Source organism: Hemitrygon akajei, chromosome 1 (assembly GCF_048418815.1).
Source record: "Hemitrygon akajei chromosome 1, sHemAka1.3, whole genome shotgun sequence".
NCBI classification, from domain to species: Eukaryota; Metazoa; Chordata; class Chondrichthyes; order Myliobatiformes; family Dasyatidae; genus Hemitrygon; species Hemitrygon akajei.
The window spans coordinates 187187967-187249684 of NC_133124.1; the positions used below are offsets into that span (position 1 = coordinate 187187967).

A 61718-nucleotide genomic window follows, 5' to 3' on the forward strand; every position below is an offset into this window, starting at 1 on the left:
GGTGATGAGGGAGTTTCACGAGGGGAAGGGTGATGAGGGGAATGTGTTTGCCAAGGGGAAGGGGTGATGAGGGAGTTTGCTGAGGGGAAGAGGTGATGAGGGTGTTTGCCCTGGGGAATGTGTGTTGAGGGTGTTTGCAGAGGTGATGTGGTGATGAGGGTGTTTCACGAGGAGAAGGGTTGATGAGGGGAATGTGTTTGCCGAGGGGAAGGGGTGATGACGGGAATCTGATTGCCGAGGGGATGGGTTTGATGAGGGTTTTCGCTGAAGGGAAGGGGTGATGAGGGTTTTTACCGAGGGGAAGGGGTGATGAGAGTATTTGCTGAGGGGATGGGGTGATGAGGGTTTTTGCTGAGGGGAAGGGGTGATGAGGGTGGTTGCTGAGGTGATGTGGCGATGAGGGTGTTTGCCAAGGGGAAGGCGTGATAAGGGGAATGTGTGTGCTGCGGAGAAGGGGTGACGAGGGTGTTTCACGAGGGGAAGAGTTGATGACGGGAATGTGTTTGCCGAGGGGAAGGGGTGATGAGGGGAATCTGTTTCCCGCGGGGATGGGGTGATGAGAGGAATGTGTTTGGCGAGAGCAAGGGGTGATGAAGGGAATCTGTTTCCTGAGGGGAAGGAAGGGGTGATGAGGGTGTTTCCCCGAGGGGATGGGGTGATGAGCGGAATGTGTTTGGCGAGGGGAAGGAGTGATGAGGGGATCTGTTTCCTGAGGGTAAAGGGTGATTAGGGTGTTTCCCGAGGGGATGGGGTGATGAGGGGAATGTGTTTGACGAGGGGAAGGGGTGATGAGGGGAATGTGTTTGCCGATGGGAAGGGGTGATGAGGGGAATGTGCTTCCCGAGGGGAAGGGGTGATGAGGGGAATCTGTTTCACGAGGGGAAGGGTTGATGAGGGGAATGTGTTTGCCGAGGGGAAGGTGTGATGAGGGGAATGTGTTTGCCGATGGGAAGGGTGATGAGGGGAATGTGCTTCCCGAGGGGAAGGGGTGATGAGGGTGCTTTCCGACGGGAAGGGGTGATGAGGGGAATGTGCTTCCCGAGGGGAATGGGTGATGAGGGGAATGTGTTTGCCGAGGGGAAGGGTGATGAGTGGAATGTGTTTTCCGAGGGTAAGGGGTGATGAGGGTGCTTTCCGAGGGGATGGGGTGATGAGGGGAATGTGTTTGGCGAGGGGAAGGGGTGATGAGGGGAATGAGTTTGCCTAGGGGAAGGGGTGATGAGGGGAATGTGTTTGCCGATGGGAAGGGTGATGAGGGGAATGTGCTTCCCGAGGGGAAGGGGTGATGAGGGGAATGTGCTTCCCGAGGGGAAGCGGTGATGAGGGGAATGTCTTTGCCAATGGGAAGGTTGATGAGGGGAATGTGTTTGCCGAGGGGAAGGGGTGATGAGGGTGCTTTCCGAGGGGAAGGGGTGATGAGGGGAATGTGCTTCCCAAGGGGAATGGTTGATGAGGGGAATGTGTTTGCCGAGGGGGTGATTAGGGGAATGTGTTTGCTGAGGGGAAGGGTGATGAATGGAATGTGTTTTCCGAGGGGAAGGGGTGATGTGGGTGCTTTCCGAGGGGAAGGGGTGATGAGGGGAATGTGTTTTCCGAGGGGAAGGTGTGATGAGTGGAATGTGTTTTCCGAGGGGAAGGGGTGATGAGGGTGCTCTCCGAGGGGAAGGGGTGACGAGGGGAATGTGCTTCCCGAGGGGAAGGAGTGATGAGGGGAATGTCTTTGCCAATGGGAAGGTTGATGAGGGGAATGTGTTTGCCGAGGGGAATGGGTGATGAGGGGAATGTGTTTGCCGAGGGGGTGATTAGGGGAATGTGTTTGCTGAGGGAAAGGGTGATGAGTGGAATGTGTTTTCCGAGGGGAAGGGTGATGAGGGGAAGTGCTTCCCGATGGGAAGGGGTGATGAGGGGAATGTGTTTTCCGAGGGGAAGGGGTGATGAGGGGAATGTGTTTGCCGAGGGGAAGGTGTGATGAGGGGAATGTGCTTGCCGAGGGGAAGGGTGATGAGAGGAATGTGTTTGCTGAGGGGAAGGGGTGATGAGAGGAATGTGTTTGCCGAGTGGGTGATTAGGGGAATGTGTTTGCTGAGGGGAAGGATGATGAGTGGAATGTGTTTTCCGAGGGGAAGGGTGATGAGGGGAAGTGCTTCCCGAGGGGAAGGGGTGATGAGGGAATGTGTTTGCCGAGGGGAAGGGTAATGAGTGGAATGTGTTTGCCGAGGGGAAGGGTGATGACGGGAATCTGATTGCCGAGGGGAAGGGGTGATGACGGGAATCTGATTGCCGAGGGGATGGGTTTGATGAGGGTTTTCGCTGAAGGGAAGGGGTGATGAGGGTTTTTACCGAGGGGAAGGGGTGATGAGAGTGTTTGCTGAGGGGATGGGGTGATGAGGGTTTTTGCTGAGGGGAAGGGGTGATGAGGGTGGTTGCTGAGGTGATGTGGCGATGAGGGTGTTTGCCAAGGGGAAGGCGTGATAAGGGGAATGTGTGTGCTGCGGAGAAGGGGTGACGAGGGTGTTTCACGAGGGGAAGAGTTGATGACGGGAATGTGTTTGCCGAGGGGAAGGGGTGATGAGGGGAATCTGTTTCCCGCGGGGATGGGGTGATGAGGGGAATGTGTTTGGCGAGAGCAAGGGGTGATGAGGGGATCTGTTTCCTGAGGGTAAAGGGTGATTAGGGTGTTTCCCGAGGGGATGGGGTGATGAGGGGAATGTGTTTGACGAGGGGAAGGGGTGATGAGGGGAATGTGTTTGCCGATGGGAAGGGGTGATGTGGGGAATGTGTTTGCCAATGGAAAGGGTGATGAGGGGAATGTGCTTTCCGAGGGGAAGGGGTGATGAGGGGAATGTGCTTCCCAAGGGGAATGGTTGATGAGGGGAATGTGTTTGCCGAGGGGGTGATTAGGGGAATGTGTTTGCTGAGGGGAAGGGTGATGAATGGAATGTGTTTTCCGAGGGGAAGGGGTGATGAGGGTGCTTTCCGAGGGGAAGGGGTGATGAGGGGAATGTGTTTTCCGAGGGGAAGGGGTGATGAGGGGAATGTGTTTTCCGAGGGGAAGGGGTGACGAGGGGAATGTGCTTCCCGAGGGGAAGGAGTGATGAGGGGAATGTCTTTGCCAATGGGAAGGTTGATGAGGGGAATGTGTTTGCCGAGGGGAATGGGTGATGAGGGGAATGTGTTTGCCGAGGGGGTGATTAGGGGAATGTGTTTGCTGAGGGAAAGGGTGATGAGTGGAATGTGTTTTCCGAGGGGAAGGGTGATGAGGGGAAGTGCTTCCCGATGGGAAGGGGTGATGAGGGGAATGTGTTTTCTGAGGGGAAGGGGTGATGAGGGGAATGTGTTTGCCGAGGGGAAGGTGTGATGAGGGGAATGTGTTTGCCGAGGGGGTGATTAGGGGAATGTGTTTGCTGAGGGAATGGGTGATGAGTGGAATGTGTTTTCCGAGGGGAAGGGTGATGAGTGGAATGTGTTTTCCGAGGGGAAGGGTGAAGAGGGGAAGTGCTTCCCGATGGGAAGGGGTGATGAGGGGAATGTGTTTTCCGAGGGGAAGGGTGAAGAGGGGAAGTGCTTCCCGATGGGAAGGGGTGATGAGGGGAATGTGTTTTCCGAGGGGAAGGGTGATGAGGGGAATGTGTTTTCCGAGGGGAAGGATGATGAGTGGAATGTGTTTTCCGAGGGGAAGGGTGAAGAGGGGAAGTGCTTCCCGATGGGAAGGGGTGATGAGGGGAATGTGTTTTCCGAGGGTAGGGGTGATGAGGGGAATGTGTTTTCCGAGGGGAAGGGTGATGAGGGGAATGTGTTTTTCCGAGGGGAAGGGTGAAGAGGGGAATGTGTTTTCCGAGGGGAAAGGGTGATGAGTGGAATGTGTTTGCCGAGGGGAAGGGGTGAAGAGGGGAAGTGCTTCCCGATGGGAAGGGGTGATGAGGGGAATGTGTTTTCCGAGGGTAGGGGTGATGAGGGGAATGTGTTTGCCGAGGGGAAGGTGTGATGAGGGGAATGTGCTTGCCGAGGGGAAGGGTGATGAGGGGAATGTGTTTGCTGAGGGGAAGAGGTGATGAGGGGAATGTGTTTTCCGAGGGGAAGGGTGATGAGGGGAATGTGTTTTCCGAGGGGAACGATGATGAGTGGAATGTGTTTTCCGAGGGGAAGGGTGAAGAGGGGAAGTGCTTCCCGATGGGAAGGGGTGATGAGGGGAATGTGTTTTCCGAGGGTAGGGGTGATGAGGGGAATGTGTTTTCCGAGGGGAAGGGTGATGAGGGGAATGTGTTTTCCGAGGGGAAGGGTGAAGAGGGGAATGTGTTTTCCGAGGGGAAAGGGTGATGAGTGGAATGTGTTTGCCGAGGGGAAGGGGTGAAGAGGGGAAGTGCTTCCCGATGGGAAGGGGTGATGAGGGGAATGTGTTTTCCGAGGGTAGGGGTGATGAGGGGAATGTGTTTGCCGAGGGGAAGGTGTGATGAGGGGAATGTGCTTGCCGAGGGGAAGGGTGATGAGGGGAATGTGTTTGCTGAGGGGAAGAGGTGATGAGGGGAATGTGTTTGCTGAGGGGAAGGGGTGATGAGAGGAATGTGTTTGCTGAGGGGAAGGGGTGATGAGTGGAATGTGTTTGCCGAGTGGGTGATTAGGGGAATGTGTTTGCTGAGGGGAAGGGTGATGAGGGGAAGTGTTTGCCGAGGGGAAGGGTAATGAGTGGAATGTGTTTGCCGAGGGGAAGGGGTGATGAGGGGAATGTGTTTGCTGAGGGGAAGGGGTGATGAGAGGAATGTGTTTGCCGAGTGGGTGATTAGGGGAATGTGTTTGCTGAGGGGAAGGGTGATGAGTGGAATGTGTTTTCCGAGGGGAAGGGTGATGAGTGGAATGTGTTTTCCGAGGGGAAGGGTGATGAGGGGAAGTGTTTGCCGAGGGGAAGGTGTGATGAGGGAATGTGTTTGCCGAGGGGAAGGGGTGATGAGGGGAAGTGTTTGCCGAGGGGAAGGTGTGATGAGGGAATGTGTTTGCCGAGGGGAAGGGGTGATGAGGGAATGTGTTTGCCGAGGGGAAGGGTGATGAGTGGAATGTGTTTGCCGAGGGGAAGGGGTGATGAGGGAATGTGTTTGCCGAGGGGAAGGGGTGATGAGGGGAATGTGTTTGCCGAGGGGAAGGGGTGATGAGGGGAATGTGTTTGCCGAGGGGAAGGGGTGATGAGGGGAATGTGTTTGCCGAGGGGAAGGGGTGATGAGGGAATGTGTTTGCCGAGGGGAAGGGTGATGAGTGGAATGTGTTTGCCGAGGGGAAGGGGTGATGAGGGGAATGTGTTTGCCGAGGGGAAGGGGTGATGAGGGAATGAGTTTGCCGAGGGGAAGGGTGATGAGTGGAATGTGTTTGCCGAGGGGAAGGGTGATGAGGGAATGTGTTTGCCGAGGGGAAGGGGTGATGAGGGAATGTGTTTGCCGAGGGGAAGGGGTGATGAGGGGAATGTGTTTGCCGAGGGGAAGGGGTGATGAGGGGAATGTGTTTGCCGAGGGGAAGGGGTGATGAGGGGAATGTGTTTGCCGAGGGGAAGGGGTGATGAGGGAATGTGTTTGCCGAGGGGAAGGGTGATGAGTGGAATGTGTTTGCCGAGGGGAAGGGGTGATGAGGGGAATGTGTTTGCCGAGGGGAAGGGGTGATGAGGGAATGAGTTTGCCGAGGGGAAGGGTGATGAGTGGAATGTGTTTGCCGAGGGGAAGGGTGATGAGGGGAATGTGTTTGCTGAGGGGAAGAGGTGATGAGGGGAATGTGTTTGCTGAGGGGAAGAGGTGATGAGGGGAATGTGTTTGCTGAGGGGAAGGGGTGATGAGAGGAATGTGTTTGCCGAGGGGAGTGGGTGATGAGGGGAATGTATTTGGCGAGTGGGTGATTTGGGGAATGTGTTTGCTGAGGGGAAGGGTGATGAATGGAATGTGTTTTCCGAGGGGAAGGGGTGATGAGGGGAAGTGCTTCCCGAGGGGAAGGGGTGATGAGGGGAATGTGTTTGTCGAGGGGAAGGGGTGATGAGGGGAATGTGTTTGCCGAGGGGGTGATTAGGGGAATGTGTTTGCTGAGGGGAAGGGTGATGAGGGGAATGTGTTTTCCGAGGGGAATGGGTGATGAGGGGAATGTGTTTTCCGAGGGGAAGGGGTGATGAGGGGAATGTGTTTGCCGAGGGGAAGGTGTGATGAGGGGAATGTGCTTGCCGAGGGGAAGGGTGATGAGGGGAATGTGTTTGCTGAGGGGAAGAGGTGATGAGGGGAATGTGTTTGCTGAGGGGAAGAGGTGATGAGGGGAATGTGTTTGCTGAGGGGAAGAGGTGATGAGGGGAATGTGTTTGCCGAGGGGAAGGGTGATGAGGGGAATGTGTTTGCCGAGGGGAAGGGTGATGAGGGGAAGTGCTTCCCGAGGGGAAGGGGTGATGAGGGTATGTGTTTGCCGAGGGGAAGGGTGATGACGGGAATCTGATTGCCGAGGGGATGGGTTTGATGAGGGTTTTCGCTGAAGGGAAGGGGTGATGAGGGTTTTTACCGAGGGGAAGGGGTGATGAGAGTGTTTGCTGAGGGGATGGGGTGATGAGGGTTTTTGCTGAGGGGAAGGGGTGATGAGGGTGGTTGCTGAGGTGATGTGGCGATGAGGGTGTTTGCCAAGGGGAAGGCGTGATAAGGGGAATGTGTGTGCTGCGGAGAAGGGGTGACGAGGGTGTTTCACGAGGGGAAGAGTTGATGACGGGAATGTGTTTGCCGAGGGGAAGGGGTGATGAGGGGAATCTGTTTCCCGCGGGGATGGGGTGATGAGGGGAATGTGTTTGGCGAGAGCAAGGGGTGATGAGGGGAATCTGTTTCCTGACGGGAAGGAAGGGGTGATGAGGGTGTTTCCCCGAGGGGATGGGGTGATGAGCGGAATGTGTTTGGCGAGGGGAAGGAGTGATGAGGGGATCTGTTTCCTGAGGGTAAAGGGTGATTAGGGTGTTTCCCGAGGGGATGGGGTGATGAGGGGAATGTGTTTGACGAGGGGAAGGGGTGATGAGGGGAATGTGTTTGCCGATGGGAAGGGGTGATGTGGGGAATGTGTTTGCCAATGGAAAGGGTGATGAGGGGAATGTGCTTCCCGAGGGGAAGGGGTGATGAGGGGAATGTGTTTGCCGATGGGAAGGGTGATGAGGGGAATGTGCTTCCCGAGGGGAAGGGGTGATGAGGGTGCTTTCCGACGGGAAGGGGTGATGAGGGGAATGTGCTTCCCGAGGGGAATGGGTGATGAGGGGAATGTGTTTGCCGAGGGGAAGGGTGATGAGTGGAATGTGTTTTCCGAGGGTAAGGGGTGATGAGGGTGCTTTCCGAGGGGATGGGGTGATGAGGGGAATGTGTTTGGCGAGGGGAAGGGGTGATGAGGGGAATGAGTTTGCCTAGGGGAAGGGGTGATGAGGGGAATGTGTTTGCCGATGGGAAGGGTGATGAGGGGAATGTGCTTCCCGAGGGGAAGGGGTGATGAGGGGAATGTGCTTCCCGAGGGGAAGCGGTGATGAGGGGAATGTCTTTGCCAATGGGAAGGTTGATGAGGGGAATGTGTTTGCCGAGGGGAAGGGGTGATGAGGGTGCTTTCCGAGGGGAAGGGGTGATGAGGGGAATGTGCTTCCCAAGGGGAATGGTTGATGAGGGGAATGTGTTTGCAGAGGGGGTGATTAGGGGAATGTGCTTGCTGAGGGGAAGGGTGATGAATGGAATGTGTTTTCCGAGGGGAAGGGGTGATGAGGGTGCTTTCCGAGGGGAAGGGGTGATGAGGGGAATGTGTTTTCCGAGGGGAAGGGGTGATGAGGGGAATGTGTTTTCCGAGGGGAAGGGGTGATGAGGGTGCTCTCCGAGGGGAAGGGGTGACGAGGGGAATGTGCTTCCCGAGGGGAAGGAGTGATGAGGGGAATGTCTTTGCCAATGGGAAGGTTGATGAGGGGAATGTGTTTGCCGAGGGGAATGGGTGATGAGGGGAATGTGTTTGCCGAGGGGGTGATTAGGGGAATGTGTTTGCTGAGGGAAAGGGTGATGAGTGGAATGTGTTTTCCGAGGGGAAGGGTGATGAGGGGAAGTGCTTCCCGATGGGAAGGGGTGATGAGGGGAATGTGTTTTCTGAGGGGAAGGGGTGATGAGGGGAATGTGTTTGCCGAGGGGAAGGTGTGATGAGGGGAATGTGCTTGCCGAGGGGAAGGGTGATGAGAGGACTGTGTTTGCCGAGGGGGTGATTAGGGGAATGTGTTTGCTGAGGGAATGGGTGATGAGTGGAATGTGTTTGCCGAGGGGAAGGTGTGATGAGGGGAATGTGCTTGCCGAGGGGAAGGGTGATGAGGGGAATGTGTTTGCTGAGGGGAAGAGGTGATGAGGGGAATGTGTTTGCTGAGGGGAAGGGGTGATGAGAGGAATGTGTTTGCCGAGTGGGTGATTAGGGGAATGTGTTTGCTGAGGGGAAGGGTGATGAGTGGAATGTGTTTTCCGAGGGGAAGGGTGATGAGGGGAAGTGCTTCCCGAGGGGAAGGGGTGATGAGGGAATGTGTTTGCCGAGGGGAAGGGTAATGAGTGGAATGTGTTTGCCGAGGGGAAGGGTGATGAGTGGAATGTGTTTGCCGAGGGGAAGGGGTGATGAGGGGAATGTGTTTGCCGAGGGGAAGGGGTGATGAGGGAATGTGTTTGCCGAGGGGAAGGGGTGATGAGTGGAATGTGTTTGCCGAGGGGAAGGGTGATGAGTGGAATGTGTTTGCCGAGGGGAAGGGGTGATGAGGGGAATGTGTTTGCCGAGGGGAAGGGGTGATGAGGGAATGAGTTTGCCGAGGGGAAGGGTGATGAGTGGAATGTGTTTGCCGAGGGGAAGGGTGATGAGGGGAATGTGTTTGCTGAGGGGAAGAGGTGATGAGGGGAATGTGTTTGCTGAGGGGAAGGGTGATGAGAGGAATGTGTTTGCCGAGTGGGTGATTTGGGGAATGTGTTTGCTGAGGGGAAGGGTGATGAGGGGAATGTGTTTTCCGAGGGGAAGGGGTGATGAGGGGAATGTGTTTTCCGAGGGGAAGGGGTGATGAGGGGAATGTGTTTGCCGAGGGGAAGGTGTGATGAGGGGAATGTGCTTGCCGAGGGGAAGGGTGATGAGGGGAATGTGTTTGCTGAGGGGAAGAGGTGATGAGGGGAATGTGTTTGCTGAGGGGAAGGGGTGATGAGAGGAATGTGTTTGCCGAGTGGGTGATTAGGGGAATGTGTTTGCTGAGGGGAAGGGTGATGAGTGGAATGTGTTTTCCGAGGGGAAGGGTGATGAGGGGAAGTGCTTCCCGAGGGGAAGGGGTGATGAGGGTATGTGTTTGCCGAGGGGAAGGGTAATGAGTGGAATGTGTTTGCCGAGGGGAAGGGTGATGACGGGAATCTGATTGCCGAGGGGATGGGTTTGATGAGGGTTTTCGCTGAAGGGAAGGGGTGATGAGGGTTTTTACCGAGGGGAAGGGGTGATGAGAGTGTTTGCTGAGGGGATGGGGTGATGAGGGTTTTTGCTGAGGGGAAGGGGTGATGAGGGTGGTTGCTGAGGTGATGTGGCGATGAGGGTGTTTGCCAAGGGGAAGGCGTGATAAGGGGAATGTGTGTGCTGCGGAGAAGGGGTGACGAGGGTGTTTCACGAGGGGAAGAGTTGATGACGGGAATGTGTTTGCCGAGGGGAAGGGGTGATGAGGGGAATCTGTTTCCCGCGGGGATGGGGTGATGAGGGGAATGTGTTTGGCGAGAGCAAGGGGTGATGAGGGGAATCTGTTTCCTGACGGGAAGGAAGGGGTGATGAGGGTGTTTCCCCGAGGGGATGGGGTGATGAGCGGAATGTGTTTGGCGAGGGGAAGGAGTGATGAGGGGATCTGTTTCCTGAGGGTAAAGGGTGATTAGGGTGTTTCCCGAGGGGATGGGGTGATGAGGGGAATGTGTTTGACGAGGGGAAGGGGTGATGAGGGGAATGTGTTTGCCGATGGGAAGGGGTGATGTGGGGAATGTGTTTGCCAATGGAAAGGGTGATGAGGGGAATGTGCTTCCCGAGGGGAAGGGGTGATGAGGGGAATGTGTTTGCCGATGGGAAGGGTGATGAGGGGAATGTGCTTCCCGAGGGGAAGGGGTGATGAGGGTGCTTTCCGACGGGAAGGGGTGATGAGGGGAATGTGCTTCCCGAGGGGAATGGGTGATGAGGGGAATGTGTTTGCCGAGGGGAAGGGTGATGAGTGGAATGTGTTTTCCGAGGGTAAGGGGTGATGAGGGTGCTTTCCGAGGGGATGGGGTGATGAGGGGAATGTGTTTGGCGAGGGGAAGGGGTGATGAGGGGAATGAGTTTGCCTAGGGGAAGGGGTGATGAGGGGAATGTGTTTGCCGATGGGAAGGGTGATGAGGGGAATGTGCTTCCCGAGGGGAAGGGGTGATGAGGGGAATGTGCTTCCCGAGGGGAAGCGGTGATGAGGGGAATGTCTTTGCCAATGGGAAGGTTGATGAGGGGAATGTGTTTGCCGAGGGGAAGGGGTGATGAGGGTGCTTTCCGAGGGGAAGGGGTGATGAGGGGAATGTGCTTCCCAAGGGGAATGGTTGATGAGGGGAATGTGTTTGCCGAGGGGGTGATTAGGGGAATGTGTTTGCTGAGGGGAAGGGTGATGAATGGAATGTGTTTTCCGAGGGGAAGGGGTGATGAGGGTGCTTTCCGAGGGGAAGGGGTGATGAGGGGAATGTGTTTTCCGAGGGGAAGGGGTGATGAGGGGAATGTGTTTTCCGAGGGGAAGGGGTGATGAGGGTGCTCTCCGAGGGGAAGGGGTGACGAGGGGAATGTGCTTCCCGAGGGGAAGGAGTGATGAGGGGAATGTCTTTGCCAATGGGAAGGTTGATGAGGGGAATGTGTTTGCCGAGGGGAATGGGTGATGAGGGGAATGTGTTTGCCGAGGGGGTGATTAGGGGAATGTGTTTGCTGAGGGAAAGGGTGATGAGTGGAATGTGTTTTCCGAGGGGAAGGGTGATGAGGGGAAGTGCTTCCCGATGGGAAGGGGTGATGAGGGGAATGTGTTTTCTGAGGGGAAGGGGTGATGAGGGGAATGTGTTTGCCGAGGGGAAGGTGTGATGAGGGGAATGTGCTTGCCGAGGGGAAGGGTGATGAGAGGACTGTGTTTGCCGAGGGGGTGATTAGGGGAATGTGTTTGCTGAGGGAATGGGTGATGAGTGGAATGTGTTTTCCGAGGGGAAGGGTGATGAGGGGAAGTGCTTCCCGATGGGAAGGGGTGATGAGGGGAATGTGTTTTCCGAGGGGAAGGGGTGATGAGGGGAATGTGTTTGCCGAGGGGAAGGTGTGATGAGGGGAATGTGTTTGCTGAGGGGAAGAGGTGTTGAGGGGAATGTGTTTGCTGAGGGGAAGGGGTGATGAGAGGAATGTGTTTGCCGAGTGGGTGATTAGGGGAATGTGTTTGCTGAGGGGAAGGGTGATGAGTGGAATGTGTTTTCCGAGGGGAAGGGTGATGAGGGGAAGTGCTTCCCGAGGGGAAGGGGTGATGAGGGAATGTGTTTGCCGAGGGGAAGGGTAATGAGTGGAATGTGTTTGCCGAGGGGAAGGGGTGATGAGGGGAATGTGTTTGCCGAGGGGAAGGGGTGATGAGGGAATGTGTTTGCCGAGGGGAAGGGTGATGAGTGGAATGTGTTTGTCGAGGGGAAGGGGTGATGAGGGGAATGTGTTTGCCGAGGGGGTGATTAGGGGAATGTGTTTACTGAGGGAAAGGGTGATGAGTGGAATGTGTTTTCCGAGGGGAAGGGGTGATGAGGGGAAGTGCTTCCCGATGGGAAGGGGTGATGAGGGGAATGTGTTTTCCGAGGGGAAGGGGTGATGAGGGGAATGTGTTTTCCGAGGGGAAGGGGTGATGAGGGGAATGTGTTTGCCGAGGGGAAGGTGTGATGAGGGGAATGTGCTTGCCGAGGGGAAGGGTGATGAGGGGAATGTCTTTGCCAATGGGAAGGGTGATGAGGGGAATGTGTTTGCTGAGGGGAAGAGGTGATGAGGGGAATGTCTTTGCCAATGGGAAGGTTGATGAGGGGAATGTGTTTGCCGAGGGGAATGGGTGATGAGGGGAATGTGTTTGCCGAGGGGGTGATTAGGGGAATGTGTTTGCTGAGGGAAAGGGTGATGAGTGGAATGTGTTTTCCGAGGGGAAGGGTGATGAGGGGAATGTGTTTGCCGAGGGGAATGGGTGATGAGGGGAATGTGTTTGCCGAGTGGGTGATGAGGGGAATGTGTTTTCTGAGGGGAAGGGGTGATGAGGGGAATGTGTTTGCCGAGGGGAAGGTGTGATGAGGGGAATGTGCTTGCCGAGGGGAAGGGTGATGAGAGGACTGTGTTTGCCGAGGGGGTGATTAGGGGAATGTGTTTGCTGAGGGAATGGGTGATGAGTGGAATGTGTTTTCCGAGGGGAAGGGTGATGAGGGGAAGTGCTTCCCGATGGGAAGGGGTGATGAGGGGAATGTGTTTTCCGAGGGGAAGGGGTGATGAGGGGAATGTGTTTGCCGAGGGAAAGGTGTGATGAGGGGAATGTGCTTGCCGAGGGGAAGGGTGATGAGGGGAATGTGTTTGCTGAGGGGAAGAGGTGATGAGGGGAATGTGTTTGCTGAGGGGAAGGGGTGATGAGAGGAATGTGTTTGCCGAGTGGGTGATTAGGGGAATGTGTTTGCCGAGGGGAAGGTGTGATGAGGGGAATGTGCTTGCCGAGGGGAAGGGTGATGAGGGGAATGTGTTTGCTGAGGGGAAGGGGTGATGAGAGGAATGTGTTTGCCGAGGGGAAGGGTGATGAGTGGAATGTGTTTGCTGAGGGAAGGGGTGATGAGGGGAAGTGCTTCCCGAGGGGAAGGGGTGATGAGGGAATGTGTTTGCCGAGGGGAAGGGTAATGAGTGGAATGTGTTTGCCGAGGGGAAGGGTGATGAGTGGAATGTGTTTGCCGAGGGGAAGGGGTGATGAGGGGAATGTGTTTGCCGAGGGGAAGGGGTGATGAGGGAATGTGTTTGCCGAGGGGAAGGGTGATGAGTGGAATGTGTTTTCCGAGGGGAAGGGGTGATGAGGGGAATGTGTTTGCCGAGGGGAAGGGTGATGAGTGGAATGTGTTTTCCGAGGGGAAGGGGTGATGAGGGGAATGTGTTTGCCGAGGGGAAGGGTGATGAGTGGAATGTGTTTGCCGAGGGGAAGGGGTGATGAGGGGAATGTGTTGGCCGAGGGGAAGGGTGATGAGTGGAATGTGTTTGCCGAGGGGAAGAGGTGATGAGGGGAATGTGTTTGCTGAGGGGAAGAGGTGATGAGGGGAATGTGTTTGCTGAGGGGAAGGGGTGATGAGAGGAATGTGTTTGCCGAGTGGGTGATTTGGGGAATGTGTTTGCTGAGGGGACGGGTGATGAGTGGAATGTGTTTTCCGAGGGGAAGGGTGATGAGGGGAATGTGTTTGCCGAGGGGAAGGGGTGATGAGGGGAAGTGCTTCCCGAGGGGAAGGGGTGATGAGGGGAATGTGTTTGTCGAGGGGAAGGGGTGATGAGGGGAATGTGTTTGCCGAGGGGAAGGGTGATGAGGGGAAGTGCTTCCCGATGGGAAGGGGTGATGAGGGGAATGTGTTTGTCGAGGGGAAGGGGTGATGAGGGGAATGTGTTTGCCGAGGGGAAGGGGTGATGAGGGGAAGTGCTTCCCGAGGGGAAGAGGTGATGAGTGGAATGTGTTTGTCGAGGGGAAGGGGTGATGAGGGGAATGTGTTTGCCGAGGGGGTGATTAGGGGAATGTGTTTACTGAGGGAAAGGGTGATGAGTGGAATGTGTTTTCCGAGGGGAAGGGTGATGAGGGGAATGTGTTTGCCGAGGGAAAGGGTGATGAGTGGAATGTGTTTTCCGATGGGAAGGGGTGATGAGGGGAATGTGTTTTCCGAGGGGAAGGGGTGATGAGGGGAAGTGCTTCCCGATGGGAAGGGGTGATGAGGGGAATGTGTTTGTCGAGGGGAAGGGGTGATGAGGGGAATGTGTTTGCCGAGGGGAAGGGGTGATGAGGGGAAGTGCTTCCCGAGGGGAAGAGGTGATGAGTGGAATGTGTTTGTCGAGGGGAAGGGGTGATGAGGGGAATGTGTTTGCCGAGGGGGTGATTAGGGGAATGTGTTTACTGAGGGAAAGGGTGATGAGGGGAATGTGTTTTCCGAGGGGAAGGGTGATGAGGGGAAGTGCTTCCCGATGGGAAGGGGTGATGAGGGGAATGTGTTTTCCGAGGGGAAGGGGTGATGAGGGGAATGTGTTTGTCGAGGGGAAGGGGTGATGAGGGGAATGTGTTTGCCGAGGGGGTGATTAGGGGAATGTGTTTACTGAGGGAAAGGGTGATGAGTGGAATGTGTTTTCCGAGGGGAAGGGGTGATGAGGGGAATGTGTTTTCCGAGGGGAAGGGGTGATGAGGGGAATGTGCTTGCCGAGGGGAAGGGGTGATGAGGGGAATGTGTTTGCCGAGGGGAAGGGTGATGAGGGGAATGTCTTTGCCAATGGGAAGGGTGATGAGGGGAATGTGCTTGCCGAGGGGAAGGGTGATGAGGGGAATGTGTTTGCTGAGGGGAAGAGGTGATGAGGGGAATGTGTTTGCTGAGGGGAAGGGGTGATGAGAGGAATGTGTTTGCCGAGTGGGTGATTAGGGGAATGTGTTTGCTGAGGGGAAGGGTGATGAGTGGAATGTGTTTTCCGAGGGGAAGGGTGATGAGGGGAAGTGCTTCCCGAGGGGAAGGGGTGATGAGGGTATGTGTTTGCCGAGGGGAAGGGTAATGAGTGGAATGTGTTTGCCGAGGGGAAGGGTGATGACGGGAATCTGATTGCCGAGGGGATGGGTTTGATGAGGGTTTTCGCTGAAGGGAAGGGGTGATGAGGGTTTTTACCGAGGGGAAGGGGTGATGAGAGTGTTTGCTGAGGGGATGGGGTGATGAGGGTTTTTGCTGAGGGGAAGGGGTGATGAGGGTGGTTGCTGAGGTGATGTGGCGATGAGGGTGTTTGCCAAGGGGAAGGCGTGATAAGGGGAATGTGTGTGCTGCGGAGAAGGGGTGACGAGGGTGTTTCACGAGGGGAAGAGTTGATGACGGGAATGTGTTTGCCGAGGGGAAGGGGTGATGAGGGGAATCTGTTTCCCGCGGGGATGGGGTGATGAGGGGAATGTGTTTGGCGAGAGCAAGGGGTGATGAGGGGAATCTGTTTCCTGAGGGGAAGGAAGGGGTGATGAGGGTGTTTCCCCGAGGGGATGGGGTGATGAGCGGAATGTGTTTGGCGAGGGGAAGGAGTGATGAGGGGATCTGTTTCCTGAGGGTAAAGGGTGATTAGGGTGTTTCCCGAGGGGATGGGGTGATGAGGGGAATGTGTTTGACGAGGGGAAGGGGTGATGAGGGGAATGTGTTTGCCAATGGGAAGGGGTGATGTGGGGAATGTGTTTGCCAATGGAAAGGGTGATGAGGGGAATGTGCTTCCCGAGGGGAAGGGGTGATGAGGGGAATGTGTTTGCCGATGGGAAGGGGTGATGAGGGGAATGTGCTTCCCGAGGGGAATGGGTGATGAGGGGAATGTGTTTGCCGAGGGGGTGATTAGGGGAATGTGTTTGCTGAGGGGAAGGGTGATGAATGGAATGTGTTTTCCGAGGGGAAGGGGTGATGAGGGTGCTTTCCGAGGGGAAGGGGTGATGAGGGGAATGTGTTTTCCGAGGGGAAGGGGTGATGAGGGGAATGTGTTTTCCGAGGGGAAGGGGTGATGAGGGTGCTCTCCGAGGGGAAGGGGTGACGAGGGGAATGTGCTTCCCGAGGGGAAGGAGTGATGAGGGGAATGTCTTTGCCAATGGGAAGGTTGATGAGGGGAATGTGTTTGCCGAGGGGAATGGGTGATGAGGGGAATGTGTTTGCCGAGGGGGTGATTAGGGGAATGTGTTTGCTGAGGGAAAGGGTGATGAGTGGAATGTGTTTTCCGAGGGGAAGGGTGATGAGGGGAAGTGCTTCCCGATGGGAAGGGGTGATGAGGGGAATGTGTTTTCTGAGGGGAAGGGGTGATGAGGGGAATGTGTTTGCCGAGGGGAAGGTGTGATGAGGGGAATGTGCTTGCCGAGGGGAAGGGTGATTTGAGGACTGTGTTTGCCGAGGGGGTGATTAGGGGAATGTGTTTGCTGAGGGAATGGGTGATGAGTGGAATGTGTTTTCCGAGGGGAAGGGTGATGAGGGGAATGTGTTTTCCGAGGGGAAGGGTGATGAGGGGAATGTGTTTGCCGAGGGGAAGGTGTGATGAGGGGAATGTGCTTGCCGAGGGGAAGGGTGATGAGGGGAATGTGTTTGCTGAGGGGAAGAGGTGATGAGGGGAATGTGTTTGCTGAGGGGAAGGGGTGATGAGAGGAATGTGTTTGCCGAGTGGGTGATTAGGGGAATGTGTTTGCTGAGGGGAAGGGTGATGAGTGGAATGTGTTTTCCGAGGGGAAGGGTGATGAGGGGAAGTGCTTCCCGAGGGGAAGGGGTGATGAGGGAATGTGTTTGCCGAGGGGAAGGGTAATGAGTGGAATGTGTTTGCCGAGGGGAAGGGTGATGAGTGGAATGTGTTTGCCGAGGGGAAGGGGTGATGAGGGGAATGTGTTTGCCGAGGGGAAGGGGTGATGAGGGAATGAGTTTGCCGAGGGGAAGGGTGATGAGTGGAATGTGTTTGCCGAGGGGAAGGGTGATGAGGGGAATGTGTTTGCCGAGGGGCAGGGGTGATGAGTGGAATGTGTTTGCCGAGGGGAAGGGTGATGAGGGGAATGTGTTTGCCGAGGGGCAGGGGTGATGAGTGGAATGTGTTTGCTGAGGGGAAGAGGTGATGAGGGGAATGTGTTTGCTGAGGGAATGGGTGATGAGTGGAATGTGTTTTCCGAGGGGAAGGGTGATGAGGGGAAGTGCTTCCCGAGGGGAAGGGGTGATGAGGGAATGTGTTTGCCGAGGGGAAGGGTGATGAGTGGAATGTGTTTGCCGAGGGGAAGGGTGATGAGTGGAATGTGTTTGCCGAGGGGAAGGGGTGATGAGGGAATGTGTTTGCCGAGGGGAAGGGGTGATGAGGGAATGTGTTTGCCGAGGGGAAGGGTGATGAGTGGAATGTGTTTGCCGAGGGGAAGGGGTGATGAGTGGAATGCGTTTGCCGAGGGGAAGGGGTGATGATGGGAATGTGTTTGCCGAGGGGAAGGGGTGATGAGGGAATGTGTTTTGCCGAGGGGAAGGGTGATGAGTGGAATGTGTTTTCTGAGGGGAAGGGGTGATGAGGGTGCTTTCCGAGGGGAAGGGGTGATGAGGGGAATGTGCTTGCCGAGGGGAAGGGGTGATGAGTGGAATGCGTTTGCCGAGGGGAAGGGGTGATGAGGGGAATGTGTTTGCCGAGGGGAAGGGGTGATGAGGGAATGTGTTTTGCCGAGGGGAAGGGTGATGAGTGGAATGTGTTTTCTGAGGGGAATGGGTGATGAGGGTGCTTTCCGAGGGGAAGGGGTGATGAGGGGAATGTGCTTGCCGAGGGGAAGGGTGATGAGGGGAATGTGTTTGCCGAGGGGAAGAGGTGATGAGGGGAATGTGTTTGCCGAGGGGAAGGGTGATGAGGGGAATGTGTTTGCTGAGGGGAAGAGGTGATGAGGGGTATGTGTTTGCTGAGGGGAAGAGGTGATGAGGGGAATGTGTTTGCTGAGGGGAAGGGGTGATGAGGGGAATGTGTTTGCTGAGTGGAAGAGGTGATGAGGGGAATGTGTTTGCTGAGGGGAAGTGGTGATGAGGGGAATGTGTTTGCTGAGGGGAAGAGGTGATGAGGGGAATGTGTTTGCTGAGGGGAAGGGGTGATGAGGGGAATGTTTTTGCCGAGGGGAAGGGGTGATGAGGGGAATGTGTTTGCCGAGGGGAAGGGGTGATGAGGGGAATGTGTTTGCCGAGGAGAAGAGGTGATGAGGGGAATGTGTTTGCCGAGGGGAAGAGGTGATGAGGGGAATGTGTTTGCCGAGTGGAAGGGGTGATGAGGGGAATGTGTTTGCCGAGGGGAAGGGGTGATGAGGGGAATGTGTTTGCCGAGGGGGTGATTAGGGGAATGTGTTTACTGAGGGAAAGGGTGATGAGTGGAATGTGTTTTCCGAGGGGAAGGGGTGATGAGGGGAATGTGTTTTCCGAGGGGAAGGGGTGATGAGGGGAATGTGCTTGCCGAGGGGAAGGGGTGATGAGGGGAATGTGTTTGCCGAGGGGAAGGGTGATGAGGGGAATGTCTTTGCCAATGGGAAGGGTGATGAGGGGAATGTGCTTGCCGAGGGGAAGGGTGATGAGGGGAATGTGTTTGCTGAGGGGAAGAGGTGATGAGGGGAATGTGTTTGCTGAGGGGAAGGGGTGATGAGAGGAATGTGTTTGCCGAGTGGGTGATTAGGGGAATGTGTTTGCTGAGGGGAAGGGTGATGAGTGGAATGTGTTTTCCGAGGGGAAGGGTGATGAGGGGAAGTGCTTCCCGAGGGGAAGGGGTGATGAGGGTATGTGTTTGCCGAGGGGAAGGGTAATGAGTGGAATGTGTTTGCCGAGGGGAAGGGTGATGACGGGAATCTGATTGCCGAGGGGATGGGTTTGATGAGGGTTTTCGCTGAAGGGAAGGGGTGATGAGGGTTTTTACCGAGGGGAAGGGGTGATGAGAGTGTTTGCTGAGGGGATGGGGTGATGAGGGTTTTTGCTGAGGGGAAGGGGTGATGAGGGTGGTTGCTGAGGTGATGTGGCGATGAGGGTGTTTGCCAAGGGGAAGGCGTGATAAGGGGAATGTGTGTGCTGCGGAGAAGGGGTGACGAGGGTGTTTCACGAGGGGAAGAGTTGATGACGGGAATGTGTTTGCCGAGGGGAAGGGGTGATGAGGGGAATCTGTTTCCCGCGGGGATGGGGTGATGAGGGGAATGTGTTTGGCGAGAGCAAGGGGTGATGAGGGGAATCTGTTTCCTGAGGGGAAGGAAGGGGTGATGAGGGTGTTTCCCCGAGGGGATGGGGTGATGAGCGGAATGTGTTTGGCGAGGGGAAGGAGTGATGAGGGGATCTGTTTCCTGAGGGTAAAGGGTGATTAGGGTGTTTCCCGAGGGGATGGGGTGATGAGGGGAATGTGTTTGACGAGGGGAAGGGGTGATGAGGGGAATGTGTTTGCCAATGGGAAGGGGTGATGTGGGGAATGTGTTTGCCAATGGAAAGGGTGATGAGGGGAATGTGCTTCCCGAGGGGAAGGGGTGATGAGGGGAATGTGTTTGCCGATGGGAAGGGGTGATGAGGGGAATGTGCTTCCCGAGGGGAATGGGTGATGAGGGGAATGTGTTTGCCGAGGGGGTGATTAGGGGAATGTGTTTGCTGAGGGGAAGGGTGATGAATGGAATGTGTTTTCCGAGGGGAAGGGGTGATGAGGGTGCTTTCCGAGGGGAAGGGGTGATGAGGGGAATGTGTTTTCCGAGGGGAAGGGGTGATGAGGGGAATGTGTTTTCCGAGGGGAAGGGGTGATGAGGGTGCTCTCCGAGGGGAAGGGGTGACGAGGGGAATGTGCTTCCCGAGGGGAAGGAGTGATGAGGGGAATGTCTTTGCCAATGGGAAGGTTGATGAGGGGAATGTGTTTGCCGAGGGGAATGGGTGATGAGGGGAATGTGTTTGCCGAGGGGGTGATTAGGGGAATGTGTTTGCTGAGGGAAAGGGTGATGAGTGGAATGTGTTTTCCGAGGGGAAGGGTGATGAGGGGAAGTGCTTCCCGATGGGAAGGGGTGATGAGGGGAATGTGTTTTCTGAGGGGAAGGGGTGATGAGGGGAATGTGTTTGCCGAGGGGAAGGTGTGATGAGGGGAATGTGCTTGCCGAGGGGAAGGGTGATTTGAGGACTGTGTTTGCCGAGGGGGTGATTAGGGGAATGTGTTTGCTGAGGGAATGGGTGATGAGTGGAATGTGTTTTCCGAGGGGAAGGGTGATGAGGGGAATGTGTTTTCCGAGGGGAAGGGTGATGAGGGGAATGTGTTTGCCGAGGGGAAGGTGTGATGAGGGGAATGTGCTTGCCGAGGGGAAGGGTGATGAGGGGAATGTGTTTGCTGAGGGGAAGAGGTGATGAGGGGAATGTGTTTGCTGAGGGGAAGGGGTGATGAGAGGAATGTGTTTGCCGAGTGGGTGATTAGGGGAATGTGTTTGCTGAGGGGAAGGGTGATGAGTGGAATGTGTTTTCCGAGGGGAAGGGTGATGAGGGGAAGTGCTTCCCGAGGGGAAGGGGTGATGAGGGAATGTGTTTGCCGAGGGGAAGGGTAATGAGTGGAATGTGTTTGCCGAGGGGAAGGGTGATGAGTGGAATGTGTTTGCCGAGGGGAAGGGGTGATGAGGGGAATGTGTTTGCCGAGGGGAAGGGGTGATGAGGGAATGAGTTTGCCGAGGGGAAGGGTGATGAGTGGAATGTGTTTGCCGAGGGGAAGGGTGATGAGGGGAATGTGTTTGCCGAGGGGCAGGGGTGATGAGTGGAATGTGTTTGCCGAGGGGAAGGGTGATGAGGGGAATGTGTTTGCCGAGGGGCAGGGGTGATGAGTGGAATGTGTTTGCTGAGGGGAAGAGGTGATGAGGGGAATGTGTTTGCTGAGGGAATGGGTGATGAGTGGAATGTGTTTTCCGAGGGGAAGGGTGATGAGGGGAAGTGCTTCCCGAGGGGAAGGGGTGATGAGGGAATGTGTTTGCCGAGGGGAAGGGTGATGAGTGGAATGTGTTTGCCGAGGGGAAGGGTGATGAGTGGAATGTGTTTGCCGAGGGGAAGGGGTGATGAGGGAATGTGTTTGCCGAGGGGAAGGGGTGATGAGGGAATGTGTTTGCCGAGGGGAAGGGTGATGAGTGGAATGTGTTTGCCGAGGGGAAGGGGTGATGAGTGGAATGCGTTTGCCGAGGGGAAGGGGTGATGATGGGAATGTGTTTGCCGAGGGGAAGGGGTGATGAGGGAATGTGTTTTGCCGAGGGGAAGGGTGATGAGTGGAATGTGTTTTCTGAGGGGAAGGGGTGATGAGGGTGCTTTCCGAGGGGAAGGGGTGATGAGGGGAATGTGCTTGCCGAGGGGAAGGGGTGATGAGTGGAATGCGTTTGCCGAGGGGAAGGGGTGATGAGGGGAATGTGTTTGCCGAGGGGAAGGGGTGATGAGGGAATGTGTTTTGCCGAGGGGAAGGGTGATGAGTGGAATGTGTTTTCTGAGGGGAATGGGTGATGAGGGTGCTTTCCGAGGGGAAGGGGTGATGAGGGGAATGTGCTTGCCGAGGGGAAGGGTGATGAGGGGAATGTGTTTGCCGAGGGGAAGAGGTGATGAGGGGAATGTGTTTGCCGAGGGGAAGGGTGATGAGGGGAATGTGTTTGCTGAGGGGAAGAGGTGATGAGGGGTATGTGTTTGCTGAGGGGAAGAGGTGATGAGGGGAATGTGTTTGCTGAGGGGAAGGGGTGATGAGGGGAATGTGTTTGCTGAGTGGAAGAGGTGATGAGGGGAATGTGTTTGCTGAGGGGAAGTGGTGATGAGGGGAATGTGTTTGCTGAGGGGAAGAGGTGATGAGGGGAATGTGTTTGCTGAGGGGAAGGGGTGATGAGGGGAATGTTTTTGCCGAGGGGAAGGGGTGATGAGGGGAATGTGTTTGCCGAGGGGAAGGGGTGATGAGGGGAATGTGTTTGCCGAGGAGAAGAGGTGATGAGGGGAATGTGTTTGCCGAGGGGAAGAGGTGATGAGGGGAATGTGTTTGCCGAGTGGAAGGGGTGATGAGGGGAATGTGTTTGCCGAGGGGAAGGGGTGATGAGGGGAATGTGTTTGCCGAGGGGAAGGTGTGATGAGGGGAATGTGCTTGCCGATGGGAAGGGTGATGAGGGGAATGTGTTTGCTGAGGGGAAGAGGTGATGAAGGGAATGTGTTTGCCGAGGGGAAGGGGTGATGAGGGGAATGTGTTTGCCGAGGGGAAGGTGTGATGAGGGGAATGTGCTTGCCGAGGGGAAGGGTGATGAGGGGAATGTGTTTGCTGAGGGGAAGAGGTGATGAGGGGTATGTGTTTGCTGAGGGGAAGAGGTGATGAGGGGAATGTGTTTGCTGAGGGGAAGGGGTGATGAGGGGAATGTGTTTGCTGAGTGGAAGAGGTGATGAGGGGAATGTGTTTGCTGAGGGGAAGTGGTGATGAGGGGAATGTGTTTGCTGAGGGGAAGAGGTGATGAGGGGAATGTGTTTGCCGAGGGGAAGGGGTGATGAGGGGAATGTGTTTGCCGAGGGGAAGGGGTGATGAGGGGAATGTGTTTGCCGAGGGGAAGGGGTGATGAGGGGAATGATTTTGCCAAGGGGAAGGGTGATGAGGGTGCTTGCCGAGTGAAGTGGTGTATATTAACTGCATACCTGTACACAATGCTTGGGCTCAGGGGCTGTGCAGTAATTGGGAGGGGAAGGATTAGTCCTGTGGCCTCCTGTGGCCCTGCTGTAGAAGAGGGCCTTTGTGTTGATGGGATTGAGAGGTCTCACTAATCAATGCCTGTTGTTCAGGATACAAGGGGGGAGGGAGTATTTGGATTGAGCAATTAGAGCTGGCAAAGTGAGAATGTGACTCCTCATCAGCTTCACACACCCTGGCCCACATGAGATTAGTTTTGGTTTCTGTCTGTGTGAAGCCCCAGAGTCACCTGAGGTTTTACTCTGGGTCTCAGCTGAAGTCTCACTCTAACCCTGGGACGGGATCTGCCGGTTTAATTATTTGTCTCAGTGATTTGTTTGCAAAATGAAATAAAAAGGAACATGAGCGTGCCTATCAGCAGTATTGCAGTGATAGAGCACTACAGCACAGAATCTGGCCCTTCAGCCCATCTAGTTACTACTGATTCCCTTAGCCCCATCGAGCCATGCCTGTACCATCGTCCTCCACACCCCTCCCATCCATGTACCTATCCAAACTTCTCTTAAATGTTGCAATCTAACCCACATCCCCCACTAACATTGGCTCATTCCACACTCACACCACCCTCTGAGTGAAGGAGTTTCACTCAGCTTCCCCTTAAATATCTCACCTTGCACCCTGCACTTGAGACCTCTGGTTCACATTGCACCCAATCAAAGTGGAAAAAGCCTGCTCACATTTATCCTATGAACACCACTCATCATTTTGTTTAGCTCTGTTAAATCTCCCCTAATTCTCCTCCACTCCGGAGAACAAAGTCCTATTCTCTTCAACCTCTCCCTTTTACTCCGGTAAGCAAGCCCTGGCAACATCCCTGTAAGTTTTCCCTGCACCCTTTCAATCTGATCGTTATTTTTCTTGTAGAACTGCCTGAACTTCAGCCTCACAAGTATGTTGTACAACTCCAACAGAACACCCCAAATCCTGGACTTCATACTTGCAGTCAATGTGCCAAAAGCTCTCTTTAAGACCCTATCTAAATTCAATGCCATTTTCAAGGAATTATTGACCTATTTCTCCTCATTCCTCAGTGCCATACCATTCACTGTGTAATTTCTACCCAAAGTTAAACACCTCACATCTGTCTGCATTAAGTTCCATCTGCCATTTTGCAGCCCATTTTTCCATTTGGTCCAGTTGAAAGCTTTGGTAGCCTTTCTTGCTGTCCACGCTGCACCGCCCCCCCCCCCATCTTGATGACATCTGCAAACTTGCTGATCCAGTTAACTTTGAGACAGATGACAACTTTGATAGCTTTGAAACAGATAACAGTCAGAGAGGCAACCATTTACCGCTGTTCTCAGTCCCCTCCGACGCCAAGATTGAACCCAATTTTCTACCTCATCTTGAAGGAGGGAAAGGTTATATAGATAGCCAAGTTGGTTAAAGTTTGGCACATCATTCACCAAACGGCCTGTCCCGTGTTATAATGTGCAACAAATCCCCACTGCTTCCACTCTCGCCTGCCCTGTGTACTGCTGCGGCTAGTCACTTCTATACACTTTTGATAAAAGATCAACATGAACCGTCAGCTTGGTCTCTCTCTCTCCACGGATACTGTCTGTTCAATGACTCATTCTTCCCTTCCCTGCTTCAGACTGCGTGGCGGTCTTTGATCCATTCGCTGGCCGCGTGCACAATGTTTACAGCAAGCAAAAGGGTCTTCGTTGCAATAAGGTTGGACATCACAATACGGCTGCTGCAGGCATCCCGAATGGTCGCAGACGCGGTCTTTCCAGTGCCCAGCAACCCGAGACGTCTGTGCTCATGGCTTTCCCCACCACCGAGACCACGCGCAGGAGACGCCGTCTCAAGAAGGCGGTACCGATCATCAGGCACCCCCATCGTCCAGGCTGCACCCTCTTCTCAATGCCACCACCGACCGGGCAGGAGGCACCGAAGCCTGACGTCCCGCACCACCAGGACAGAATCAGAATCGGCGTGTGCCATGAAACCTCGGGTTTTGTGGTGGCAGTACGCTTCATGCATAATAACAAAAAACGATCAATTACAACCAAATTACGCGCTGTAAATTAAATGAGCATTGCAAAAAGAGAGAGGGAAAAACAGTGAGGTGGTGTTCCTGGATTCATCGTCCATTCAGAAATCTGATGGCTGAGGGGAGCAAGCTGCTCCTGAAATGTTGAGTGTGTGTCCTCAGGCTCCTGTACCTCCTCCCTGGTGGTAGCAACGGGAAGAGGGCATGCCATGGGTGCTGGGGTCTTTCACGGTGGATGCTGCCTTTTTTGAGGCATCGCCTTCTGAAGATGTCCTCGATGCTGGGGAAGCTAGTGCCCACGATGGAGGTTACAACTTCCGTCAGCTTTTTCTGATGCTGTGCGGTGGCCCCTCCGACCAGTCAGAAGGATCTGTATACATTTGTGAGTGCTACTGGTGATATACCTAGACTCCTCAAACTCCTAATGGGACATAGCCCCTGCCATGCCTTCGGGTGTAGGTTGTCCAGGTGATCCAAGACACAACAATCAGGAGACGCTTCAACCATCAGGAACTTGAGCAACCCACAGAACAGAACATCAGGGTCCAGCATTGAGCGAGTCTGATCCTGTCTCTGTTTTGTGCTAAGTTTCTTCCATACTGCCATCAGATTTCTGAATAGTCCCTGAGCACCACCTCACCTTTGCACTATTTAAATAGATTTTTTCCACATTAAAAATACTCTCCCTCACAGGTTTCTGACATTGGCAGACACCATGGACGACCAACACACACACACACACACTTTCATAACATGTCAGTGATAACACACAATCTTATATGTAATTTACACATATCACACACACGCACATATGTAATTTTGTGTGTTGGTACCTACGTGCCTGTGATGCTGATGCAAATTTTTCATTGTGATAAACTTGACTGGAACTAATTTGAATTTCCTTTTTTTAGTTGGTATTTCAACCGAAGGTTTACGTTTAAACCTCCCTACCTTTTGTAAGTGGCGGAGACACTCGGCAGGTCAGCCGGCGCCTGTAGACAAGAGTTACGGTCGCAGGTGGGAGAGGCGAGAAGTTAGGGCGAAGTTGGTGGAAGTTTTGCAGCATCTGTGCCCTTTGTCTAATTTACCTCCGGAGCTCTCTGAAATTTGCCTGCTGACTGTGCTGTGACTGCCCTCTCTGGGGGTGGCAGGACTGAGACGTGGGTGGAGGGGGAGCGGGCAGTCCGCGGTGCCCGGGATAAGCAGGGTTGAGACGGTCAATGGATGGAGCCCCGGCCATTGGTTGGCGCTAGGGGGCGGGGCTAAGGGTGGGATCGCGGTCCGGCCCCGGCTATTGATTGGCGTTCGGGGCGGGGCGGGAGGCGGGGCTACGACCGGGCCCCGGCCATTGATTGGCGGCGGGGGCCAGGGGCAGCTGGCAGTCAGAGCGGGGCAGCGGGCGGGAAGATGCCGCTGAGCGGCGGCGGGGAGCTGGGGGCCAGCGACGAGCTGATCCGCTTCAAGGACGAAGGCGAGCAGGAGGGCGAACGGGACCTGGCCGAGGTCAAATCGTCGCTGCTGCGAGAGACCGAGGGACCGGAGAGCGGTGGCCGTCCGCCCAGGACCCAGGTCAGCTCCGAGTCGGTGATCCCCCTCCCAACCTCCCGCCGGCCGCCCCGAATTCCCCCGGCAGCCGGGTCCCCCCGCCCCCCTCCGCTGTGTACCCCTCGGCCGCTCCGGACCCCGGGCTGACGCCTCTCGTGTGTTGCAGGCGGAGCGCAGAGCCGAGTCCGAGAGTTTGGTGGAAAAACGCCGGGATCGAGAGGAGGAGGGTGAGTGAGACCGCTTCCCTACCCGTCCCAGGACATCTCCCCCCGCCCCGCTCCCCTCCACACACTCGATCTCTTGTCACTGCGCTGAATCCGTTCCCCCCCCCCCCCCGCACCCACTGCGCTGGATCCGCTCCCGCACCCCCGCTCTAGATTCCCTCTTTTTACCGCCGCCCACCTACCCCATCTCTGATCCTACACCGGATCTCCCCCCCACCCCCTCACACACAGCACCGGATCCCTTACTGCAGGGGTTCCCACCTAGGGTCCGCGGATCCCTCGGTCTGGCCATTAAAAATGGTTGGAACCCCCTGCCTGACTCGATCCCTGTTTCTCTCAACTTAATCTCTGCTGCGCCCCCTCGCACTGGATCTTACCCCCCCCCTCCCCATCTCTGTTCACTTTCTCTCCCGTACACCCCCTCCTCTTGGCCTTCCACTAACCCCAGTCGCCGCCTTTCTCTCCCCTGCAGTGCGGAGCCGGGATGGGGGCTCGTTGCCGACCGCCACCTTACCGTTTCTGCTGATCCCGGAGTTGGCGGCGCCGCGAGGCCTGTCCCCGGGGCCGCGCACGGTGAGTCCGAAAACTTGTTCAAACTTTTCGCGCACTCGTCCCGGGGGCCGTGTGAGAGAGAGAGAGAGTGAGTGTATATGTGCCTGTGCCGGATCTCTCCCGCATTCTCCCATCGCCATGGTCCCACCCCCGAACCGGGCCTCTCAGCCTTTTGTTCTGGACCTCGCTGCACCCCCTCCTCCCGCCCCACTGTCTATCCCACCCTCTCCCCTCTCCCTCCCCTACCCCAGTCGCGCGCTCGCTCCTTCCTTCCTACCACCCCCACCCCTCACTCCCTGCCGCTTTCGACAAATTGCAAAGTTTGGCACAAGTTTCTGTCGTGCCTCGGGGTAAATTTTTTCCCAGTCTCGCCGCGCCGGGTGTGACTCGCAGAAAGTGTAGATGCGCCGGCCGCCCGACCCAGTAACCTCCCGATATGGGGCGTCAAAAACCGACGCGAGCCGCGGAAGGTTTCCTGGGGGAGTTTGGGGGGGTGTGTGTGGAGAGAGGTGGTCAGGAGAGTTGTTAAAGTCCGGGCATTCTTATAGCCGAGCTGGCCACGTCCTGATGTGTGTTTAGAGAGAACAACTGGCCGGAGGCACAGGATTCTGCAGATGATAAACACAGGAGATTCTCCGGGCGCTGGAAATCCAGTTATGATTTAGGGTCTCGGCCTGGTAATGCTGAATTCCGCCGGTGCTCGAGTCTGGAGCAACACGCACTTGAAGGAACTCAGCAAGGTGAACGGCGTCCCTTGGGGAATTGGACTGTGCACTCATCAGAACTGGTTTAATATCACCGTAGTACCTCGCAATACATAATAATAACAAGCTGTAAATTATAATAAGGATATATAATATAAACATTTAATTAAGTAAGTAGTAGAAAAAGAGAGGATGAAAACCGTGAGGGAATGTTCATAGGTTCGTTGTCCATTCAGAAATCTGATGGCAGAGAGGAAGAGGCTGTTCCTGAATCGCTGAGTGTGTGGCCTCAGGCTCCTCTACCTCCTCCCTGATGGTAGCAATGAGAAGAGGGCATGTCCTGGGTGATGGGGGTCCTTAATAATGGATGCTGCCTTTTTGAGGCATTGTCTTTTGAAAGTGTCCTGGGTGCTGGGGACGCTGGTGCCCACCATAGAGCTGGCTGAGTTTACAACTTCCTGTAACTTTTTCCGATCCTGTGCAATGGCCCCTCCATACCAGACGGTGATGCGACCAGTTGGAATACTCTCCGTGATAGGTATAGCTGTAGAAGTTTGCAAGAGTCTTTGGTGTCTCCTCAAACTCTGAGTGAAAGGTAGCCACTGACGGCTGTGTACTTGCAACAATACCTCGAGTCCGGGACACATCCTCAGAGATGTTGAAAACCAGGATTTTGAAGCTGCTTTTACATCAACGTTCCCTTGACTTCCTGTTCCCAGAGCCCACAGACAATTCCTTGGCCTCAATGACGTTGTTGTTGCGACTCCACTCAACCAGCTGATCTTCTACGTTCCTGTACCCCCCCCCCCCCACGTCACCATCTGAAATTCTACCAGCAGTAGTCGCATTGTCAGCAAATTTGTAGAGAGCATTTGAGCTGTGCCCAGCGACACAATTGTGGGCGCCAGCGTTGATTGTCAGCGAGGAGGAGATGACGGTGCTCTCCCCGATGCAGAGGGAGGTACAGAGGCCCAGGTCTGGCTGCTGGTTGATTAGGGCTGAGGGTGTGATTGTGTTGGACACTGAGCTGTAATCAATATGTAGGCATTACTACTGTCCAGGTGATCCCAGGGCCATTGAGATTGCATTGCTGTAGACCAAGGCAACTCGCAGCGGATCCAGGTCCTTGCTTCGGCAGGAGTTGGTTCTAGCCGTAACCAAGCTCTCAGAGTGTTTATCGCCGTAGATGGGAGTGCCACTGGGCAATGTTCATCGAGGCAGCTCACTCTGTTCTTCGTGGGCTCTGGTCTGAATGTTGCCCTTTTGAGAGGCTGAACAAGTCGTTGAACACTCCCGCCAGTTGGTTGGTACGGGTTGCCAGAGTCCTGCCAGGTAGACCGCATGTCTGGGTCTACCACCCTGCGATGGTTCACCCAAAGATGTTCTGACGCTGGCCTCCGAGATCGCAGGGTCACCAGAGAGTACAGGGGTAGCTCTTGTACCTTCAGTTTCAGGTTTCTGAGTGTCTGAGGACTTAACCTGGATGCTACGTATTGATGCAGCTATAGAGAAGGCAAGGCAGCGGCTATATTTAAATAGGAATCTGAGGAGATTTGGTTTGTCAACTAAAACACTCAAAAACTTCTACAAATGTGCCGTGGAGGGCGTCCTGACTAGTTGCATCACCGTCTGGTAGGAGGGAGGGAGGGGGGCTTCTGTACAAGATCAAAATGAGTTGCAGAAACTTGTAAAATTAGTCAGCTCCATCATGGGTACCAGTGCCCAAGACATCTTCAAGGAGCGGTGCCTTAGGAAGATGCCATCCATTATTAAGGATCCCCGCACCCAGGACATGCCCTCTTCTCATTGTTACCATACAGAAGCCTGAAGGCACACACTCAGCAATTCAGGAACAGCCCCTTCCCCTCTGCCATTCGGTTCCTATTTGGACATTGAAGGCATGAACGCTACCTCACTACTTTATTTCTGCTATTTTGCACTGCTTTTTTAACTTATCGATTCAATAAATATACTTAACGTAACTCTGATCTTTTTCTCTGTATTTTTCATGTATTTCATTGCACTGCTGCCATAAAGTTAACAAATCTCACGACATGGTATTAAATCTGATTCTAGCTTTTAACCCGTGACGTACTGGGCCGAATTATAGGCTTTTACACCTGCACTCCCTCTCTGCGACTTACTTCTCACATCCCCTTTAAGCCTCAAAGCTCAAAGTAAATTTATTGTCAAAGTACGTCTATTTGTCACTACGTACTGTCCTGCAATTCATTTTCTTGTGGGCATTCACAGTGACTACAAAGGCACGCAAGTGAGAAACCACACGCGACGAGGAAGGGCGAGCAACTGTTGTGCAAAAGGCAGCAGACTCTGCAAGTACTAGAGGCGAAAAATTAGGAGTGATAAATGAATATCGAGAATGAGCTGCGGAGCTCTTGAGGGCGAGTCCATAGGTTGTGGGATCTGTGTTGGTGTGAGTGAGGTTCTCCCATCCGGTTGAGGCTCATATAGCCCCTTCAGCAAGAGGAATTAATCTGGTGTGCACTGCCGTGTTCTTCTGATTGACTGTAAATGAACAAAATCAGTGCAGACGCCTAGTGTGGATGATGGACTGCCTCGGACTATTACGTTCTCCAAATCTTCATTTTCATCGTAACATTCAAGATGATTGTCTCGATGCCTTCAAATTCTTCGTAGTTCCTAACTTCTTGCAGTAGTGAAGTTGCTTCATTTTAGCTCCTGGCTGTTTATGGCATCTGAATGCTTGAATCTGTGTTTCAGAAAGAGCAAGACAGTTCTGAATTGTCTACTTACTTCTTCTGAGCTATCAGTGACAAGATCACTGTCCTGAACACAAACACATGCAAATAAGCTATTTGGAAAAAAAACTTTGCTCTAAGCATGATGTAGTGTCTAATAGCCACAGAAATGCACATGACTGGTGTTAGAAACGTCACCTGTCCCACTTAAGGAGCTTAATGTCCCAAGTAAACAAAGGGAATCTCAGCTACTTTATCAATTAGCTTTTGTTCTTAAAGAGTTGTCCCAAATAAGCAGCTGTCCCAATTAACTGGTGGCCCAATTATCTGGAATCCAAAGTATATATTTTTTTCTTATTATAATTTATAGTCTTTTTAAACTATTGCATTGGACAGATGCGGCTTGGCATGGACTAGATGGGCTGAAGGGCCTGTTTCTGTGCTGTACTTTTCTATGACTCCATGCACTGCTGCCACATAACACCAGATTTCACAGCGTATATCAGCGACGTTAACCCTGTTTCAGGTTCTGATTCATTGCTTTCAAAATGACTTTAGTACCTGCCCCCGCCAGCCCTTCTCTCTCTCTCTCTCAGATCCTGCGTAGTTCGGCTTTCTAATTGTTAACAGCTACCGTGGTTTCAATTTCGATGTAATTCTTCACGTTCGGATTTATTCAGCACGTGCCCGTCAAATGTGCTGTTTGCATTAACCACCAACGCACCTGAGGATGTTCTGGGGGCAACCCTCGGCTCTCAGACCCTGCGTCGGCTGGCTCTCTCTAATTGCCGACAGCCACTGTGGTTTCAATTTCGACGAAAATCTTCCTGTTCAGATTTACCTACCGCATGTCTGTCGAAACATGCAGTGAGATGTGCCAATTTCAATAACCACCAACACACCCAAGGATGTTCTGCGGGCAGCCCTTCAAGTGCCAACCGCACACTCCGGTGCCAGCTCAACCAACGATCTTATCCAGAGGATCTTTTCATCACAGGATTTATATCGATCTAGCCCTGGGTAAGAGTGATGCCCTGTTCCCCCGTTAGCTCTTTGACCCATTATTATCGAAAGCTGATTCAGTGAACGTTCCACTTAATTGCCAATTTGCTTTGACTGGTCTTTGTAAAGGATTATGCTCTATTATTCCACTGCTCCTCAAACGTGCTGAATTATTCTCTGTCCCACAGTTCAGGTATTGTTATGGCACCCATAAATTATTTCCAGCAGTTTATTTTCCCCCACTGTGTTGGTTCTCAGCTGTGCCTAGACTGGTTCTGCTTAGCCTAGGTAAGATTCGTTCCCCTTGTGGCTTCTCATCATCATGGCTCCCCTGTCCTGCCTGGCCCAACCTCACCCTATCCTGCCCTGCTTCTGAAGTCCGTCTCCCCTGCTGGGACATGGGGCGCTGACAGGAGCTCGCCAGAATCCTCAGTCCTGAAAGCTTCCACTTTCACCACACCGCTTCGAGGCGAAGATCCCTTCCTGTCCCCGGGATGAGGTCTTTGGAGCTTCTGTTGGCCTTTCTGCAGCTGTGGCCTTTTACGAAACGGGGTTGCTAGCCCCATGCATAACCCTCCTTTCGCTGCCGAGCTTCTCCTGCCCTGTCCTGTCCCGCTCTTCGCCTCCCTGTTGGTGTAACAGCCCTTTCTTGCACACATAACTTCACTCACCGCGACGCTGAACTGATCCCCTCCGCCCCAATTTATAGCCTCACTTCCAAGGACTCTACAACTCGTGTTGTCGGCTTTTTATGTGTGCACATTTTTGTCGTCTTTTGCACCGGTTCTTTGTCCGTCTTTGCTATTTAAAGTTTTTCAGAAATAATAACTCCGCTTTAAATATACCCGATATCTTGGCCTCCACAGCTGTCTGTGGCAATGAATTCTACCATCCTCTGGCAAAAGGAGTTTGTACCTGGTTTTATTTAGAAAAACAGCATGCTAGAGGTCCTTCTGGTCCAATAAGCCCACGTTTCTTTAGAATGTAGTCATGGGAAATGCACGCAGCTCGCTGCCACTGAAATAGCGTTATCGTAACTGCTACACAACTGTGTCGAACATCTTTGTTCTTCTGTTCTGAGGCTGTGCCTCCTGATCTTGACTCTCGCACTGTTGGAAACATCCTCTCCATGTCCACTCTATCTCGGCCTTTCAGTATTTAATAAGTTTTTCAATGAGATCTCCCTCATTCTGCTAAGCTCCTGCGACCACCGAGTCATCAAGTTCTCCTCATCCTCGTACATTAACCCTTTCATACCCACGGTCATCCTTGCAGACCTCAACTGGACTCTCTCCTGCCTTCGATATGGGAGGCAAAACTGCTCATATCACATTAAGTGTGGTCTGACTAATAACTTATAAAGCCTCAGCATTACATCTTTGCTTTTATACTCAAGTCCCCTCAAAATGAATGCATTTGCCTTCCATAACAATCATTCAACCTCCAAGTTAACCTTCAGGGAATCCTGCACAAGGACTCCCAAGTCCCTTTGCACCTCTGATTTCTGCATTGGCTCTCCTATAAGAAAATAGCCTATGCCTTTATTCCTTTTACCAAACTGCGTGACCATTCACTTCCCTACACTATTTTCCATCTGCCACCTTTGCGCATTCTCCTAATCTATCGAGGTTCCCTGCTTACTCAACTCGTCCTGCTCCCTCACTTTTTTTTGGTATCGTCTGCAGACTTGCTCACAAAGCCATCAATTTTGTCATCAGATCATTAACATATGGCGTGAAAGCAAACACAGGCAATTCTGGAAATGCTGGAACTCCAAGCAACACACACTAAATGCTGGAGGAATTCGGCAGGGCAGGTGGCCTCTGGTCCTGATGAAGGGTCTCAGCCCAAGACGTCAACTGTTTGCTCTTTTTTTTTATAGAGTCTGCGTGGCCTGCTGAGTTCCCCCAGAATCTTGTGCTCACGTAACATGAAAAGTTGTAGACCCAACACCGGCCCCAGCGGAACACCACTGGTCACCAGCGGCCAACTGGAAAAGTCCCCTTTTTCACCACGCTCTGCCTTATGCCAGTCAGCCCATCCTCTTTACGAAGCCTTGATGCTCTGGGCTGTATCCACCACTTTAGGCTATAGTTGGCAAATTTCTGAGGGTGGGAGGGTGGTGTGTGTGTTAACAAGTTTAACATATTTTTCTTGCAGAAAACCGTTCCAGGTCAGACCAAGTAGGAAAGCTTTGATTTGTCAAGGGCGATACTTGACTTGAAACCTTAAACGATGCAGGAGATTGAACTTATAACAAGAATAATGCCTACTTAATAAAAACTACCCACCCTGCAAACTGCCTTTCCTTCTGGAAAGTGCTATTGGGCTGTTAAGACAAAAACTTAACTCCATCTTAAAAGTTACTTCCCACAGACAGTTAATCTGATCAATCATTCTACTTAGTGCTCCCCCTCTATTACCCCCATTGTAAACACTTTAAGCCACTGTGTATAATATTTACATTGTACATATACACTGGTATTTATACACATGTAATTCCATATCCGCACTTTAACCTCTAACTTTATATTGTATATAACTCTTGGGGATTGTTGAATACTGGTTTTTTTTTGTTGCATGTTGTACCCTGACCAGTAAATTATTGTATATGTAAATATACACAGTGAATAAAGTTGATACTTTATTTTTTTTAAAAGCTCAAAAGCAAGTAAGGTTAAGTAGCTCCAAGTTCCTGGACTTTTGCAGGATGAGACTCAATCGTTTGTAACTTACAGTTGATGTGGAAGTGTGGGATGTGGAAGCTTTCAGGGGAGTGCAGAGGAGATTTACCAGGACGCTTCCTGAATTAGAGCGCATGTCGTATGAGGAGAGGTTGAGCGAGCGAGGGCTTTTCTCTTGGGACAGAAGGAGGATGAGCAGAGGTATGGGTTGAGTGGACAGCCAGAAGCTCATTCCCAGGGTGGTAATATCTCATGAGGGTACATAATTTGGGAGGAAAGTATAGGGAGATGTCAGAGGGATGTTTTAACACAGAGCTTGGAACTCCCTGCCAAGGGTGGAGGTGGAGGCAGATACATTGGCACATGGAGGGAAGGGTTTGATTCATCTTGGGGGAGATTTGAAGGTCAGCACATCGAGGACCAAAGTATCTGGACTGTAAGAATCTGGGGATTTGGTTTGTTATTTTTTTATCTTGGTGTCAGGACACTGGAGCAGGGATCCAGTCGCAGACCCAGTACTGTGCACACATTGAGTGACAAATCCCGAGGTGCAAACAAAGTCGGCATCAACGTTCAGGCAGCGATCAAAACATCCAGAGAAATCCAAAAACCAGCATCGGGAAACCAGCAGAGTCGATATTCAGACGGACAGAGTACAGATACGAATGCTGGCCAGGCTCAGGAAAATTCACTGGCACAATCTGGCCACAAACAGGTGAAAACACAGGACTGAAATACACTGAGCAATAAACAGAGAGGCAGATGATAGGTGGAGCACAATCAGACTCCGGTGGCAGCAATACAGGTAATAATGAGAAACAGACGAGAGACGGAGTACTCAGTGATACAGGGGCCGGAGTAGAGCAGGAGCACATGGGGCATGAAAACAAACGAGCACCTGGCAATACAAAACCACAGACTGACGGCGAGGGGGAAACACACAAAAAGACAGAGTTCGACTGGAGATGCCTGGGCTTTGAAGAGTGCAGAGTGTGTGACCGTACAGGGCTGTGTGGGGTGAGCTTTGCTGATTAATTCAGTCTGTTGTCTTATTCTATGATGGTTTTTAATGTCCTGCAGTACCTGCACATGAAATGGCCCCTGTTGGACATCCAGGCAGCAAGTTCACTCAAGGACACACCGTCTCCCGTGCACATTGTGAGTATGACAGCGGTTTTGTGGATCAGATGGGTTGGACCTTCTGCTGTAGAGTGGCCGAGGGTGCGGTGGGGAGGGAGGGAGGGAGTAGGGTGTGTGCGTGTGCAGGGGGAATGTAATAACTGTAGGCCAGTGGGGGACGATGGAAGGCCAGAGGTTTCTGACCACCGCTGGAAGCTGGCTTCATCTCCAGGTCCTCGAAGGTTACTGTTCACTCGTGCCTAGCTCAGTCTGTCTATGTGGGAGGGGCGGGTTGGGTTCCGACTCCGACTCATTTGTCACGTGTGCATCAGAACACACAGTGAAATCCGCTGCTTTGCGTCAGTGATCGGCACAGTTCGCGGACGTGCGAGTGTCACCAGGCCTCTGGCACCAAGGTGGCGTGCTCGGCAGAGCTGCGCTAAGCACGGCATCGTAGGTTGGAAGGGTCGGCACAACGTTGTGGGCAGAAAGGCCTGTACTGTACTATAGTGTGGAGGAGCGGCCCTGAGGAGATGAGATCTGCCTGGGGAGGGGAGGGGTTTCCTCCCACAGTCCATTGACCAAGGGGCTAGGCAGTATAACAGTCTGGCATGGACTAGATGGGCCGAAGGGCCTGTACTGATTAGTAGGTCAATTGGTCATTGTAAATTGTCCCATGTTGAGGCTAGGGTTAAATTGGGGGTTGCTGAGCTGGAATGGCCTATTCTGCATTGTTCCCAATAGTAGAATAAATAAATATTTCACCTTTCACCACTAACCTATGACCTCCAGTTCTAGTTTTAGCCAACAGCAGTGGGGAAAACCTGCTCGTCTAACCCTTTGTCTACCCCTCTATCAAATCTCTCCTCCATCTTCTACTTTCTAGAGAATAAAGTCCCAACCGATTCAACCTTTCCCTGTAACTTGGGCCCTCAAGTCCCAGCAACGAACTTGTAAATTTTGTCTGCAGTCCATCAGTCTACTATTTCAACCTAAAACAACTAATTATAGAAAATGTGTCAGGCTGATGGACGGAGCCTGGTGGGGCACCATCTTGGGGTGACCGAGCTGCAGAGATATCGTCACCTTCCAAACTTCACCAGGCCTGGAAGCATTTGGTGGTGGGGGAGGGAGGGAATAGCAAATGTCAGTCTGCTACTTGAGAGAGAGAGAGAGATCTTTGACCATGGGCAATGTAATACCGATCTACCCTCAACGTTTTGTACTTGACCCCACCAAGAATTCTTCATCAGATTCTCCTTCAGGTTGGACGAGCAACATCTTGTATTCAGCCTGTGTAGATTCCAATCTGAGGGCACGAACATCAATTTCTCCATCATCCAGTAATTTCTCCCTTCTCCTCTTCTCTCTTTTTCCATTCCCCATTCTGATTATCCTTTTACTCCTTCTCCACACTTGCCCATCACCTCCTTTTGGTGCCCCTCCTCTCTCCGTGGTCCACTTTCCTCTCCTATCAGACTCCTCCTCCTTCAACTGTTTACCTCTTTCAGCTGTCCCCTCCCAGCTTCTCACCTCATTGCCCCCCTCAGCTCGTGCTTCTTCCCGTCCCTCCGCCTTCGGCCCCTTTCCTTTCCAGCCCCGATGAGGGAAACATCGACCTGCCTGGTCCCTTTCTCCAGATGCTGCCTGATCTGCTAAATTCCTCCAGCACTCTCTGTGCACTGCTCAGGATATCCAACGTCTGCAGAAGCTCTCGTGTTTACGAACCTGATATGTTGTCAGCCCTGTTGGCCTTGGCTGTGAGTGAGAGTCACATGGGCCATAATCACGATTACGGTCTCCTCGTTGGCTGATGTGTGACTCCCTCCGTCCAGCTATCAGTGCCCGTGCCTCCCTGCGATTCCGGGAATGCCGCCTGAACATCTCTCTGGTGGTGTTTCTTGTTGATCAGGTTAATTCATTGGATTGGATTCAGTGCGGGTGGGGGGAGGGGGACTTGTGGCACGGCGGATAGAGCTGCTGACTCATGGTGCCGTAGACCTGGGTTCAGTCCCCACCTCAGACGCTCTGTGCGTGGGGTATGCACGCTTTCCTGAGGGGTTGCTGCCAAGTGCTGGAGTTCCCTCCCGCGTGGGGAGTCCCGCTAGCGGTCAGCGCGACGCTACTCCCGCTGGGCGCACCGGAGTTCAGAGTTCAGTTCCAGCGTCCTCTATGTGGAAGTGGGTTCCCTCCCACAGTCCATAGACTCTCACTCCCACCACCCCCTGCGTGAAGGAGGTCCTCCCCCACCCCCCATGCTCCCCTACTATAGGCGCCACAGTAGCGTTGCATTTGGCACGGCACTATTACAGCTCGGGGTGTCCAAGTTCAATTCCAACGTCATCTGTAAGGAGTCTGTGTGTTTCCTCCAGGTGCCCTGGTTTCCTCCCACAGTCCAAAGACATTCTGATTAATTCGTTACTGTAAATTGTCCCTTCAGGCGAGGATTAAATCAGGGGGTCGCTGGGCAGCACAGCTCGGGGTGGGGGGGGGGGGGGGGGCGCTGGAAGTGCCTGTTCCACTTAAATCTCAAAATAAACTTAAACAAATCTGAACAGCACTGAGGATCAGAATGTTAACTGGCCACGGTAAGTTACCCCCCAACATGTGGGTGAGGGAACGTGAGGGGCGTGGGTAGGAATGTGGGGAGAATGAAATGGAATCACTGTCGGGTTAGTGGATGGCTGGTTGGGGGCTAGTACAGACTTGGTGGGCTGAAGGGCCTCCTCCCCCCTCTCTCTCTCTGTCCTCTGTGACTCTATGGGACGACACAGTAGCACAGCTGTTAGCTTAACATTGGCGTGCAGGTGACCCGTCTGTAAGGAGTTGGTACAATCTCCCCGTTACCTCCTGCATTCGGAAGGGGTTTGGTTCACACAGCTGCAGTTGGACCAAACGGCGTCTCTAAATAAAGTAGAGCGTAGTGTCAAGGCTGAATGACTTTCTCCTGGGTATTTATGATGGAGGGGGTGGAGAAGGGGATTTCTAGTCACGAGGTGGGGTGTGGGTTCCTCTGAAAGCGTTTGCTGATCGCTTGTCTTTTTCTCTCTGTCTCCCATAGACCAGCGGCGTGCCCCTGGTTCAACATCCTCACCATGTGCATCCCCTCACCCCCCTCATCACCTACAGCAACGATCATTTTTCACCGGGGAGCCCCTCGCCTCACCTGTCCCCGGAGCTCGACCTCAAGAGTGGTGAGTGAACCCCTCCCCGCTCTCCTCTCTTTGGCTGCCTCGTCGCCACCTGGCCTTCTCCCGGTTATTTCTCTCTCTCTCTCTCTCTCTCTGTCTCCCCGCAGGACTCCCTCGGGTTCGGCACCCTTCGGAGCTCACGGCATTTTACCCACTCTCTCCCGGCGCCGTTGGGCAGCTTGCCCACCCTCTCGGCTGGATGGTACCACCGTAAGACCCTTTTTTGTTTATCCCCATTCTCTCGCCTCTCTCCAGCTTCCACCGGCAGCTGTGCACCCGGTTCCCTCCGCTGTCTGTAAGGACGTTGTACGTTCTCCTGTGGTTGTGTGCGCTTCCGGGTTTCCACCCACATTCCAAAGGCTCGGGAGTTAGTAGGTCAGTCGGCCATTGAGTGTAATCGAGCAGTGTGGGCTTTTGGGCCAAGAGGGCCTCTTGCCTTACTGTATCCCTGAAAATAATAAAGCCAAGTCCAGTCCATCACGTTCCTGGCATCCGGCCAGCAGTGGGGAGGGTAGAGCTCCTGCGGCTGCCCCCCACCAGGTTGGATCCCGGTCCCCAAAGCTGTCCAGGTGTTGTGTTTCCACGGACGCTCCAGTTTCCTCCCACGACCCAAAGCCATGCTGCTAATCGCAATCTCAGCAAAACCTGAGCAGTGCTCTCGAGGTGCTGGAGGAACTCGGCAGGTCAGGCAGCATCCGGGCAGGGGGAATAAACAAGAATGTTTCAAGATGGGACCCTTCGTCAGGACTGGAGAGGAAGGGGGTAGAAGCCACGATAAGTATGTTGGTGAGAAGGATGGAGTATAGTCTGGCAGGTGGTAGATGTGTCCAGGCGAGGGGAAGGTGTGTGGGGTATTGGAGGGCAGTTGAAGCGAGACGCTGGGAGGTGTTGGGTGGAAAAGGTAAAGGACTGAGGAGGAAGGAGAGGAGAGTGGACTGTGGGAGAAAGGGAAGGAGGAGGGACACCAGAAGGAGGTGACGGGGAGATGAGAAGCGAAGGGGACCAGATGGGGAAGAGCAATGAGAGAAAAAATTACCAGAAGTTTACCCCTCCCCCCCTTTGCACTGGATCCTTCCCCCTCCCTTTCCAGTCCCAATGAAGGTTCTGTACACAAAACATTGCCCGCTTATTCCTTCTCCATAGATGCTGAGTCCCTCCAGCAGTTTCTCTGTGTTAGCAGAGCCATGAAGGCTGGGAGATGGACGGTTTGTTGTAAATGTGCCCTGGTGGGAGCACAGATGTGTGTGGGGTGGACAGCCTGAAGAGGAAGAAGGAGAGGAGAGTGGACCATGAGCGATGGGGAAGGAGGACGGGCACCGGAAGACCCAGGAGTATGATAGGACCGTTGAGTCTACCACCACTGGGATTCTTCAATAGCTTTTCGAAAGAGATTGAGGCAGAGGGAGAGAAGTGGGATTCAAGGGGTTGCTCTGAGTGTCGGCATATACTCGATGGGCTGAAGGAACTTCTGTGTCAGCCAGAAGTACGGCAGTAGGCACAATGTGTACTGATTGTTACCCTGATCTCAGACTCCACTGGGGAGTTGCATATCCGATCTCACACCATTCTCCATGTATCCGTTGCTGGGATAGAGACTGGTGGAATTGGGGCCCAGAAGGACAGAAGTCCCAGTGAGAGCCTGAGGGAGCACCCTCGGTGCCTTATCCCTCGAAGTGGTTGAAACCTACCAACTTCAGACTCAACAGATCCCCTCGGGGTAGAGAACCATGAAGCTCCATGAGGAATTGTCTGAACCTTCCAATCCGTCTCCTCAGCCCAATCGGTCCCAATCCTGAAAGATTCCTGTTTTACAACTGTGACTCTTCAATAGCTTTGAGGAACTTGGTCCAACCAGGTGTTGTAATGATAATTGGAATTCTTTGTCTTTAGAGGGGCCTTTCCTGTGCATCTGGCCCTGCCCTTGGTGTGTGAGATAGGAGAGTGTAGATGGGGCTACTCTTTGTGCCTACCCTTTGTTGTCCCTGCCCTTTTTCTACGATACTACAACAAACATCAAGACAGTAACAGTGACTAACGCAAACAAAGCTAAATTAAATTATAATATTCCTATCGTTGTCAAAGATGGTGTTTATCCCCTGCGGTGCCCAACAATTCCAAAACACCTCTGTAGTACCCATGGGCACCACATGTTGCTTTTCCATGGTTACCTAAGCACGGACATACCCCCGGAATGTCACCAGGCAGTCCAGCTGTCCCAGTCCCGGGAGTGTTTGACAGGACAATGCAGAGGGAGTTACTGTTGGTATCTAACCTGTATTGGGACAGTGTGGAGGATGCTGCAGTTGGTACAGGGAGGGTGGTCCTTAGTCAAGAGGGGGGCAGTGGTCTGGTATTGTGGACTCGGGGAGACAAGGGGACCACGTTTCACTCATGGAGTGGCCGTAGAGCAGGACTTGTGTTAGAATACAGAAAAGTACAGGCTCTTCGGCCCATGATGTTGTGCTAACCCTTTAACCTACTCTGAGATCCCTCCAACATAGCCCAGCATCTTTCCTTCATCCATGTGCCTGCTGAGTCTCTGGCTGTCCACTCGATCTGTGTCATCTCCATCAAGACATCCCTCACCCTCCTTTGCCCCAAAAAGGAAAAGCTCTAGCTTTTCGACCGTTCCTCATAAAACATTAAGTCACTTACCGGGCGCCAACCTGGCAAATCTGCTCTGCACCCTATTCTAAAGTGTCCACATCCTTCCTGTAATGAGACACCCAGGACTGAACGCAACAATGAGTTCTCGGTTTAGTATGTCGTGGTCTGTTTTTCTCTGTTTGTTCGGAGTGCCTTGTAATCTGGGATTTTCATTTCTCACTCCTGTCACCGCAGGCCGAGCCCCCCCCTGTACTCGATGTTAGCACCAGGCCTTAGACCCTCCTACCATACAGCGCTGGCTGCCAACGCCTCTGTGGCCAGGTGGGTGAACCTCCACGACTTTTGGGTCAGCCACTGGCCCTGGCAAGGGAGTCCTGCTCCGGGGGGGTGGGGGGTGCTCTGTCAGAGGTAGTGTCCCTCGTGCGAGGGACGGTGGCGACCATTCCGTCACTGCAACTGCCCCGTACCCTGTGACGGCAGCAGGGTCACCTTTCCAGCCCTACGCGGGGGGGATGAGGCGGGGAGTCAGGGAGGAGAGTGAATGGAGAGTGGGTGCGGGAGGGGCGAGGGAACGGAGGAAGAAGGGAGGGGAGGAGAGGGAGCAAGAGGGTGAGGGAGGGATGAGGGAATGGAGGAAGAAGGGGGGAGAGAAGGAGAGAGTGAGGGAGGGATGAGGGAACAGAGGAAGGGAGGGGAGGAGAGAAGGAGAGGGACCACGAGAGACAGAAATAGAGAGGGAAAGATAGAAATAGATGGAGAAGGGGGGGGGGGGAAGGGTTGAAGCCAGAGGGAGGCACGTTATGTATAGAGTAGGGGATGAGGGACGATTGTGCCCCTAAATTCTGGAAGGTTCCTCCAGCTGGACAGTCACATGTACTTCCACCTGTATTACCCCACTCGTACAGTGCAGAGAGGCTGTGAAGGCAGATAGCTGTAGGTGCCGGGAAGGCAGAGTGACCCTGCTGCTCTGCTCAGTGTGAGGATAAGCGATGGAGGTGCTGAGCAGGAGCATTGCCCGCTGAGCAGGGATATTTCCCCATTCACATGCTACAAGGAGTGGTAGGACAAAGGGAACTGGGAATACAGGCCCATAATCCGTATGTAGATAGGGTCGTAAAGAAAGCTTTTAGCAAATTGGCCTTCATAAGCAAAGTATCGAGTACAGGGGATGGGATGTTATGTTGAAGTTGTAGGGTTTTCAACAGTGCTGTGTGTCAGAGCGTGCGGCGTTACATTCTGGTGTAGTATAACACTGGAATGTAATGGTGAGGTTGTATAAGGCATTGGTGAGATCTAATTTGGAGTATTGTGTGCAGTTTTGGTCACCTACCTACAGGAAAGATGTTAACAAGTTTGAAAGAGTACAGAGAAAATTTACAAGGATGTTGCCGGGTCTGGAGGACCTGAGTTATAAGGAAAGATTGAACAGGTTAGGACTGTATTCCTTAGAATGCAGAAGATTGAGAGGAGATTTGACAGAGGCGTACGAAGTTATGAGGGGTATAGATGGGGTAAGTGTAAGAAGGCTTTTTTCAACTGAGGTTGAGTAGGACTACAACTAGAAGTCATTGGTTAAGCGTGAAAGGTGAAAAGTTTAAGGGGAACATGAGGGAACCTTCTTCACTCAGAGTGTGGTGAGAACGTGGAACAAGATGACAGCACACGTAGTGCATGCAAGCTCAATTTCAACATTTAAGTTTGGATGGGTATATGGATGGTAGGTGTATGCAGTTTGAATGGTTTCAGCATGGCCTAGATGGGGTGAATGGCCTGTTTCTGTGCTGTACTTCTCTATGACTGTATGAGAGAGAGAGAGGGGTTAGCTATACTGCCCCCCTCCCCCCCACACACACAGGGTGCTGGGGAGAGGCAGAGCCATCTTGTTCCAGGTGTTGGGAAGGTGCCACCCACTGTTGATGCAGATAGCAGGGACTGTGGAGAGCCTGGGGCGACGAACTAGAGTGTAAGGACCAGTGACTCGGCGCGAGGAATTGATGGACGAGGTGTGGGAGGGGTGGACTGCTGCTGTGGGGGTGTGATGTGGCCGCAAGCCCCCACATTCACTTGGTCCTGCGAGTTGGTCTTTGCAAAATGTGAACCTAAAGAAACATTCGAGAACGTAAAATAGTATGTGAACCTTTGGGCCAGGAGGTTCTGGATTAGTGTCAGAGGTTACAGGGAGAAGTAAAATAGTATGTGAACCTTTGGGCCAGGAGGTTCTGGATTAGTGTCAGAGGTTACAGGGAGAAGTAAAATAGTGTGTGAACCTTTGGGCCAGGAGGTTCTGGATTAGTGTCAGAGGTTACAGGGAGAAGTAAAATAGTATGTGAACCTTTGGGCCAGGAGGTTCTGGATTAGTGTCAGAGGTTACAGGGAGAAGTAAAATAGTATGTGAACCTTTGGGCCAGGAGGTTCTGGATTAGTGTCAGAGGTTACAGGGAGAAGGCAGAAGAACAGGGTTGACAGGGATAATAAATCACAGAATGCTGGCCCAAATGGCCTAATTCAATCTTAGCATCTCGTGGACAGCTCAACATTGTGGGCCGAAGTTGTAGAACATACTGTTGTGTGTTCTATTTAAAATTAGAATAAACAAGTGAGGATAGTAAAAGTCCAGTAATTTCATAGCAAATAAAAAAGAGGTTTCTTCAAATTGATTTCAGATTTGTTCTCGAGTCTGAACGAGAGGTTTCACAATGCAGCCATGTGTTCTCTGGAATATAACCATCACAGCACGGAAACAGGCCATCTCGGCCCTCCTAGTCCGTGCCGAACGCTTACTCTCACCTAGTCCCACCAACCCGCACTCAGCCCATAACCCTCCATTCCTTTCCTGTCCATATACCTATCCAATTTTACTTTAAATGACAATATCGAACCTGCCTCTACCACTTCTACTGGAAGCTCGTTCCACACAGCTACCACTCTCTGAGTAAAGAAATTCCTCCTCATGTTACCCTTAAACTTTTGCCCCCTAACTCTCAACTCATGTCCTCTTGTTTGAATCTCCCCTACTCTCAATGGAAAAAGCCTCTCCACATCAACTCTATCTATCCCCTCATAATTTTAAATACCTCTATCAAGTCCCCCCTCAACCTTCTACGCTCCAAAGAATAAAGACCTAACTTGTTCAATCTTTCCCTGTAACTTAGGTGCTGAAACCCAGGTAACATTTTAGTAAATTTTCTCTGTACTCTCTCTATTTTGTTGACATCTTTCCTATAATTCGGTGACCAGAACTGTACACAATGCTCCAAATTCGGCCTTACCAATGCCTTGTACAATTTTAACATTACATCCCAACTCCTATACTCAATGCTCTGACGAAGGGTCTTGGCCTGAAACATTGACAGCGCTTCTCCCTATAGATGCTGCCTGGCCTGCTGTGTTTCACCAGCATTTTGTGTGTGTTGTTCCTATACTCAAAGCTCTGATTTATAAAGGCCAACATACCAAAAGCTTTCTTCACCACCCTATCCACATGAAATTCGACCTTCAAGGAACTATGCACCATTATTCCTAGATCACTCTGTTCTACATAGTGATATGTATGAAAGATTAGCTTTGTCATGTCTGTATCAAAACATAGTGAAATGTGCTGTCCGTTTTAATGACCAATGCAGTCCAAGGATGTGCTGGACAGGGGTGGGGGCAGCCTGCAAGTGTCAGCACGCGTCTTTAGGATGTGGGAGGAAACTGGAACACCCGAGGCAAACCCACACGGTGACAGGCAGAGCGTCCTTACGGGCAGCAGTAGTAATTCAGCTCCAATCACCTGACTGTAGCGTCCCGTTGCTTTGCTACCCTGATGGATATTAAGAGTGATTTGATCAAGGACTCTGGAAGGAATTAGAGTAAATGGGGAGAGATTTCATGCTGGAGGGAGAGGCCAGGAGGAGAGATACTTCCAACTCTGCACCTGGCCATTCAGTAGAGAAGTAAAGAACAGTTCTTTCACCTGATGAACCTTGGATGTGAGGAGAATTCAGAACAAATTACTGTAGATTCTAAATATTCTCCACATCCACGCTATCTAGGCCTTTCAATATTCAGTAGTTTTCGATGAGATCCACCCTCCCCAAATTTTCTAAACTCTCACACGAGTACAGGCCCAGGGCCATCAAACTCTCCTCATAAATTAATCCTTTCATTCCTGGAACAATTCTTGTGAACCTCCTCTGGACCCTCTCCAATGCCAGCACACCCTTTCGAGATATGGGCCCAAAACTGCTCACAGTAACCCCAAATGTGGCCTGACCAGCAATGTTTTTTTAAAGCCTCAGCGTCACATCCTTTTATATTCTAGTTCTCTCGAAATGAATGCCAATGTTGCGTTTGCCTTCCTTATTAGTGACTCAACTTGCAAGTTGACTTTTAGGGAATCCTGCCTGAGGATTCCCAAGTTCCTTTGTGCCTCTGATTTGGAATTTGCTCCCTGTTCAGGAAACAGTCTACGTTTGTTAAAGTCCTTCTCTCCAAGTGCATGACCATGCACTACATCCTATTCCGTCTGCCACTTCTTTACCCATTATCCTAATCTGTCCAGTTCCTCCTGCAGACTCCCTGCTTTCTCAATACTACCTGCCACTCTTTGTATCAGATTCAACAACCCCCTTTCCCTTCATTCCCACCCACCCATTGCTATCAATCCCATCGTGCAGGTTGCTGGTGAATGGCAGTGGACCCAACACCGACCCCTATGGAGCACCACTAGTCACTTGGCCCTAATGATTGGATTCACAGTTGGGTGAGCTGCCCGCTGCCTGTTGGGGTGGTTTGTGATCTGTCAGCGCATCTTGTTTCCACTCCTCACTGACTCGCGTCTCTTTTGGCAGGTTCTCTCCTCAGCTGGTCACGGCGTCACACGGTCTACATGCAAGTGGAATCCCCCACCCTGCCATCGTAACCACGGGAATCAAGCAGGAGCCCAATCACAGCCAGCCCAGTCCGAGCCACATCTCGTGAGTTCTGTTGTGTCTTTGCTGGAGGCTTCAAAACGATGAGCGGAAGGTTCAATAATTGGCACGTTGACCTTGATTCAGAAGTTCAGGGGTCAGGGGTAGAGTTGATGAGAAAGCCTCAAGCCAAGATGGTGCCCTTTGTCAGAGACGAGCAAGCTCAAATATATCCCTGTGTTGACAAATACACTCAGAGGCCACTTTATCAGGTACAGGAGGGGAACCCAGTGTGGTCTTCTGCTGCTGTAGTCCATCCACTTAAAGGTTAGGTTTGATGTGTTGTGCGTTCTGCATACCACTGTTGTACCACGAGGTTATTTGAGTTACTGTCGCCTCCTTGTCAGCTTGAACCAGTCTGGCCATTCTCCTCTGACCTCTCTCTTTAACGAGGTGTTTTTGCCCACAGTACTGCTGCTCAATGGATGCTTTTTGTTTCATTTCTCGCACCGTTCTCTGTAGGCTTTAGAAATGTGATCTAAGTGACTTTGATGGCAGAATGATTGTTGGTGCCAGATGGGGTGGACTGAGTATCTCAGAAACAGTTGACCTGGGATTTTCACAGTCTCTGGAACTTAGAGATACAACCCTCTGACCGGGGCTCATACACTAACTTGGCTCGTTTGCTAACTCTGCTAGCATCCACGTGACTCAGCGGTGAAGCCACCTTACATAAGCAAAGAACGTCTGGAGTCGGTATGATTTGGGGATGTTCCAATTGAAGAATGTTGATTGTAGCAAAAGCTGTGTGTACACTGCCCATGCACAAATATCCATCGCCAAGAAGTGACAGATCGTACACCCGTTTAAAATTGTCAAGAAAGTAAATTTATCAATTTTTGACATCATCAAACAATTAATGGGAAAAGAAAGAAAAGAGTAAAAAGGCCCATCACAGTTAATCAAGTCTAAAACTGCACATAAACGTTGGAGCTCATATCAGTAGTGGCTGGGTGTTCCACTTTACTCACGGTGCTGAATTCCCATCGCCAACCACAGGGAGAGCTTCCCTTCTTGGAATCCTGCCTCTCGCGAAGCACACCTCGCAACAGGGTCTCCCCTCCGAATGGAGCCCCCCGGGTGTCTTCCCTGGTGCTCTTCTCTCCGCACCTCCCGTCAAAAGCCCCCAAATCCAGGCTGCTGTTCCTTCAGAAATCTCATCCCGCCCAGCTCTCGAGCATCTTCTCTCGCATCCCACTGGGCAGGAAGTTACAACACATTCCCAGTTGGTCCTGACTGGCTGACGCAACGTTCTTAAGCTGGGCAACATGGCTGCTTATCTTCATCCGAAGCCAGAGCTCTCTTACTGAAAGGCCACACTGCTTTTACAGAAAATTACTGAAATAAAAATACCTCGCAGCATAGCAGTAGAAATCTCACCCAGAGCTTTACACAGAGAATGGTATAACATGTGCTTATTTGAGTTATTGTCAGCTTGAACCAGTCTAGCTGCTCTCCTCCGACCTCATTAACAAGGTGTTATCATCCACAGATCTACCACTCGTGGGATTTTTTTTTTTACACGCCATTCTCTGTAAACTCTGAGACTGTTGTGCATGAAAATCTCAGGAGACCAGCAGTTCCTGAGATACTCAAACCACCCCATCTGGCACCACGGTCAAATTCAAGTAGATCACACTTCTTCCTCATTCTGATGTTCGATCCAGTTCCATTTCAAATGGTTCAACAGCTGAAACTCTTGACCACGTCAGCGTGCTTTTGTGCATTGAGTTGGCGCCGCGTGATTGGCTGACTAGGTATTTGCATTAATGAGCGGGTGTACCTAATAAAGTGGCCACTGAGTGCATTGAGCAAGGGAGAGGTTTATTCCACTGGGATCCTGAAAGGGATGAGGAGATGGAATGAATCCATTGGTGTTGGGTCTCCTGGGAATGGAAGCGGGGTGGTTTCATTGGGATTCTCCATAACGGAGCTGTGTCCTTTGGAAATCTAATGCAGAAGAGAACGGGAGGAGGGTTTCATTTACTGAGAGGGAGATGTTGGATCCAATGAGATTGTAAATAATAGGATAAGTTGGACCTTTCAGTTCTCTACTTGGAGACCAGATGTTACAGCCTCAGAATATAAGGACATCCCTTGAAAACAGAGATGAGGAATTTCTTTAGCCAGAAGGTGGTAAATCTGTGGGACTGGTTGCCACAGACATCTGTGGAGGCCAAGTTGTTGAGTATATTTAAAGTGCAAGTTGATAGGTTCATGATTAGTCAGGGTGTTTCTGGTACCCGTCCGTCCTTTTCTCCCATGATCCATTCTCCTCTCTTTCTTCAGCCCTTTACATTTCCCCACCTATCTCCTCCCAGCTTCTTACTTCACCCCCTTCCCCATACCCCACCCACCGACCTTCCTCCTAAGCCGTTCTCATGTATCAGCCAAGATAGAATGACGCAGCAGACTCGATGGGCTGAGTGGCCTGATTCTGATCCTATGTGTTGTGGACGGTCTTCGGAAGTCACTTGGTTCATTGGGTCGGTCGGGGAAACTTCGTACTCGACTCGTGATCGCGCTGCTACGCGTGGCAAATACAGCTAATCGTTTAACGTTCGTTTCAGGAAGCCCCTGGCCACACAAAGGAGGAGGACGAGAAGAGAGAAGCCCACATCAAAAAGCCATTGAACGCCTTCATGTTGTACATGAAGGAGATGCGAGCCAAGGTGGGTGGCTGAGTGTACGCTGAAAGAAAGTGCTGCCATTAACCAGATACTGGGGCGCAAGGTAGGGTTCCAGGCTCTGGCACGTTTTCCACGCCAACTTAACTGGTCATCTAATTCCAACGCATCCCCACTTCTCAAAAATTTCCTTTTCCTGTCTGGATGCAGCTGGGATGAGAAGTTCAGACTCTGGGTGAACTTAACACAGTGGAGCAGAATCAGGCCATTCTGCCCATCAAATCTGCTCCACCATTCCAGCATGGCTGATTTATTTTCCCTCTCAACCCTTTCCCCATAACCTCTGACCACCGCCCCCCCCCCCCCGGGTAATCAAGAACCTAACACTCCCCCCTTATACCCAGTGGCCTGACCTCATCGGCTGTCTTGTGGCAGTGAATTCCACATATTCACCAATATTCAGTAGGTTTTAATGAGATTTATTCCCTCCCCCCCCCCCCCCCCCACTTTGCACCATTGTTCTAAACTCCATTGGGTACAGGCCCAGAGCACTGTAACCAGCAGAGGCACAGACCAAGTTGCAAGATGGCATTGAGCTGCAGTCTCTGTCGAGATCATGGCTCGGGCTAATTGTTTTTTTTCAGTTTGTATGGATGGTTTTGGGGACAGAGGGGGGGAGCTAGAGGTCAGATTTGGGGTTTTTTCCAGTTTGGATGGTTTTTGGGGACAGAGGGGGGAGCTAGAGGTCAGATTTGGGTTTTTCCAGTTTTGGATGGTTTTGGGGACAGAGGGGGTGAGCTAGAGGTCAGATTTGGGTTTTTTTCCAGTTTGGATGGTTTTGGGGACGAGGGGGGGGAGCTAGAGGTCAGATTTGGGTTTTTTTCAGTTTGGATGGTTTTGGGGACAGAGGGTGGGAGCTAGAGGTCAGATTTGGGGTTTTTTTCAGTTTGGATGGTTTTGGGGACAGAGAGGGGGAGCTAGAGGTCAGATTTGGGGTTTTTTTCAGTTTGGATGGTTTTGGGACAGAGGGGGGGAGCTAGAGGTCAGATTTGGGGTTTTTTTTTCAGTTTGGATGGTTTTGGGGACAGAGGGGGGAGCTAGAGGTCAGATTTGGGGTTTTTTCAGTTTGGATGGTTTTGGGGACAGAGAGGGGGAGCTAGAGGTCAGATTTGGGGTTTTTTTTCAGTTTGGATGGTTTTGGGGACAGAGAGGGGGAGCTAGAGGTCAGATTTGGGTTTTTTTTTTCAGTTTGGATGGTTTTGGGGACAGAGGGGGAGCTAGAGGTCAGATTTGGGTTTTCTTTTCCAGTTTGGATGGTTTTTGGGGACGGGGGGGAGCTAGAGGTCAGATTTGGGGTTTTTCTTTCAGTTTGGATGGTTTTGGGGACAGAGGGGGGAGCTAGAGGTCAGATTTGGGGTTTTTTTTCAGTTTGGATGGTTTTGGGGACGAGGGGGGGAGCTAGAGGTCAGATTTGGGGTTTTTTTTTCAGTTTGGATGGTTTTGGGGACAGAGGGGGGGAGCTAGAGGTCAGATTTGGTTTTTTTTTCCAGTTTGGATGGTTTTGGGGACAGAGGGGGGAGCTAGAGGTCAGATTTTGTTTTTTTTTTTCCAGTTTGGATGGTTTTGGGGACAGAGGGGGGGAGCTAGAGGTCAGATTTGGGTTTTTTTTTTCAGTTTGGATGGTTTTGGGGACAGAGGGGGGGAGCTAGAGGTCAGAATTGGGTTTTTTTTCCAGTTTGGAAGGTTTTGGGGACAGGGGGGGAGCTAGAGGTCAGAATTGGGTTTTTTTTTCAGTTTGGATGGTTTTGGGGACAGAGGGGGGGAGCTAGAGGTCAGATTTGGGGTTTTTTCAGTTTGGATGGTTTTGGGGACAGAGGGGGGGAGCTAGAGGTCAGATTTGGTTTTTTTTTTCAGTTTGGATGGTTTTGGGGACAGAGGGGGGGAGCTAGAGGTCAGATTTGGGTTTTTTTCCAGTTTGGATGGTTTTGGGGACAGAGAGGGGGAGCATAGAGGTCAGATTTGGGTTTTTTTCAGTTTGGATGGTTTTGGGGACAGAGGGGGGGAGCTAGAGGTCAGATTTGGGTTTTTTTTCCAGTTTGGATGGTTTTGGGGACAGAGGGGGGGAGCTAGAGGTCAGATTTGGGTTTTTTTTCCAGTTTGGATGGTTTTTGGGGACAGAGAGGGGGAGCTAGAGGTCAGATTTGGGTTTTTTTTTCAGTTTGGATGGTTTTGGGGACAGAGAGGGGAGCTAGAGGTCAGATTTGGGGTTTTTTTCAGTTTGCATGGTTTTGGGGACAGAGGGGGGGAGCTAGAGGTCAGAGTTGGTTTTTTTTTTTTCCAGTTTGGATGGTTTTGGGGACAGAGGGGCTGAGCTAGAGGTCAGATTTGGGTTTTTTTCCAGTTTGGATGGTTTTGGGGACAGAGGGGGGAGCTAGAGGTCAGATTTGGGGTTTTTTCCAGTTTGGATGGTTTTGGGAACAGAGGGGGGAGCTAGAGGTCAGATTTGGGTTTTTTTTTCCAGTTTGGATGGTTTTGGGGACAGAGGGGGGGAGCTAGAGGTCAGATTTGGGGTTTTTTCCAGTTTGGATGGTTTTGGGAACAGAGGGGGGAGCTAGAGGTCAGATTTGGGGTTTTTTCCAGTTTGGATGGTTTTGGGGACAGAGGGGGGAGCTAGAGGTCAGATTTGGGGGTTTTTTTCAGTTTGGATGGTTTTGGGGACAGAGGGGGGAGCTAGAGGTCAGATTTGGGTTTTTTTTCCAGTTTGGATGGTTTTTGGGGACAGAGGGGGGAGCTAGAGGTCAGATTTGGGTTTTGGGATTAGGATGTGGAGGCCTGGCCTCCGGTTGGCATTCAAAGTCCAGCGATGTAGACGGGTGACGAAGGACATCCCTGGATGGGGATCGGACGTCCGTGTGAACAGGGCCAGTCGGTCGGTGCACCTGGAGTTCAGGGTCCCATCAGCCTCTAGTCCAGGGCCGATACTGAAGTCCATTCGGAAGTCGGAAAGTTGGAGTCGGGAGGTCTGTTTACGTATGTGGGTGGGTGGAGATGGATTTGTCTTGTTTGTGTTGTTCTGCTGAGTATTGACGCATTTCATTGCGTGTTTCCATGTACGTGTGATAAGCAAGCCTGAATCTGAATTTATTTTATGGGTCTCCTGCCTCTCTGGAGACCGTGGACCACCTTGGTTTGAGGCACGGTAGTAATTAAAAACAGGAAGATTCGGTAGTTGAGGAAGTGTCCTTCCGTGCTGATGGTGACTCAGTGGGTAGTACTCCTGCCTGAGTCAGAAACCACACTCTGGGCTCAGCAGTCTGACGTTTACACCGTGCCCCTAGACTGCCAGTCTCCCGCTAGCCACCCGTTTCAATCTGCCTTCCCATTCGGACATGTCAGACCATGGCCTCCACTACTGCCATGATAAGGAAGGAAAAAACTCACTCTGTCTGGGAAGCCTCCAATTTGATCATGAACTTTTCCAACTTCTCTGCAACTTCTCTTACATCCACCTTCCCTCATATTCCATTGGTTCCCCACTCACCCCTTCTCTTCTCACCTCCTGGTTCCCCCCCCCCCCTTCCCTTCCTCCCATGGTCCATTCTCCTCTCATATAAGATTCCTTCTTCTTCAGCCCTTTACGTTTTCCACCAATCACCTCCCAGCTGCTTACTTCACCCCCCTCCCCCCATAACCCAGCCACCCACCTTCCCCCTCAGCTGTTGTCACCTATCACCTGCCAGCTGTACTACCCCCACCCTGCCCCACATTCTTACCCTGGTTTCTGCCCGCTTCCTTTCCAGTCCCGTGTAGGGTCTGGGCCTGAAACGCTGGCTGCTTACTCCCCTCCATGGATGCTGCCTGACCTGCTGAGATCCTCAGTATTTTGTCTTGTGCTGCTACTAGACTCTAGAAGCTGATGTAGTCGGGCCATGCCTGGTCTGGGTGACTGCTTGAGTTGGGAAGGGTGGGGGGGGGTGGCTTTCCTCTCCGCATTTCTGCTGATGGGTGCAGCCCAGTCAGCCGCACGCAAGACCCTCCCCACCGTGGAGCCCATCTACACGGAGCTCTGCTGCAAGCAAGCAGTTTCCATCACTAAGGAGCCCGACTGTCCAGGAAGTTGCTGCCGTCAAGCAGGTCCCACACCGCCAGGTTAGGGAGCAGTTATCACCCGAGAACCATCAGGTTCCTGAACCAGTGTGGGTAACTTCACTCACCTCAACTCTGAACTAACTTTGCAACTACAAGCTCACTTTCAAGTACTTTTCACAACTCCTCTCTTTTTAATATTTTAATTTTCCAAGTTTGCCTTCATTTTTCCATGTTGGTCGATAACAAAATGAGATAATAACTTTTAGGTCAAACTTTTGAGTGCCCCTGCTCGGCGATCCTGTTGGGAGGTGACTTGGGCGTAGAGTGATAATCTTGGTACCGTATGCGTACGTTGGTAATGAATTCCCTTTGAATTTTGAAGTCCTGCTCTGTCCTGACAGTGGCACGCGCTGACCCGAGAGGAGCAGTCGAAGTACTACGAGCTGGCGAGGAAGGAGCGGCAACTTCATTCACAACTCTACCCCGGCTGGTCAGCACGGGACAACTACGTGAGTAGTAGCCGGCTTGGCTCGGCCAAGCACCCTGAACTGCGGCAACGAGACCCTCTGGTCCCTTTGCGCCAGGAAGTGGAGCTGAGGGATGCTAGTACAGGTTTCCCCCGCTATATGGAAGTAGAGCGTTCCTATGAAACCATCCGTAAGCTGAAATGGCGTAAAGCGAAGAAGTAATTACCATTAATTTATGTGGGGGGAAATGTTTGAGTGTTCCCAGACCCAAAAAATAACCTACCAAATAACTCATAAAACCTAAAATAACACAAACATATAGTAAAAGCAGGAATGATATGATAAATACACAGCCTATGTAAAGTAGAAATAATGTATGTACAGTGTAGTTTCACTTACCAGAATCGGGAAGATTTAGGCAAAACTGATTTGTAGAAAGAAATCTACACGCCTACGCACGTACACACATGCGCACACACCTGCCCGCGCAAGGCTTCACGGTCACGGTAGTCTTTTTCAGGGTCAACACAGGTTTAAAGCGGGTGCCTTTTCTCGTAAAAGCAAAAGTCCTCTTTGGATTTCTTTCGGTTAGCGAAAACAGGTACTAACGTAGGTCTCTCGTAAAAGCGAAGTGGCATAAAATGAACTTCTGTAAAGCGGGGGACACCTGTAGTGCCTTGACAGGGTCTGGGAAGCCAGAGTTGGAAGGAGGGGTGTTGATTAACGGCCGGATGTTGAGGGGGAAGAATGGGGCGGTATGGTAACCCAGCACCAGTGATCCAGGTTCGATTCCTGCCACTATCAATGTCACTATGTCAGTGAAGCAGCCCCCTCCTTTGTGGCCAGACACTTCCTGAAACAAATGATAAAGATCAGCATCAAAATGTACATAATCAGAATCAGATTTAATATCACCGGTTATGTCGTGAAATTTGTTAACTTTGTTAGCAGTACAATGAAATACAGGAGACCCTGCTTTACGAAAGTTCGTTTTAGGCCACTTCGCTTGTAGAAAGACCTACGTTAGCACCTGTTTTTGCTAACCGAAAGAAATCCGGAGGATTTTTGCTTTTACGATAAAAGGCGCCCACTTTAGACCTGAGTTTACCCAGAGAAAGACTACAATGACCATGAAGCCTTGTGCGGGCAGGTGTGTGCGCATGCGTGTATGTGCGTAGGCGTATATGTGCTGATTTTTTCCCCTACGAATTGGTTTTGGCTAAATCTTCCCGATTCTGGTAAGTGAAACTACACAGTACATATTTTCTACTTTATATAGGTTGTGTATTTATCATATCATTCCTGCTTTTACTATATATTAGTGTTATTTTAGGTTTTGTGCATTATTTGGTATGATTTGATAGGTTATTTTTTTGGGTCTGGGAACGCTCAAAAAAATTTCCCATATAAATGAATGGTAATTGCTTGTTCACTTTACGTCATTTCGGCTTATGAAAGGTTCCATAGGAACGCACTACTTTCGGATAGCGGGATCTCCTGTCCGGCGGTGACAGTGGGAAGAGAGCACATGCTGGGTGGTGGGGGGTCCTCGATGACGGATGCCGGCACTGCACTTTGACGTTGTTTTGGACACGGCGGGCGGAGGCTGGTGCCCATGGTAGAGCATTTTACAAGTTTCCGCAGAAACGCGGTATTTGCGCCAGCGGCCGACACCGTCCGAGGATTGTGCTGCCGGCAGCCCGCAAGTGTCACCGCGCTTCCGGCGCCAACGTAACGTGCCCACGCCTTGCTAACCCCTGACCTGTACGTCTTTGGGAGGTGGGGGGGGAAACTGGAGCGTCTGTGGGGGCACCCCCGCGGTCAGAGGGAGTACAATCTCCTTACAGTGAGCGGCAAGAACTGAGCCCCCATCACTGGTGCTGTAAAGTGTAACACTTGCCACTATGCCACCGTACTGCCCCGCTCTGCCCCTGACCAGGTGGGTTTCCTCCAGGTCCTCCAGTTTCCTTAAGCGTTCCAAAGACATTTGGGTTCGTGGGTTAATCGGTCACATGGGCAGTGAGGGCTCGTTGGACTGGAATAGAAAGAACCAAGTGTCATGACAAGGTGTGGGACACTGAAGGTGCAAGGGGGCTGTTGGGGGGGGAAGGGTGGTCAGGGGCCACCACAGGTTGTACAGAGTTTGGTTATCATGCCAGGGCTTTAATAGAGGATGGGCTGCAAGTTGGTCCGAGGGTGAAGGGGTTGGTCAGGGGGCTGAAATGTTTCCTGGGACTGTATTGCACTCACTGTCTTGGTATCCACCTTACAGGGCAAGAGGAAAAAGAGGAAACGAGGCAAGCAGCAGCAGACCGAGGAGAGTAACCAAGGTGTGTCCGTCAGACCCTGAGGGTCTGCTCGTGGTCGCCATGGGGGTGGGTGTAGCTGGGGGGTGTTGGACAGCCGGGGGCAGTGGCTGGATTCCTGCCTTGGACGAGGTCTCCTCAGATGCTTCTGGGGATGGGCAGCTGTGCAGAGTCACTATGGGTCCAGCACGGGCAAATGGGACAGCATCCCAGTCGGCAAGGAGGAGATGGGCTGAAGGGTCTGTTCCATTCAGTGCAGGCGTGGATCGTGAATTAAAACAACAGAGTTGCTGTAGAGGTGTAAAGTTACATGTAATTCCTTAATGAAGACGAGTGTGTGCTGCTGCACCTTGGGAAGACAGGGCAGGATAGGACTTCCATGGTGAACAACAGGGTGCTGGGGAACGCGGTGGAACAGAGGGATCTGGGAGTCCAGATCCACAATTCATTGAAAGTGGTGTCATGGGTAAATAGGGTCATAAAGACATTGGCCTTCATAAACAGAGATACAGAGGAGTTGTGATGTTTTGTTGAAATTTTATTAGACGGTGGTGAGGCTGAATTTGGAGCATTGCAATATCATAACATGTAGGGGCAGAATTTGGCCATTCACTATCATGTCTGATTTATTATCCCTCTCAACCCTGTTCTCCCCGTAACCTTTGACCGACTGACTAATCAAGAACCTATAAAACTCAGCTATTTTTGGGGGAAAAAACAATGACTTGGCATCCACAGCTGTCTGCGGCCAGGAATTCCACAGACTCGTCTCGCTCCGGCTCAAGAAATTCCTCTTCACCCCGGCCCTAGACTCCCCCACTGTAGAAAAGTGCGGGAGTCCACTCAATCTAGCCCTTTTCAATATTCAATACCTTTCAATGAGATCCATCTCTCCCCCCACATTCTTCTAAACTCCAGCGAGTAAGGGACTCTGCTCGTGTGTTAACCCTTTCCTTCCCGGGATCATTCTCGTGAGCCTCCTCTGGACCCTCTCCAATGCCAGCACATCGCTTTTTCAGACAAGAGGCCAAAGCCAGATACTCAGTTCAGTCTGACCGAAGCCGTAAAAAGCTAAGGCTTTTTACCAACAACAGGAAATGCATCAGTAAAATAAAAAAAAAAGTACATAAAAAATTCACAAGGATGTTGCCAGGGCTTGAGGACCTGAGTCATAGGGAAAGGATGAAAAGGTTGTTCCCTGGAGTGTAGGAGAATGGCGGGGGCGGGGGGGGAAGATTTGTTAGACATATACAGAATTGAGGGATATATGCACGCAGGCTTTTTCCACTGAGGCTGGGTGAGATGAACACGAGAGGTCATGGGTTAAGCAGGGACTGGCCTTATACAGTGAAATGCACCATTTGGTGTCAGATGTTATCAGTGAGGATCGTGCTGGGCTTGCTTCCAGCGTGCCCACAACTTGCTCACCCTGACACCTACTACGCCTTTGGAAGGTGGTTGAGGGTGAAAAGTGAAATACTTCATGGGAACCTGAGGGGGTGTGGGGGGGGGGGGGGGAATCTTCCTCACTTGGAGGGTGGTGTGAGTGTGGAACGAGCTGGATGTGGTTCAATTGCAACTTTTAAGAGAAGTTTGGATAGCTAAATGGATGGGACGAGTGTGATCGAGATGCGGGTTGATGGGACTAGGCAGATTAATGTTTTGGCATGGGCTAGATGGGCCAAAGGGCTGTCGCGCTCTATGACTCTGTGCTGGGGGCAGCCTGCAAGTATCGCCACATGTTCTGCCGCCAGCGCAGCATGCCCCGCTGTGTTCAACAGGCCAACACAAGCGGCAACAGCAGCAGAATAAGTCGCTTTGCCACCCGCGCACTCACACGCACAGACGGGTGGCTCACCCCAGGGCAGGCCGCCTCCGGGCCTCCAGTCTCAGACTCACAGAGACGACTCTCAGTGGTGCAGCACCTCCAGCGTTGTCAAAGAACCCTCCCGTCCTTCCCTCACTCTTTTTGACCAGCTCCCCTCAGGAATAAGAACCAGGACCTGTCCGTAGGGTAATAGCTTCTTCCCTCAAGCTGTCTGTCCCAGCTCGAGGACACACACTCATCTTGCACTGGTCACTTTTCATCTTCAATTGCTGCTTTTTCTCACGTGTTTGTACGACTGTGTTATGATTGGAATAGTGCCAGTGACGTTATACTGTCTTACACAAATACGCAACTTGCACTTTATGTCAGTCTGTCGATCTTCAGGCTAGGCCTCTTGGGGACCTGTGCTCATTTTAATTTGAGACTGTTTGTGCTGTGTGTGACACCTTGGCCCCAGAGGAATGAAGTTTCATTTAGCTGTATGATGTGTACGGTTGAATGTCAGTACACTTCAACTTGTGTGTAGCACAGTCAGAGGAGCCCGACCACCCAGGTGGGCCTATTGTCTCTACCTGCTCCTGCCCCACTGAACTCGTGTCCTCATACCTTAACTCCATTCTTTCCCCTTTGGTTCAGTCCCTTCCCACCTCCATCTGCAATTTAATCCCCTTTCCCATTCCTGTTCCGACATGTTGATCTGTGGCCTCCTCTTGTGCCGTGATGAGGCCACCCTCAGGGTGGAGGGGCAACGGCTTGTATTCCACCTGGGTAGCCTCCAACCCGATGGCGTGAACATCGATTTCTCCTTCCAGTGAAAATAATTCTTCCTCTCCTTCCCCTCTTCTGTTCTGCACTCCGGTATCTTACCTCTTCTTACCTTCTCTGGATCCTCTCCTCCTTCCCTTTCTCACAAGGTCCACTGTCCTCTCCCTATCAGATTCCTTCCTCTCCAGCCCTTTACCTTTCCCACCCACCTAGCTTCACTAGCTATCCTCTTTCCTCTTCCCCCACCTTTCTATTCTGCTGTCTTCCCACTTCCTTTCCAATCCTGAAGTAGGGACTGTGCCTCCAGCATTTTGTGTGTGTTGCGTTGAACTGGTGTGTACGGTGTGCGTGCGCTGGGACAATCTACGTTCTCGGTCGCTCTCTGACGATCGGTTCCTTCCCTTGCAGAGTCGCTGGTACCCGGTTCCCGTCGGAGGCTGAAAGGCCAACAGCTGGTCCACGCGGAAGGGATCTACTCGCTGCCTGTCTCCGCTTCCGCCGCCAGCAGCAGCATCCTGGACTCACCGCCCTCCCCGTCCACCCGGCAACCGGTGCCGGAAGCCCGGGGCCCGGAGCAGGCCCAGCCTCTGTCGCTCAGCGTCAAGTCGGACACCCAGCCCAAGCCGAGGGCACCTGCCTCCAGCCCTTCGCCCGCCAGCTCTCGGCGCCTCTCCCAGGCTGCCACGCCCACCTTCCTTTTGACTCCGCCCTCCTCCGTTGAGGCTGCCACGCACTCCCAACATGGTTTGCAGACACAGCCGTTACCCTTGGTGACCAGGTCACCAGAGTAACCTTTGACCCTCTGAACCCCATTTTCAGTCTCGGATCCCTTGACCCTCCAGAGAATTTTTTAAAAGATGTTCTTTGAAGCTGGTCAATATTTGACCCCACTTTTTATATTGAAAACTGTAAATAACTTTTTATTACGTTGAGGTTGGAGGAAGTTGAGGAGGGTTGGAGATGGGTGGGTGGGGCCTTACATTGGGAAGAGAGAGGAAGGGAGGGGTGGTAGATAGAGATGCCCCTGTGTTTACTGCAACCTGAGCTTCACTGCAGTGCCTGCTTGACGGAGCCTGTGGAGTTGAGCACAAGGACCAAAGGTTCTAGTTGGTCCCCGAATTGTACCCTTCTGTCAGTAAGGCCCAATTTATGTCCCTGGTGGGGTGAGCGGGGGGGGGGGATTGGGCTTCCTCAGTCTTTATGTCCCTGGTAGGATGAGGTGGGAGGGGGGTCCCTGATCCTGGGCACTGCCTGCTGCTGCCCCTTTGGGGTGGGCTGAGAAGTTGGTTCTGGGTGGCCCTCTGTACTGAGACAATCACGTGACTCACAAATTATAGAGATTCTTCCCCCCCCCCACCCCATCCCAGCCACACCGCCTGAAAAACACACACTACTTATTTGCAAACAAGAGGAAAATCTGTAAATCCTGGTAAACTGGGCAAGCAAGTAACACACACACACACGGAGGAACGACATCATCTACGGAAAAGAGTTTCGGGCCGAGACCCTTCACCCTGAGTTCCTCCAGCATTTTGTGTGGGTGTTGCTTCTTATTTGCCCAGTTTATAAGCTGAACTGCGCAGTTTAAGTAACAAGGACCATATCCATTGCTGGGCTGACCAAACTGCTTGTTCTCCTGCGGATGCTGAGTACAGTGGGTTTGACTTGAGCTCAAAGATCTCTTCATCTGTTTGGTGGCTGAAAATTAACGCTTCCACAGAATGACCAAGCTGACGACTGCTTCTCCCCGCAGTGGAATAGGCTTTTGACAATTTCAACGCACATCTACCGTGACGCAGAGATAAACTTCCAGGCCTGAGCAAAATTCCTCTCCTTAAAGTGCAGAATGGCTGATTAGCCCAGAAGATCCACTGCCTTCATATCTGCTGCCTCTTGAGAATACCCCTATCCTCCACTCTCCATATTTTCACTTTGTTTAAAACATGTACAAATTTCTACATAAACGTATCATATATGAAAGGTTCCAGTTTTTGTTTTGTGACGTGGAAAATACTAGGTTTTGATTTGGAGTGAGGTGTGCAAATAAGTATCTCGAGGTTTGAAGGAGTAGTTGTTGGTGCAAAGGTGGGAATTTGGATTTCTCCTGGTTCTTACTGGGTTGCGACTCCCAAACGTTTGGACGTGATCTGCAGCATTCAGAATGCATAGTTTTGTCAAGCTGGAGAGGGTGCAGAAGAGATTTATGAGGATGGTAAAGGGCCAGAGTGATAGGGAGATGTTGGCCAGGCCCAATCTTTATTCCCTGGAGCACAGGGGAATGAGGGGTGACCTTAGAGAGGTTTATAAAATCATGAAGGGCACAGATAAAGCAGATGGTCACAGTCTTTTCTCCAGGGCTGGGGAGTCCAGAAGGGCAGAGGTACAAGATAAAAGGGGAGAGATTTAAAAGAGACCTGAAAAGTAACTTAATACAGAGGGCAGTGAGTACTTGAAGTGGTCAAGGCGGGCACAATTGTAACATTTGAGAAGTGTTTGGATAGATACGTGGAGGGGGAGAGGGGATTTGGAGGGTTACGGGCCAAATGAGGGCAACTGAAACGAGGGAGGATGATGTAGCTGAATAAAATGGTGATGAGGTGTAAGCAGTACTCTTGCAAATCACCGTCTGTGAAAGAGAGTGCCATACTTTCCATGCAGCGGAACTGTGAGAGCATTCTTCTCCCAATGTTTTGCTTGCATACTTCCAACTTTCTGATAAAAGTGTCGGTCAGTTCTTTCGATGAGGAACGTGAGGGGGAACTTCTTCACTCGGAGGGTGGTGAGAGTGTGGAACAAGCTGCCAGAAGTGCTGGATGTGAGTTAAATTTCAACGTTTAAGAGAAGCTTGGGCATGTACATGGATGGGAGGGGTAAAGAGGGTGATGTTCCAGGAGCAGCCAGATCAATGGGAATAGGTGGAACAATAGATCAGCATGTAGCAGATGGGTTTAAGGGACCCACTCTGTTCAGTACTGCTCTATGAATGTCATACTTAAGGGGAGAATGACGAAAGTGTAAAACAAACTGATGCAGGAAATTCCCAACAGTTCAGGCAGCATCAGTGGAGAGAGAGAAACTGCTGATTTTTCAGGTTGATGAAATATGATCAGTGGCCACTTTATTAGGTACACCTCAATAATGCGAATACCTCAGCAGCCAATCAGGTGGCAGCAATTCAATCCATAAAAGCATGCAGGCATGGTCAAGAGGTTCGGGTGTTTGAATCAAACATCAGAATGGAGAAGAAATTAGATGTAAGCGACTGGCAATGGAATGATCATTTGTGCCAGACGGGGTGATTTGAGTATCTCAAACTGCTGACCTGGGATTTTCACGTCTAGATTTTTACAGAAAGTGATGTGACAAACAAAAAAACACATCTAGTGAGTTGGCAGTTCTGTGGGCAAAAAGTGTCTTGATAATGAGAGAGGTCAGAGGAGAATGGCCAGACTAGTTCAAGTTGACAGGAAGGAAACGATGACCATGCTGTGCAACCGTAGTGTGCTGTTCTATGAATGCACAGCACATCGAAACCTTGAAGTGGATGGGCTACAGCAGTAGAAGACCCAGGACATACCTGTACCTAACAAAGTAGCCATTGAGATGTGCCTTTCAGCAGACCTGTGTGCAAAAATACTGACACAAAGCTGGTTGTCTGCAGTTGTTACATGCAACAGTGAATCTCAAAGACTAAATGTCCAATCAGAAGATGAGGTTACCTGAGCATGTTTTGGGATTTGTTGGAACAGTACAGGACATTAATCTGTACAACACATTTGCTCCATGATGTTCTGCAGACCCTCTTAACCTACTCTGAGATCAACCTACCTTTCTTAGTCGAACGCCTCTCCCCCCAGAGCACCTTCATACTTGTCAATCTCTCCTAAAGCACCTTCATACTTACTAATGCCCCTCTTAGGCATGGCATAC

At 52.0% G+C, this 61718-nt stretch overlaps 1 protein-coding gene across 1 annotated transcript; it reads left to right on the top strand.

Annotated features, from left to right (window-relative positions):
* Positions 1-25756: 25756 nt before the first annotated feature.
* LOC140733284 (transcription factor 7-like 1) lies at positions 25757-59768 on the top strand. The gene is given in 15 exon segments (XM_073056422.1): positions 25757-25972; positions 26115-26175; positions 26645-26745; positions 34915-34992; positions 38015-38147; positions 38252-38354; positions 40986-41072; positions 42382-42393; positions 45587-45712; positions 46585-46612; positions 48304-48381; positions 48383-48439; positions 52824-52931; positions 55162-55219; positions 58197-59768. Coding segments are annotated over 15 exon segments (1575 nt in total). The 5' UTR covers positions 25757-25810; the 3' UTR covers positions 58580-59768.
* Positions 59769-61718: the final 1950 nt, after the last annotated feature.